Source organism: Ovis aries, chromosome 1 (genome assembly GCF_016772045.2).
Source record: "Ovis aries strain OAR_USU_Benz2616 breed Rambouillet chromosome 1, ARS-UI_Ramb_v3.0, whole genome shotgun sequence".
Lineage (NCBI taxonomy): Eukaryota > Metazoa > Chordata > Mammalia > Artiodactyla > Bovidae > Ovis > Ovis aries.
This window is the reverse complement of record NC_056054.1, coordinates 97,066,562-97,137,596: the sequence shown is the minus strand read 5'-3', so window position 1 is coordinate 97,137,596 and position 71,035 is coordinate 97,066,562. Positions and strand designations below refer to the sequence as shown.

Genomic DNA, 71,035 nt, shown 5'->3' with positions numbered 1-71,035 from the left:
GAGAGTAATTCAGACAAGGGTTCAAGGCAGACCAGGTGGGGGTACCCTAAGATGTGTAACAAGGAGCACCATGGCCTCCTGAGGTGGCTGAGCATAAACAAGGCTGCCACAAGAGCCCAAGAAAAGGAGGGATCAGTGCCACCCTTTCCCACACACAGAAGCAGGGCAGCTATGTACATGTTGGAGAGATGATGTTTTTCTTTGACTCGCCCATATTCTAAATGAGACCTTTTGCCTAGTTCTAGAAGCCACGGAGCCTCGATAAGCAGGGGCAGGGCTTCCGGAGGCAGGAGTCTCCGGGATCTATAAAGCCCAAACCAACACCGCTGGGCATCTCCCCCAAGGACTGTGAATTGTTGGCTTCCTGCTCATTCCTCCAAAAATGCAGCGGCTGTTGACTCCAGTGAGGCGGGTGTTGCAAGTGAAGAGAGTGATGCAAGAAGCTTCCCTCCTGCCTGCCCGCCTTCTCCCCGCAGCCCACCCCAGGTGAGTCTCACTGGTCCCCAGGACTGCACGGGTTACTCTTTGAGAAGTGGTGAGGAACCAGTAAAAGAGAGGCATGAGGGCTCATTAGAATCCCAGTCAAAAGTTGACAAGTCTTGGGCACAGCCTTAGATAAGCAAGTTAACCTCTCAAGGTCTCAGTTACCTCATCGCTAAACAGACAGCCCAGGTCTGTTTACAGAATTCCGGGATAGCAAACCTCTGCCCCTGCTGATGTCAGCAACGCATTTTACTCACCTAGAGGCACAAAGCAGTAGAAATCTCAGTGCCAGGGCCCACGGCATCCTCCTCCCTGGCTCTGTTTTCACCTTTCACCCAAGCCCTGCTGAGACCTTCAGGATGCTGTTTCAACTGCAGTGTTAGTAAAACCAGCTGCTGCAAGTCACTGCAGCCAGATTCAGAATGGACTGAGGAGAAGAAGGTGTTTCTCCACTCTCTGATTTCAACAAAGGGGAACATGAGTGTAAAAGATCAGAGTTTGCCTGTGTGTGTGCAATGTGCTTGTGCACAGAAGCACACACACACTCCTTTCCTTGGTAAACATTCTCCCAGTTTGGCCCAAGTACTCACAGTCTCCCAGTACTGATGTAACACAGCAACCACTGGCACCCTAGGGTCCCTATACTATCCACTGTACTTTAGGACTAGCCTTTTCTTACCTCCCATCTCTACATCGAGTTCTCTGGATAGATTTTTAATGTTTATTTATTCATTTATTTGGGCTTCCCTGGTGGCTCAGAGGTTAAAGCGTCTGCCTCCAATGCGGGAAACCCGGGTTCAAAACCCGGCTTTGATCCCTGGGTCGGGAAGATCCCCTGGAGAAGGAAATGGCAACCCACTCCAGTATTCTTGCCTGGAGAATCCCATGGACAGAGGAGCTTGGTAGGCTACAGTGCACGGGGTCACAAAGAGTCAGACATGACTGAGTGACTTCACTTTCATTCATTTATTTTTCGCTGCACTGGGTCTTTTTCTCGTGGACTGCACTGGGTCTTCATTGCTGGCCGTGGGCTTTCTCTAGTTGTGGTGAGCGGAGTCTACTCTCCAGTTTTGGTGAGTGGGCTTTTCATTGTGGTGGCTTCTCTCCTGGTGGAGCACGGGCTGTACGTGCACAGGCTTCAGTAGTTGCAGCACATAAGCTCACACGGGCACACGGGCTTATTTGCTACATGGCATGTGGAATCCTCCTGGACCACATGTGTCCCCTGAATTGGGAGGCAGATTCTTAACCACTGGACCGCAAGGGAAGTTCCCGCGTGTGCATGCTAAGTAGCTTCAGTCATGTCTGGCTGTTCATGACCCTATGAACTAAAGCACACCAGGCTCCTCTGTCCATGGGATTCTCCAGGCAAGAAAACTGCAGTAGGTTGCCAAGCCCTCCTCCAGGGGATCTTCCCAACTCAGGGATTGAACCCATGTCTCTTACATCTCTTGCATTGGCAGCTGGGCTCTATACCACTAGTTCCACATGGGAAGCCCTCCCTGAATGTTTAGAGAAACACCTTTGGTCCGGGTCTTCCCCCGCCGGGTACCAAGGGAACCTGGCGTGTGGATGTGTTGGGTAGGAGGTGATACTCCCTAGCCTTTTTATTTTTTTCCTGACTCCCCACCTTCCTCCATGCTCTCCTCCACCCCGTGCATACAGGCCAAATGTCCCAGAATTTAACCTGGTTTTGCATTTGTGAGGAAGGGATTGACGTATATTTGCTTGTTTCAATAAGCAATCATTGGCTGCCCTCCAGGAGACAGACCTCAGACCCCCCCGGCCTGCCCCACTTCTGACGTCCTGGGTTCAAACACTTGGAATCAGGGTTCACATTTCCTTTTCAGTGTATGCACAGTTCATCCCATTTTCCATGGCCTGATGGGTATTAAGAGTGCTCCTTATGACTCTCCTTTTCTCTGTGGGTCTGTTCCCTCTAACCCAACCTGCATCGGCTCTAAATCTACCAGAAGGACTGCTCCCACCCCGTGTGCTTCACCACCTTTTAAATTAAGGGAGAACTGTGCCCTCCGCTTCACGGCTCCCCACCTGCTTTTCTCATGTGTTATCCCCCCGCTCCCCTTCGCTCTCTGCTCCAGGTATCCTCACGTGTTCAATCACCACCTGCTATGGCGCTGCCTCTGTAGACCCCCTGCCAACTTTTCATCCGCAGAAACTCAATTCACGCGTCAAGGTTGACTTCAAATCTAGTCCGTTCCTTGAAACCGTTCCTGATACTCCCACACACAGATCTCTGCTACCTTTGAACTCCTGTGGGTTTTTTGGTGACCTTTAGCACATTCTGACTCTCAGTTGGGTTACATAGTATGTCTGTGCTTATCTCATTCCTCCCACTGGTTCAGGAGGCTCCCAAGAACCTTGATCTCCTTTCTTCGCCCATTCCCTCCACCCACCACAGCCCTCCATGGCACAGTGCCTAGCATGTAATAACTAATTTTGAAACACAAAAGAGGAGAGAGGGAATAAAGAAATATAAGTCTGATGCATGTTCTTGAACCAAGAAACACCAGAACAAAACCAGTTTTAAACTAAACAAAGCTATTATTTGCTTTTTAATCAATTTATTTTTTAAAAAGTTTTTATTGGAGTATAGTTGTTATGCTGTGTTAGTTTTTGCTGTACAACAAAGTGAATTGGCTATACCTATACATGTGTACTCTCTTTTTTGTATTTCCTTCCCATTTAGGTCACCACAGAGTACTGAGTAGAGTTTCCCATGGTTTACAGTAGGCTCTCGTTAGTTATCTATTTTACACATAGCTTCAATGGTGTCAGTTCCAGTCTCCCAACTCATCCCATGCCTCCTTTCCTCCTTGGTATCCATAAGGATACCTCCTTGGTATCCTTGGTTTGTTCTCTATGTTTCTGTCTTTATAGTATTCTTTTTTATTGGAGTATAATAGCTTTACAATGTCGAGCAAGTTTCTGCTGTATAATGAAGTGAATCAGCTGTATGTATACATATATACCTTCCCTCCCTCTTGAGCCTCTTTCTCACCCCGCTCCATCCCACCCCTCTAGGTCATCACAGAGTGCAGAGCTGAGCTCCCTGTGCTAAACAGCACATTCCCACTAGCTAGCTATTGTACACATGGTAGTGTATGTGTCAATCCTAATCTCCCAGTTCATCTCAGCCTTCCCTCCTGTGACCCTCCGCTGTGTCCACAAGCCCATTCTCTATAAATATTCAGTTCAGTTCAGTTCAATTTAGGTCAGTCGCTCAGTCGTGTCCAACTCTTTGCGACCCCATGAACTGCAGCAGACCAGGCCTCCCTGTCCATTACCAACTCCCAGAGTCTCCTCATGTTCATTGAGTTGGTGATGCCATCCAACCATCTCATTCTCTGTCATCCCCTTCTCCTCCTGCCCTCAATCTTTCCCAGCATCAGGGTCTCTACACAGCAACTAAAAGGAATGAAATAAGGTCATTCGTAGAGATGTGGATGGACCTATAGTCTGTTATACAAAGTGAATTAAATCAGGAAGAGAACACCAAATATTGTATATTAATGCATATATATATATATGTATTATCATTTAGAGAAAGTACACGATTAGATGGACACTCTTAACTCCTGTATGCTTATGTTTCTGGAAATATCTATATCTTTTCTTCAAGGCTCTGGAATCTATTTCCAAGTAATAATCTCCTACAAAGACAGTTACAAAAGTTACCAAGAGACTTATTCTTGGAACCTTTCCTTGATGCTTGAGATTTCTCACTGGGGAGAGAAATGGAGTGAGCTTAGAGAAGACAGAGAGAGGATGAGGATGAGGGAAAATCCAGTCAAGCACTGAACTGAGATCTGGCTAGCTATTAGTTCTGAGTACTGGGAGCTCCTCCACAAACATTTGAGAGTATAGACTCCGCTTATTTGAGTGGCACCGAATAAATAGGGCTTAGAACAAAGCTTGGATCCTCCCTTGTCTGATAACAATAAGCATTTATCACTTAGACTCACTATCTTATGATCACATGATCCACTTTTTGCCTCCCAGCAGTCCTTCAAAATGACCTCTGTTATAGAAAAACTGGTGTTAAGAGAAGCCCTGAAAAAAAAAAAGAGAGAGAGAGAGAGAGAGAAGCCCTGAGTCCTAAGGATGATGGATGGATACATTCCATTTGAACTACAATTTCTGTGGCATAGAGCTAAACTGATAAGCCTGCAGAGCCATCTTATCACTTCCACCATCAGGAATTCTGTAGCCAGATGCAAGTCAAAGGAATCTGGCAGCACTCAGGACTGAAAGGACAGAATATTTCTTAAAAAAAAAAAAAAAGATTTATGCATTTGTTGGCGGCACTGGGTCTTCACTGCTCTCAGGCTTTCTTTAGTTGTGGTGAACGGGGTCTGTTCTTCGCTGTGGTAAGCAAGGTTCTGATTGCAGTGGCTTCTCTTGTTGCGGAGCACAAGCTCTAGGGCACTGGAGCTTCAGTAGTCGCAGCCTGCGGGCTCAGTAATTTCCATTCCTGGGCTCTAGAGCACAGGCTCAGTAGCTGTAGTGCACTGGCTTAGTTGTTGGGCAGCAGGAAGGATACTCCCAGAGCAAGGACTGAACCCGTGTTCCCTGCATTGGCAGGTGGATTCTTATCCACTGAGCCACAAGGGAAGCCCCAAGGCAGAATATTTCTAATACATGAGAAACTAAGAAGTCACCAGTGTTTGCCTTCCTTTCAACATCTGGAAAATCAAGAGTATTTCTAAAGTAACCAGCTTTCAGGTACTTTTATATGGAACAAAGGGAAGGTGTGCTTGGTGAGTTCTTTACTGCTAGCTAGAAAGAGAAATTCCAGATCTCCAGGGGGATTAGGAATCTGAGGTGGTGGGTCCAGGAAAGAAAATTTATCTCTTCCCTCTTTACTGACCTTTTCTCCACGTTTTCTCTGCTTCCATTTAGAATTGCCCTTGGAACTTCCTTGGAGGTTCAGTGGTTAAGACTCTGCCTTCCAAGACAGAGGGCCTGAGTTGATTCCTGGTCAGGTGCTAAGGTCCCACATGCCACAGGGTACAGCCAAAAATTAAAAAGAAAAAATAGAATTTCCCTCTCAGCCTTCTATATTCCCACAGTCTTTGCTTGTTCCACATGTATTTAGCCATAAAAATACCAAAGGGACAATTACCAAGGATAAAAGGGTAAATTAAACAAAAAAATACAGCAATTCTAAATTTGTATTCATCTGATAAAAATGGAATAACAATGCAAAATAAAGCACATTATATGTTGTAACAGAAAAGAGACTGAAAAATTGAATTTCTCAGCTTCATATTGGTTTGGGTTATGAGAACTTCAAACTCCACTTTAATTCTCTGTAAGTGAATTTTAATTTTATGCACACTAATTAAAGATTTGCTATTTAATATTAGTTTGGAAATATCCAATTACAAAGTACATTTGAACTTCATGGGCTTTCAATTCTAAAAGGAAGTCCTTGGGGATCCCTTCTTACTAATTAATAATTTTATTGAGTTTGGAGTCAGATCAAATATGGCCATAATCCAGAATCCTCCGCAAACCTAGCAAAATCTTATGTATTCTTTTCAATTATAATTAAACTGACTTGTTTAATAAGCTAAAAGGAAAAATTGAAGTCGAGGCAGGTCATGAAAATTTAACATTAAAAAAATTTTTAATGGATTCAATATAAATGCTTGTATACAATAAAAAATACTAAATTCTGAAAAAAATAGAACAATCCTAAATTTGTATCTGATATCTTCAAAATATATTTTTTAAAATGAATGAAATGATTGCTGTATTGTCTTTTAAGGAAACTAGCTAGAGACCATTCATGGAATTTTGATTGTTTTCTCTGTTACAGTTTTTCTACAGTTCCGGCTGTCCCCTTGGCCAAAACAGATACTTGGCCAAAGGATGTGGGTATTCTTGCCATGGAGGTCTACTTTCCAGCCCAATATGTGGACCAAACAGAGCTGGAGAAGTTCAACAAGGTGGAGGCAGGGAGGTACACCGTGGGCTTGGGCCAGACCCAGATGGGCTTCTGCTCAGTCCAGGAGGATGTCAACTCCCTGTGCCTGACGGTGGTGCAACAGCTGATGGAGCGCACGCAGCTCCCCTGGGACTCTGTGGGCCGCCTGGAAGTGGGCACTGAGACCATCATCGATAAGTCCAAGGCTGTCAAAACAGTGCTCATGGAGCTCTTCCAGGATTCAGGCAACACTGACATTGAAGGCATAGATACCACCAATGCCTGCTACGGTGGCACTGCCTCCCTCTTCAATGCTGCTAACTGGATGGAATCCAGCTCCTGGGATGGTATGTGCTGCCAGAGGCCTTATGTAAGAAGGGAGCTGGGGTAGATGCTGAAGCCTCAGTTTCGCTTCTCCATTCCCCGGGTAGGTTCATCCACCAAAGAAAGAACACATTACACACACAGCTGTTGTGACCGTCCAACGACCACAGTGACAGCAACCCCTCAGACTTGGATGGTTTCATACAGTTATTCAGGGAGCATGTCCACACAGCTTCTTACTGAGTCCTCATCACACACTACGAAGTGGATGTCGTACCTGTTTTATGGATGAAAAAAAAAAGGAGAATCTAATAATTTGCATGTCATGTGTGGCGGGAGCAAGAAACCAAACCAAATTCAGTGTATTTCCCACTCAGTGCTCCTGTTTCTCTAAGATTTCTCTTAAGTCTCTAAGGGACAAAGAGATTGGTGATGTTAACAGATTTAAACAAGTATAGGTGTTAAGGAGAAAGCACCCTGGTAAAAATAAACCCAAAGAATCACAGGATAGACTAGGACACAGGGTATTTCTATCCTCTCTCCTCACATGGTTCCTAGGAGAATTAGAAACCTAGCTTTATCAATAACTAATGACAAGTCCCTTAACCTCTGTGAGACTCAGAGTTTTTATTTGCCTACCTGCTTTCTGGGGCTGATACGATTAAACATGGTATTAATGGAGATGTGAAAAAACACTTCCTGGACAGACAAGGCCCTCCATTTACTAAGTTGGAAAGTAGAACTTAAAACTTTAGAAAGCATAATAAGCATTAATTTAAAAATTAATTATGAAATCTTGATGTTGGTGAGGACCTTAGATATTATCTAACCCAGTATTCCTCATAGAGGCCAAGAAGAGTGTAAGGGTTTTTCTCTGTTCGTGCAGCAAGGCAGTACAATGCCATACACCCATTCAGTGTTTTTCTGATTGCCCTGCATGGCCTCACCATTAACAGTTCCATTGATTTGTGATGTTCCAGACTCTACATCCTCAAATCTGTCCTTATAGTGCTCTTGCTTGGTATTTGTATCATTATTTCTCCAGCAACCCGTACTACCACCACCACCAATCTGTCAAACCAGATTGGTTAGTACAAATTAAAGGGACACTCACTAGCCTTTAGTGAAGAATCAGAGTCTATATTTGGGGGCATTATCAGCTTTAAGCATGTCATTTCAAATGAATAGATTCTGCTGAATGGTTGGGTATTCCACAGGAGACGGCTGCAAATGCATCCTTCTTTAATCTGTTATCTTGTTGGGAAAAATATTAAACAAACATTATGAAGTGAATTGTTAGTCTGTACTTTCACAAAAAGCATATTTAAGTTTGAGCCTAATGGCAACCTCCAAGACCAGACAAGGCCAGTGTAGATGTGATTTCTGCTTCTGAACTGGCCAACCATCCACCTGGGACCTTTCGAAGGAAGGAGGTGGTTCTGGAGCTCACCAAGAAGTTTTGAACCACTCCAAAGAGACAGCAAGGTATGAGGGAAGGAAAGAGTGGTACTGGCTTGAACTGCCTGAGAGACCTCATTTTTCCTTACCTTTTATTGTGAAGGTAAATGAAATCTACAGTGTATATGTATATGTGTGTGTGTGTGTGTGTATATACAGATAGACAAAAGTGTTCAAAGTGAAGAAAAATTTTCCTTTGACACCCCATTACCAATTCCCAGAATTTAATCCTCATAGTTTCCATGGATTCTTTCAGAAATTTTCTATGTATGTACCTGTAAGTGTATACTTATCTATTCATTTTTTAACATTGCACACATTATTCCTCATCTTTACTATGTCTTAGAGGTTAGTCTATAGATATCTCTAGATACACATAAGGTCTACCTCATTCTTTTAAAAGACATTATAAATTCTATTGATGGGTATACCAAACCTTAGTCCCATATAGATGGATATTTAGATTGTTGTATATTTTTTGCAATTATTATAAAAAGTGTTAATATTTAAGGCAGTAGCTTTGCATGCTCATAGCTATATGTTGTAAGAATAAATTCCTAGAAGTGGAACTGCAGGATCATTTAATTAAAAAGTTTGATAGAATGCGCCAAATTGCTCTTCAAATTGTACTAACATATTGTTGGAATGTACTTTCTAACTTCAAACTTTCTAATCTTTGTTAGCTTAATAAGTAAATTGTAGTATCATTGATTTTCCCTTGTTATAAGAGAATTTTGATATTTTTATGATGTTTATTGGCCATTTTCCTATTATATACCTTTCCGATGAGACATTTAGCTATGAAGGAAAATAATTTTTTGTTGGCTGTAAGTATTATAAATACATCCTCAGTTTGTCTTTTGTATTTCTGATAGAAAGTTTTCATTTTTAGGTAATCAAATTTACTGATCTCTTCCTTAATGGCTTATATTAATAAATACTCTTTTATAGTTTCCAAATTTTATATAACATATAAATTTTGCTTATATAGATTATGTTTATTTGTTATATATTTATCTTATACTTTTATATATTATTTTTATATTCATATATATAAAATTGGGGAGAAAAAATGCTGTTTTGTTGGCGTGGTTAAACAGTCTTAACAGAAAATTGTTGGGTTTTGGTGAATTTGGGTTGGGATTCTGACTAAATCCTGTTAGCTGTGTGACTTTAGGCAAGTGACTTCAGTTCTCTGGGCCCCAATTCCTTTGTCTATAAAGAGGAGATAACTGTTTCTGACAGGTTAGGTAGAATACTAAAAGTACTGCCGTGTCTTTTCCACATACCCACGTTTAGGAGCAAGCTGTACTAGATGAGGAAGTAACAAATAATATTCAGGACAACGGTTATTTATTGAATAATCATCTGCCTATTACAGAAGTAATTTCATAGATCATCTACATTAAATGTGGTTACTGAACATTAATTCTTCTCACAAAGAAAGTGGTACTAGATTTTTCAAAGTGCCTTGTTTGGGATCCAGTCAGAACTGAGTTTGAATACAAAATTCCATTTTCACTAAATGGGTGACCTTAGACAAATTACCTGAACTCTCTGCAAGGCAATGTCCTCTACAAATGTGGACATTACCTGACTCAATGGATTGTTTAAAGGATTGTTTGAGGATAACTGGTGTCTAGGATTTCAAATATTAGTTTCCTTCCCATCCTTTGGCCTTCTGTGATTTGGAAAGAATTTCCACTATAGCACTACAAAGAGTACAAACCTAAATTATTTTCAAAAGTGCTGATTTATGAATTTTTTGTTGAATACATGAGGAATTTTTACAGCCTGAGTCAGAGAACACTGAGTTTTGACGTTGCATTTCCGATGCAATGTCATTTACACTTCACTAGAGTATAAGTTCCACAGGGGCAGGAATTTTTATTTTGGTTCAGTGATCTATTGCCAGGACCTAAAATTGTGCCTGGCATAGAGGAGGCTTTCACTCTACTGGAGATTTGGCAGTAATAATAATTATTTCTTTTCTCTTTACAGGTCGCTACGCACTGGTGGTCTGTGGGGACATCGCCGTCTACCCCAGTGGTAACGCTCGCCCCACAGGCGGGGCTGGAGCTGTGGCAATGCTGGTTGGGCCCGAGGCCCCTCTGGTCCTCGAGAGAGGTTTGTAGTACACTGTGCAGTAAACACGGTACCAGGGGACTGCATGGCATGGCCAAATGCTTAGCTCTTAGCTCTTAATTCCCAACTGGAACATTCAGGGCCGAAGTATGGACTTGAGGATGAAAGTGCTTGCCTTCAAAAGACTACACTGGGGAGCAGAGGGCAGGGAGAAAGGCAAGAAAAGGATCAGCAAGGTGGCTTCATCTATACCATCACACATCAGGATAATGGTGTTTGGATCAAATGGCATTTGTGCTGCTGACAAGGACCCTTTGGGAGCTAAAGTGACCACTGAAAATGAAAGAAAATAATTGGATATAAAGTAAGAGCTTTCCTTTGAGACTTTTGGAGTCTGTTCCAGATTTCTTTAAGCCCATATAGGTGTGGAAATAGAAATATACATCTCACTTATAAAAAGGTATTCATCTAATTAACTCCCTTTGAACACCTGAGGGATAGTCAGTGGGCCTTGGGCTTGGGCATGAACATAAAGACAAGGGTGCTGCTTGTACATGGATTTCCCACCCTCTCTGCTCAATATGGGCTGCACTGTGCAGTTTCTGAATCCCTCTGTGTGCCTCACCAGGGCTTAGAGGAACCCACATGGAGAACGTGTACGACTTCTACAAACCAGATGTGACTTCAGAGTACCCACTGGTGGATGGGAAGCTCTCCATCCAGTGCTACTTACGGGCCCTGGACAAATGTTACGCATTTTACCGTCAAAAGATCGAGAAACAGTGGAAGCAAGGTATGGGGCTCAGAGGGCCCAAGTCACAGACTACTTACATGAGGCTGAGAGTGTGTCCCAAACTCTTAACACAAGGACTCTTTTCTCCTCTGCAAATGATCTCAAGAGAATTATTTCACGTCTTCTTCTTACATGCTTTCCCGGGTCTAGGCTGAACTCCCTTTGGAAGTCATCCAAAGTCAAGTATGAAATTGCCTTTAACTTGAAAGAAAGTAAACAACCCTAAGCCACAGCTGAAGCCTGTAGGTGTCAGCCACCTGGGGAGGTAGTGTGTGAGTCAGAATGACCATGTCTTGTGGGTGCTAGGATTCATTTCTGTTGAAGTCAGCAGTGATTTGACTCAGTTTATAGTTTGCCACCTTTTAAAGTCTGATTGATGTTGAAAATTCTTACCTATATTTTCAATATACTTAAGTGTTATCAGTAATTTTCTTTCTCTGCATGGTAGCTTTGCAAGTTAATTTTATTTTCACCTTTAGTTTCTGAAGTTTTCTGCTAAAAAATATGTGCCGATTTCATAATCAGATAAGAAACAAATCTTATTTTAAAAATACAGAGAAACTTACTTACCTTAAAAAAATAAAAATAAAAAGTGTTCTTACCTGTTTGGCTGTGCCTAGCTGGATGTCTGAAAAATGCAGGTTTCAGCGTGGGAAAAGGCATGTGCTGAAGCGTCAGAGCACAGATGCTCTAGGGGTGGCCTAAAGCATCTTGGCTCTTTCCACTGTGCTGGTGGGAATGCAGTTTGCCCCCATGAGAAAGGAGTCAACTTAGACCTCTCAGCCTCTGCCCACCCATTGTAAAATTGCGACTGGCTAATTGGTAGCTCAGATGGTAAAGAGTCCATCTGCAATGCAGGAGACTTAACCCATGGGTAGGGAAGATTCCCTGGAAAAGGAAATGGCAACCCACTCCAGTATTCTGGCCTGGGAAATCCCATGGACAGAGGAGCCTGGCGGGCTACAGTCCATGGGGTCCCAAAGAGTTGGGCACGACTTAGCAATTAAACCACAACAATTGCTCTGGCACCCTCTGAACTCATGACATTTTAATTGTACCCCTCATTCTCATATCGAATTTGATCAACGCTGCTTTGAATCTCAGCACCAAACTGTAAACTTTCTAAGGGGAGAGGGTGCACTGGTCTTCTCTTTGGAGTGAAAGAGGGTCTGGAGTGTAGAGTCAGAGACTCTGGAACCTAAAGCCAAAATCAGCTGTTTTCAAGCTGAGTGACCTCGGACATGTAACTTAGCTTCGTATTTTGGAGACCCTGTTTTCTCCTCTGGAAAATAGAGAAAATAATACGATATGAGGTTGATTTGAGGAATTATCTGTCATGGAAGTTGGCACTGGCAGAAAGGAAGAAAACATTGATTTCTTTTCCTTTTTTACGAGTAGTGTGCATGCAAAGTCACTTCAGTCCTGTCCGAATCTTTGCAACCCTATGGACTGTAGCCTGCCAGGCTCCTCTGTCCCTGGGGATTCTCCAGGCAAGAATACTGGTGGGGGTTGCTGTGTCCTCCTCCAGGAGATCTTCCCGACCCAGGGATCGAACCCACATCTCTTACATCTCCATGTTAGCAGCAGGTTCTTTAGCACTAGCACCACCTGGGAAAGTGCTTGATAAAATGCTTGTAAAATGAACAAACTGTGTGTTCACTGTAGGTAGGAGCTCGTTCTCCAGGAGTCCTTAGAACACACTGCATCCTTGCTTTCATGCTTCTTCTTCCAGCTGGCATCGATCGGCCTTTCACTCTCGATGATGTGCAGTATATGATTTTTCACACGCCTTTCTGCAAGTTGGTCCAGAAATCCCTGGCCCGCCTGATGTTCAATGACTTCCTGTTGGCCAGTGGTGACACACAGACTGGCGTCTACAAGGGGTTGGAGGCCTTCAGGTGAGTCCTGTTCAGGAGGAGCCTAGAGGCTCATGAGGGGTGAGAATGCAGGGGCTTCCTCATGCCTTGAATCTGGACGACTAGCCACTCCTGTGAGGTAAAAACAACAGTCCTCTAACACAGTAGAAATAACATCAAGTCCTCGTGTGGGTTACTGGGTTACTGTCTATGTAAGGACCTCACCTTGTATCTCAGGGAGCAGAGGGACCCTGCTGGCACCTGTCAATCAGGTGACTTCAAGAAGATTCAGAGAATAAGAAAAAGGGAAAGGGAGTGTGCCAAAATCATTCAGGCAATAAACATGTTATGAATATCAACTGTGTGTCAGGCATCATATGAAACTCTAGGGACATAAAAGTGGGTGTGACTTCATGCTCCCCGCCTAAAGGATCTCACAGTCTGTACAGAAACACCTAGAAACAAATAATCACTCTGCAGGATAGCCACTTGGGGAAGGTCTGGTCTTTCTCACTTGCCATTGCCTTAAAGAATGTCTAACTTGTTGCCTCCTCCCCCTTATCTATGAAAAAGGGATAGTCCAGCATACTCCCCCTCCTTGGATTTCAATAAAGCAGGGAGAATGCTGTTTATTGATGCAATACTCCAAGGCATTTAGAAATAAAGAAACTTCAACACAAAGAGATCTCACTGGGAAGGGAATCTTTCCCTTTCTTCTTGGTATCTTCTCATTTCAAGTTTTAGAGTATTCTACCAACATCTGTCCCCATTTCTAGCTACTACTGCTAACCCTGCTATTAACCAACCAAAACAGCAAAGTTAGTACAAACACTACTTCTAAGACTTGCCCCATGGAAAAAATTTTAACCTATACCAAAAATAATAGGCTAATATTTTTAGCATATGAAAGTTTCATCAGTAATAAGATAAACCCATTAAATGGAAGATATGGACAAGAAATTTCCTCAGGGAAGAAATGCACATATGCATATTTTTAAATGTGCATGCCCATTAGTAATGCATATAAACAATGTTTTCTTTATGTGCGTTCTTAGTCACTCAGTGTGTCTGACTTTTTGCAACCCCATGGACTGTAGCCCACCAGGCACCTCTGTCTCTGGGGATTCTCCAGGCAAGAATACTGGGGTGGGTTGCCATTTCCTTCTCCAGGGGATCTTTCCAACCCAGGGATTGAACCTGGGTCTCCTGCATTTCAGGCAGATTCTTTACCAACTGAGCTAGGACGGAAGCCCTATGTTTTCTATACATAGCCTTTAAAAAATTTGAATACCCAGACTTAAGGCTATGAGAAAATGAGCAATAGTGGATGGATTTGGGGGAGTAATAGGGAAACACAAATCAAAAGCCTTAAAGATGTTTATAACTTTGGCTCAGTAATTTCACCTTTTTAAAAGAACATGTAGTTATTTCTCAAAAAAAAAAAAAAAAAAAAAAAACCACCTACCACATGACCCAGCAATTTCACTCCTGGGTATATATTGCAAAAAAATTTTTTTGAAAAGATACCTGCACTCTGATGTTCGGATCAGTATTATTGACAATTGCCAAGATGTGGAAGCAACCTGTGTCCATCAATAGATGAACGATTGAAGAAGATGTGGTTTAGATATACAGTGGATTACTACTCCATTAGCTAGATATCAGGCTTTCCTGGTGGTTCAGCAGTAAGAATCTGCCTGAAATGAAGGAGACACCAGAGATGCAGGTTCCATCCCTGGGTCAGGAAGATCCCCTGGAGGAAGGCATGGCAACCCAGTCCAGTGTTCTTGCCTGGAGAATCCCCATGGACAGAGGAGCCTGGTGGGCGACAGTCCATGGGATCACAAAGAGTCGGACACGACTGAGTGCCTGAGCACAGACAGACATCAGTGGTACACTCCAATAGATACACAGTGGTATAAAATAGGCTACAAGGAAGTATTGTACAACATGGGGAATATAGCCAACATTTTGTAATAACTGTAAATGGACAATAACTTTAAAAAATTGTATTAAAAAAGGTTTTAATGGGAAAAAAATGTTTGTTTCATGAAAAAAAAATAGCATGTAGCTATTCACGGCTTCAGCTAATGAGGATAGAAATGGGGAGTTTGGTTAAAGAGGGGTACATCCTATCATGGTCTATTTTGCAGTCTTTAAAAATAATGCTAAAGGAGATGATTTCATGTTATAGAGAAAATTAGTTAGGAAAGCATGCTAAACAGAATGTATAGCATGGTTTTATTTTTCAATAGACTATAAAAGTTGGAATGGATTCCATAAGAAAACTATGACTGATGCTCTCTCTCTGAGCGGCAAGACTGTTAGTGACACTTCCTCTGTATTTTCTGTATTTCCGAATATTCTATAATAAAAACATGTGTTCCAAAGTCTTCTCTCCAGTAGCTGTTATACTTTCTGCTTGCTGCCTTCCTCCTTCATGTGTCTTCTCGTATGACCTATTTCTTTGGCTGCCTCGCAGGGGACTAAAGCTGGAAGACACCTACACCAATAAGGAGGTAGATAAAGCATTTCTAAAAGCCTCCCTGAACATGTTCAATAAGAAAACCAAGAACTCCCTCTACCTCTCCACATACAATGGGAATATGTACACCTCATCCCTATATGGATGCCTGGCTTCACTTCTGGCCCAGTGAGTACTGCACCTGTCCCTACCTCCTCTTACTCTGGCCTCTGGTCTGAAGGGTCAACCAAGTTTCACTCCTTTACTCGTACAGAATTTTTTCAAAAAGGAAAGAAGGAAGGAAGGAAAATGAAAGAAATGTATTTCAAAGGTGTATGTGTAGGTAGACTGACCATCAGTATTAAACAGTGGTTCCCCGGTGGCTCAGATGGTAAAGAATCTGCCTGCAATGCAGGAGACCCAGGTGTGATCTTTGGGGAGGGAAGAAAGATTCCCCTGGAGAAGAGGATGTCTACTCACTCCAATATCTTTGCCTGGAGAACTCCATGGACAGAGCAGCCTGGGAGGCTAGAGTCCTTGGGTTTGCAAAGAGTCGGACATGACTAACACTTTTTTGAAACTGAAATGCATGTATCATGCCAGCAGATGTGCAAGATCTGTTTGGATACATCAAGAAAATAGGGGAATTTTTATGCATATTTTTATCTCATCCATTTAAAATGTCTGTAAAGCATTATAGTTTTCGAACCCACAATTTATGTTCAAATCTCTTTACCACTTACTAACTTTGACCTTGGAAAAATGACTATTATAGTCCTCATTTTTCCCAACTATAAAATTTGTATAATAACAATACCTACCACCTAAAATTTTGATGAATGTTAAATGTCAAAAGCAGTTAAAACAGTAAAAGCTCAGCAGGTGCCCCAGTGTTAGTTTTTAAATAGATATTCAGTTTTGTAGAGTTTATCAGAAAATACTTATAGGACATGTATATAACATAAGAAAAAATATATACATGTATGGTTGGACTTGTTCAGATTATTACTAACAAGGAGACAATTTAAAAATTTACAACTGCTGAAGCATTGCCAGTCAACATGGAAGCCCTGAGGTGAATCCAATGGTCTGACCCCGACTTGGAGGTAACCTCAGAGTTCACTGAATTCGTCTTGTCTTCATGGGTAGGGAGAAGTTCCTTTTAAATCCCAGAAATTCTGTTGTGCTCACTGTGATATCTTGGGTTTTAGGTGTTCTCCTCTTGGCAAGTTTTCTTCCTTTGGGGCCTACTCCCAGGATCTTCCAAAACTCCCTCTTTGTGTAGAGTGCCCAGAGCCCGTTTCTAGTTGCAAGAGGTTGACTAGATCGGCAGTTTATTTGCAGAGCAGAATATAACGCTGATCTGTTTTTCTGGGTTTGATTCCTCTCCTTGTAGTCACTCTGCCCAAGACTTGGCTGGCTCCAGGATCGGTGCCTTCTCTTATGGCTCTGGTTTGGCAGCAAGTTTCTTTTCTTTCCGGGTGTCCCAGGATGCTTCTCCGGGTGAGTCCAGTCTTTTGTTCAGGCACTCTGGCCAGTTCCATCTGGGAAAAGAAACCATTTTCTGCTTCACCACTACTAAAGCTCCCATCCTGACAGAATTATGCTGTGACTAAGAACAAAGGAAAGCCCTGAAGGGATTTAAGCAATGGAATAAGCTTGTCTATTTTACATATTCGAAGTACTTCCCTGGCTACTGATTAGAGACTAGATTGTTGAGGAACAAAGGTGAATATGGGGAAACCAATTAGTTTGTTTCAACAAATAGTCTAGGCAAGAGGTAGTCATGGTTGGATTACAACTGATTAAAGAGAAGTTGATGGGTTTGAGATATCCAGTAAAAATGTGCTGATTATTTTATGATGGATGTAATCAAGGGCGTACATCAAAGCACTAAATGGGATACACCTTGACGAAATGAAGGTCTGCCTTAGTTTTGCTAATGCTGTTTTTGATGATCTTGATCATTCCTTGACATTCTAAGCCATACACTGAGCACTTTTCCTTGGAGCAGCAGCTCCCACAGAGCTGACCCTATACTAGACTTGTGCTTGGTAGCAGTTATGACAACGATGAAAGTTTACGGGTCTTGCTTTTGCTTCCCAGGCTCCCCGCTGGAGAAGCTGGTATCCAGTACATCAGACCTGCAGAAACGTCTTGCCTCCCGGAAGCGTGTGTCTCCTGAGGAGTTCACAGAAATAATGAACCAAAGAGAACAATACTACCACAAGAGTAAGGAAAAAAAGGTGGAAAGAGAGGAGGAGAAGGCAATTTTTCTCAGCTTCTATGCCAGTAGCTGAGTGGCAGGAATTCATCAGAAGTCTAGAATATAGCAAGTGAGAGTACTGATTTCTGTGATATATGATTGGGAAAAAGGGTTGTTTGGTGCAAAGGGGGACAAACTGAGTTGGGAAGCAGAAGGCAGAGTTGGGAAGAGGTAGGAGGCAGCATGTGGCTTCCCAGTACAAAATATAGATAGCCACCCAAAACAGGATACATACTGGACAATGAAGTCCCATGGAAGCCAGATGTATGGTCTTTGAAAATATTGATGGTATCTAAGCAATGGTTGAAAATGCCCAGACTTTGGAGCCAGAAATCCAAGTCTAAACTGACCTGTGACACTTGCCCTCTATTTTTGAGAAAATTATTGAACTTTTCTGAGTTGCTTCCTTTCTAAAACCATACCAACTTCGCAGGATTGCCAGAGATTAATGAATTAATTAATGAATGATGTTATCGGCAAATACTATGATTTCCTTCCAATTGCCCCCTTTCCTTATCAAATATAAAACAAAAAACTGCCCCCAAAAAGCAACAAAGGAAAAGTAAACCAAAGCTAAATTTAAGACTGGAGAAACCAAACGGTGATTTTAAAACCAGGGTAACCATATTTTTTCAAGCAAAACGTGGGACCCATGATTTGCACTGAAAAGAAGACTGAAGTTATGCAACTGAGAATGTTCCCCAAAAAAACCCTAAACTTAGTAATTAGTCAGTTTTTATCTGGACCCGGGGACATGTTAGACCAAAAAAGAAAACAATTAAAAATAAGGCCTCTGAGATGAATGTTAATGGACAAACCTTTGAAATACTACAGAGAATCAGAATTGGAAAACTTGGGGCTAGGAAGGAAGTGTCTATTAGAATACAGGATGCTCTGAGGTACCCCTCAAGCTCGGTACCTTCGGTAGAAGGACACGATGAAGATTTCAGTGGAGGAAGGGCCTGTTTACTGTAGGAAAGCAGCATATCTTATAATAAAATTTCTAGTCAACAAGTCTTAGGTACTAGCCACAAGGCAGCTGCTTCTGGTTCTTCTGCTAGCCCAGAGCTCTGCTGGGTGTAGACAAGCGACCTCACTACCCCTTGCAGCACAGCCAGGAGAGCTCCACATGAAGCTCTGGATGCCCCTGTTACCATTTTCTCTTCCTCAGCCCCATAGAGCCCTTTGTGAATACTGCCTCCCTTCTTGTTCCATAGTGAATTTCTCACCACCTGGTGATAAGAACAGCCTTTTCCCAGGCACTTGGTACCTGGAGCGAGTGGATGAGCTATATCGCCGAAAGTACGCCCGGCGCCCCGTCTAAAGGTGGTGAGTGAAATTTTCGAGTGTTAGTGGCTTAAAGTTTTTCTTCTGGGCCACAGATGCAATTCTTTCTGTTTCACTTCTTTTATATTTTTATCGGGAGTGTAATTGCTTTACAACGTTGTGCTCGTCTCTGCTATACAACAAAGTGAATCAGCTCTAAGTATACATATATCCCCTCCCTCTTAGACCTCCCTCCCACCCACCACCCCAATTCCACCCATCTAGGTCATCACAGAGCACCCAGCTGAGCCCCCTGTGTTATATAACAGATGGAATTCTGACAGCGTAAAAGGCCAGAGAGTTTTTTTTTTAAATATTCACAATCTAAATGTTGAGAGTTACGTTTTATTTGGTGGGAATTTGTAAGACCTCAAGTCGGGGAGTCAGCATCTCAAGTAACTGAGAGAGCCGCTCAGAGGAAATGAGAGGGGGCGCCAGGTTATATAGTAATGAAAGGTAGGTAGTCTGAACTTCAAAAGATTATTGCTAATTGAAGGAAACCAGATATCCCAAGTTAAGGAACTTAGCACTTTTCCGACTTTTCTGGCTTTTCAGCATGTGGGAAGATGCAAAAGTATGGGCTCACTGAAATCATTCCTTTGATATACACCTCAGCTATCTAGGGCTAGATATCACAAGATTCCACAAGTTTCCTCAGGGCTCACATCAGAGGGCTGCAGTCTCGGACACTGACATCCTTTGTTTACCCATATGACAGGCAACATTCCACTTAGTAGCTTTCAAAATGACCAGAGGTGGGGAGTTTGCACCATGATGACCAACTACAACTCTTGGGGCTCTTTGCCTACAAAAGGCAAATGCTGGGGGAGGGGCACGCCCTTAAATCTTGAATCTGAAAAAAGAGTCAACTTGTTTGTCATCTGATCTCCTCCTGATAAGGAGGTTGATAGAATTAGAAGTTTGATAGAAACAAAATTAGCATCTGTAAAGGGAAGCGGGATGTGAACCTGAAACTGCGGAACTCAGTACTCCAAAGAGGCAAGTCAGTAACAAAGGTGAATAGCATCAGAGAAGGCACACACTGTTGGAGACAGGCTCTTAAGGTAACAGGTGTTGGGGATTCTGGGAGAGCCAGCTGGAGAGAGCCTTAGGCTAAGAGGCTGTGAGCAATCCCTGCTTCGTGCGATTTGGGGAGAAAGTGGGGAGCAGTGTGAGGAGAGAAGAGTTTGATGGAGGAGGATTGAGTCAGGAAGAGAACTAAGAGAATTCTTTATTTTGAAGGAAAATCAAAGAGTGGGAATTAGAATCCTGTAGTTCACCTACCCAGGAATCTGCCTTCAGTTTATCTTCCAAATTGGTAAGATAAGCAGAATGGAAGAGCAAGAAGCAATTTCTTTTGTGCCAAATGTTTTTCTGTTTTTTAAATTTTTCCCCCTACTTAAGGATATGAAGGGGGAAGACTAAAAAGGCTTGCCAAGGTCAGGGTAGGGAGCAGGGAAAGAGAAGGAAGTCCCAAGTAAATGAGATACCCAGATGAAAAAGGGAAACTGCAGGTAAGGCGTGTCCTCTGTTCACTACCAACCACTGCCAGCATTCCAGCCCCTATGGGGCAGTTGAAGTATGGCCTGAGATGTTACAGGTAAGGCAGGGTGGGCAAGGGGGCCGACAGGCCAGGCAGCAGGCTCCACAAGCAGACTCTTCAGACTTTGGCCCTAGCTGGGAGTCAACTGTTTGCTTCTCTGTTGTATGTTTGTAATATGATTCTTGAGGGCAAGTCAGTGGCAAAGAGTGAGTCTTTAACTGTATCAAGCTAGCTCAGTCAACAAAAACAGAGAGGGGAGGAAGAGAGAGAGTTTTCAAGGGAGTTTTCAAAGGAGAGTTTCCACATCAGGTTCCCTCTGTCTCCTGGTCCACAAACTTGTGAAAGTCGCTCAGTCGTGTCTGACTCTTTTGCGACCTCATGGACTATACAGTCCATGGAATTGTCCAGGCCAAAATACTGGAGTGGGTAGCCTTTCCCTTTTCCAGGGGATCTTCCCAACCCAGATCTCCTGCATTGCAGGAAGATTCTTTACCAGCTGAGCCACAAGGGAAGCCCAAGAATACTGGAGTGGGTAGCTTATCCCTTCTCCAGTGGGTCTTCCCAACCCAGGGATCGAACCGGGGTCTCCTGCATTGCAGGCGAATTCTTCACCAACTGAGCTATCAGGGAAGCCCAGCCCACAAGGTTAGGCAGCATTGTAGCTGGGGCTCATCCTCGTCTCACAGGAGCAATGAGCCTACACCATGAGATGTTAGCTGAAACAAAGATTTTATGTCAGCATGATGCTCTGTGGAGCTCTGGCTCTGCACCGCCCAGTCTGCTCTCCCTTCACAGACAGGACATGTCGCGGGGACCCTGCCTATCTCACAACCTTGGCTCCTGGGGCATTGGGCTCAGGGCACTCAGGTATCTAGGTTTGTTGCTAGAGGGTGTTGACTTAAAAAATAGCTACAACCTAAAAGTTGAGAGTTAACGTTTTATCCAGCGGGAATTTGGGGGACTTCAAGTCAAGGAGACAGCATCTCAAGTAAACCTGAGGGAACTGCTCTGACGAGGTGAGAGATGTAGCCAGATTATGTAGATGTGTTTTAAAACAAAGGGCAATAGCTGGAACATCAAGAGACTATTGTTGAAAGAAACCAAATACCCCAAGTTAAGGAATTTAGCACTTTTATGTGCATTGTTGTTGTTGCTGTTCAGTGGCTCAGGAGTGTCCTACTCTTTTGCGACCCCATGGACTGCAGCACGCCAGGCATCCCTGTCCTTTACCATCTCCCGGAGCTTGCTCAAATTCATGTCCATTGTGTCAGTGATGCCATCCAACCAGCTCATCCTCTGTCGTCCCCTTCTCCTCCTGCTTTCAGTCTTTCCCAGAATCAGGGTCTTTTCTAATGAGTCAGCTCTTTGCATCGGGTGGCCAAAGTATTGGAGCTTCAGCATCAGTCCTTCCAATGAATATTCAGGACTGATTTCCTTTAGGATTGACTGGTTTGATCTCCTTGCAGTCCAAGGGACTCTCAAGAGTCTTTTCCAACACCATAGTTCAAAAGCATCAATCCTTTGGTGCTCAGCCTTCTTTATGGTCCAACTCTCACATCCATACATGACTACTGGGAAAACCATAGTTTTGATGATGCTGACCTTTGTTAGCAAAGTAACGTCTCTACTTTTTAATATGCTGTCTAGGTCGGTCATAGCTTTTCTTCCAAGGAGCAAGTGTCTTTTAATTTCATGGCTGCAGTCACCATCTACAGTGATTTTGGAGCCCCTAAAAATAAAGTCTCTTGTTGTTTCCATTGTTTCCCCATCTATTTCCCATGAAGTGATGGGACCAGATGCCATAATCTTTGTGTTTTGAATGTCGAGTTTAAGCCAACTTTTTCACTCTCCTCTTTCACTTCCATCACGAGGCTCATTAGTTCCTCTTCACTTTCTGCCATAAAGGTGGTGTCATCTGCATATCTGAGGTTACTGATATTGTTGGAGATTACGAGTGAAATGACACAGAACAAGACACACACAAAAGACAGACGACACGCACACTGCGGCCGGAGGAACAGAACTGGGCAAAAACCTAATTGCCGTTTATTATAAAAGCCCCCTAGGCAGAATTCCAGACTGCATGAATAAGCCTTTTCAGCACAGCACAGGTGCATACATGTTATCGTATAGCAAAGGGGAGTAAAATTCTAGTCTACTGCAGAGTCTGTACAAAGCCCTCTATTCCTTCTTTATCACAAGAAGGGAATGCTCCCTCATTTGCAAGGGACCATTAAACTCAAGGCTGTGTTCAGACTCTTTGGCAGAACGCCTCGTTTGCAAGGACGTCCAGCCCTAGCAGAGAGGCCCATTTGCAGGCACATCTCTGCTACCCTATAAACCCTTCAGATATTTCTCCTGGCAATCTTGATTCCAGCTTGTGCTTCATCCAGCCTGGTATTTTGCATGATGTACCCAACATATAAGTTAAATAAGCAGAGTGACAATATACAACCTTGACATACTCCTTTCCCTATTTGGAACCAGTCTGTTGTTCCATGTTCAGTTCTAACTGTGGCTTCTTGACCTGGATACAGGTTTCTCAGGAGTCAGGTAAAGTGGTCTGGTATTCCCATCTCTTTAAGAATTTCCCACAGTTTGTTGTGATCCACACAGTAAAAGGCTTTAGTGTAGTCAATGAAGCAGACGTAGATGTTTTCCTGGAATTCTCATGCTTTTCTATGATCCAATGGATGTTGGCTATTTGATCTCTGGTTCCTCTGCCTTTTCTAAATTCAGCTTCAACATCTAGAAGTTCTTGGTTCACATACTGTTGAAGCCTTGCTTGGAGAATTTTGAGCATTACTTTGCTAGTGTGTGAGATGAGGGCAATTGTGTGGTAGTTTGAACATTCTTTGGCATTGCCTTTCTTTGGGATCAGGTTGAAACTGACCTTTTCCAGTCCTGTGGCCACTGCTGAGTTTTCCAAATTTGCTGGCATATTGAGTGCTGCACTTTCACAGCATCATCTTTTAGGATTTGAAATAGCTCAACTGGAATTCCATCACCTCCACTAGCTTTGTTTGTAGTGATGCTTCCTAAGGCCCATTTGACTTCGGACTCCAGGATGTCTGGCTCTAGGTGAGTGATCACACCATTGTGATTATCTGGGTCATTAAGATCTTTTTTGTATAGTTCCTCTGTGTATTCTTGCCACCTTTTTTTAATATCTTCTGCTTCTGTTAGGTCCATACCATTTCTGTCCTTTATCGAGCCCATCTTTGCATGAAATGTTCCCTTGGTATCTCTAATTATTTTGAAGAGATCTCTAGTCTTTCCCATTCTATTGTTTCTGTGTATGGGAAGATGCAAGAGTCAGGGCTTACTGAAATCACTGCTTTCATATGCATCTCAGTTATCTGGGGCCCGTATCCTGTGTTTTCAAATCCTGAGTTCCTCAGTGCTCCCTGTAGGCAGCGTCTTCCCCTGATGTCTGCCAGGTATTCTTCTTCTTGAGTGCCCTGGAAGGCTGGAATCGCTGATGACTGTGACATCCTGGCTTATTGATGCGGCAGGAAATACTCCATTCCTCAAGGGGCGGTGGAACACCCAAACTAGGGATGCAGTTCAGGAGAGCCCGCCTTGGGCAAGGAGCAGACGTGGGAATGGGATTGCCCAGGGTGAGACTCGCGATTGATGTCCTTCCTTTGTTTCTTTAAACTTTACAGATTTGTGGAGAGTTTCCTGGGAAAAGTGCTACAGAACGGCTGCCCTCTTTCAACTGTATAAAGCCCCCACTCTTAGCTGGTAAATAGATTGCACTGGACGCAGCAGCCTTGTAAGCACTGGCCCCATAGAATGAGGGGCCCTCCCGAATGGGTCCATCTGCCTTTCCCTGCTGCAGTCACTGTCATGGGCTTGCAGAGCCCTCTCTGAAGAGGTGGCGGGACGGAGGAGAGACTCAGCCTTGAATCACAGACGGAAAGTGTGGCGGGTCCCTTGTCTCCTTCCAGATCCAGATGACTCGCCTCTCGTTTGTTGTAGCTTTGTCATTGTTGTCATTATCACATTTCCATGCTGTTATGTCTTTGTTTCTTAGGGTTTTCTGTGAATTTCTAAATTCCATGTTTGGTACTAAGCTAAAATAACCATTAAAAAGCAAAGAAGCAGAGAATGCCTCCTGTGTTTCTTGGAAACTAGGGCACAAGCAGTGCAGCAGCTGTCAGGACTCTGAAGCTCCACTTTCCACACGCACCCCCATGGCAGCAAGCTTGCTAAGCACTCACTTCTCACCCTGCCTCTCGCCCTTTCAATTCCATTCGCTGAGAGGTGCAGGCTGAAACACAACCTCCACTCCCAGCTTCCTTACATAATCTAAAGATACCTTCCCGGGGACTTCCTGGTACTCCAGTGGCCAAAACACTCCATGCTCTCAATATAGGGGGCCCGGGTTCAATCCCTGGTCAGGGAACTAGATCCCACCTGCTGCAACTGAGAGTTCCCAGGCCATGCTGCCACAGAGACCGAAAATCCCTCTGCCCCTACCGAGACCCAGCACAGCCAAATGAATAAAGACACTTTACAGAGCCAGCAGACAAGAAGACAAGGGCCAGAGTTGACTTCAGGAGCTGAGGATCAAAGTCCCTTGGTCTCATGCCTTGATAGTGTTTTCTGCACAAATAAACACAGGTCAGAGGTTAATAGGTTACATTTTTGGCTCCTCCAGCCAAAAAAAAAGTTTCAGTACCTAGTAGGAAATTTTTCCATTAGAGGATCTTTTGTCTCCCTTGAGTTGGGACACTGCTTCATCTAGAATCTTTTTGTAAAATAGCAATGGCTTAGGACGAGGGGATGGAGCTGAGAAGGGGAATGGGAAGCATCCAGTTATTTCCTTATAAAGAGTCTCCTCCACCACCCCAGTGAGAAAGGGGCACTGTGGAGGAGAGAAGACGGTTTCTGGGGGTGGGAGGTGGGGGTGGGGAAGGCTGGGGATGGGAGGGAAGCTGTAGGGTTCACGGGACACTGAGCACAGGGGAAAGAGTTGCTTGTCTGACGCCCCTCTGTCCCTTGGACTTCTCTGCCTGTTGTTCGTTTCACAGTAGACACCAGAAAATCCAAGATAAACCCCAACGTGAGCACTATGCCTTCATCAGCTGACTCCCTTCCCAGTCCCTCTCCAGATGCTCCCTGAACTCCTGCCCTATTACACAAGCTGCAGTTGCCACCCACAAACCCCCGTTGGCTACCAACCCCCCACCCCTGCCCCAACCTTTGCCTGCTCCTCAACAAGCTGTTTGGGGGCCCTCCATCTAGTCGGCACCCCAGGCAGGACAGTGTACACCTTTCCTAAGATCCCTGCAGTAGTGTCTGTAGCCATGGGAGAAAAGCCCATATTCCCCTGAGTTCTCAACGTGTATATATATATATACACGTTGGAGCATAGGTGATTAACAGTGTTGTGTTAGTTTCAGGGGTACAGCAAAGTGATTCAGTTATACATTTACATGTATCTTTTCTTTTCCAAATTCTTTTCCCATTTAGGTTATTACAGAATATTAAGCAGAGTTGCCTGTGCTATACAGTGGTTAGTCCCCTGTTGGTTATCTATTTTAAACACAGTAGTGTGTACATATCAATCCCAAGCTCCCACTCTGTCTCTCTGCCCCCAGTCCTTCCCTCTTGGTAACCATAAATTCATTCTTTAAGTCTCTGAGTTTGTTTCTTTCTGTTTTGTAAAAAAAATTCATTTGCATCTTTTTTTTTTTTTTTTTTTCCAGATTTTGCATATAAGCAATACGATACTGGAGTGGATTGCCATGCCCTCCTCCAGGGGATCTTCCTGACCCAGGGATCGAACCTGAGTCTCTTTATCTCCTGCATAGGCAGGTGGGTTCTTTGCTCCTACAGCCACCTGGGAAGCCCCCAACCAATATGATATCGTATGATATTTGTCTTTATTCCACTCAGTGTGACAGTCATCTGAATTCTTGAAGAAGGGAACTCCGGACCTTGCCGTCCCTCCGTAGACTTCACTGAGGGGTCTTGGTGCTAAATCTCTCCATTGGCCTTAGCAATCAGGAGCTTCTGTGTCACCCAGTGCCGGAACCAGGCCTGCCTCCACTTGGGAGTCATTTGGACACTGTGGGGGTGATATTAAAAATATTAGTATTTAACAGTGAAGATATCAGGGTGCTAGCTGAGCGTCAGCCCTGGCTCGGCTGCAGGGCACCCAGAAGGGCACTGGTCATTGTCTCTACCACACAGACAGAGGATCCCAGCCTCTTCAACTCCTCCATGCCACTAACTTTGATACTAAGCCCTAGACCTTCTTCTGATCCAGATCCACTTCATGAAAACGGACTCCGAAGAAAGCCCCCTCCTCCTGTATCAAGTCAGCAGATAAGGGAATGATTTTTCAGTTGCCCAGTCACTATTTTCACCTTAAGGTCAGCTATTATCACGCAAATAAAGAACTTCCCTATGTGGGCAAAGAAGTCACCCAGGACAACCTAGAGCAGGAAAGAGGATGGAGTGATGACTAGGGAAGGGTATTGTGGCCTGTTTTATGCATCTCAATCAAGAATACCTACATATCATATTAAAACAGATGTGGAGGACTTCCTTGGTGGCCGGCCCACTGGTTAAGAGTCTCCCTGCCAATGCAGGGGACACAGGTTCAATCCTTGGTCCGGGAGAACCCTACATGCCATGGGGCAGCTAAGCCCGTGCACCACAACTCCTGAAGGCCACGTGCCCAAAAGGCTGTGCTCCACAACAAGAAAAGTCACAAGGAGAAACCCAGGCATGGACCCCACTTGCTGCAACTAGAGAAAGCCTGCACACGGCAACAAAGACCCAGCACAGTCAAAAAATAAAATGAATGAATTAAAAAAAAAAAACAAAAACCGTGGACAGTGAGCCAGTCTACTGACCATGAGGCAACTTCCTATCCTCAGACGACATATTAGACACACACGCACACATTTCTAAACCTCAGAATTCTAGGAGTCAGCATTCCGAAGCCAGTTCTCTTTGTTTTGTCTCCACCACGGGAGGCAAACCCTTGCTTACCAGCCAAGGTACACAAGAAGGAATTCCACTCTAAGGTTAGGTGGTATGGAGACACCACGAACCACAGACTAACGTGAAGGAGTAACCAGCACCAGATGGATCTTTAACACACTTGCTTTTTTAAATTTAGGAGCATTTATGTGGACAAAGTGATGCAGTGAATGTGTCCCATGCCTTCACTGGCTACTCATGTCTAGGAAGATACAGGGAGCTGTTCAAGTAATTTTGGGTTCCTAAATTACATGAGTAATTCTAAATTACTTTGGGTTGCTCTGACCTTAGAGCACAAAATATGGTCTGTCTAGAGGAGTTTGGGAAGCTGAAAGTTGTGTTCGACGTGCTTTTTTTTTGGCTGTGCTAGGTCTTTATTTCTGCACACGAGCTTGAGCTTTCTCCAGCTGTGGCGAGCAGGGGCTGCTCTCTATTGGAGAGAGCAGTATGCGGTATGCGGACTTCCCATTGCAGCTGCTTCTCTTGTTGCAGAGCACAGGCTCCAGGGCATGCGTGCTTCAGCAGCTGCAGCACATGGGCTCAGGAGTTGCGGTACCCAGGCTCTGGGGCACAGGCTCAATACTCGCGGTGCACGGGCTTAGTTGCTCTGTGGCCCTGAATCAGGGATCGAACCTGTGTTTCCTGCATTGGCAGTCAGACTCTTTACCACCGAGCCACCAAGAGAAGCTTCTGAGTTCAACTTTACATTTAACTAAGTTTAACTTCATCAATTGCAGCCCGTCTTTCTAGCTAGTAGTGGGCTCCAGTGGCACCCCAACCCCCCAACAACCAGATGCCACATTATACAAGACCTCTTTCCATTCGGAGGGAATGGGTTCTGATGTCAGGACAACCATGTCTAGATCTGGCAAAACATTACTACTAGGGTGAAGGGAGGGCCCTTTGGTGCACAGGATTCTATGTAAGAGCCTTGAGTGAGACCTGCTCATCTGCTCTGAAAGAAAGGCCTATGGATGAAGGAACCAATGTTGACCAAGTGCCTTAGGCACTTTCCACAAATCAGTTGTTATCCATTCAATCCTGAGAGTTCTCACTGTCCCTCTTATTGATGAGGGAACAAAGGCTTAAGGTCAGAGCAGCTCCAAGCCACTTTGCTGTTCCTGTCCGAGTCCATCCCCTTCCAGGTGTGCAAGGCCCTGACATGTTATGAGCTCCTGGCAGACGTCAGCACAGGGAGTGGCTACAGGCGGAGTTTCTATCAACCTTCGGTCACAGCACTGAGGCCACAGAAATGGGTTTGCTGCTGCCAGTGGCAAACAGTTACCCTGTTATCGGGCCTTCTCAGCCTGGGGTAGTCTCCAAAACAGGTGCTACTGGGTTTGAGGTGGGAATAGACAATCCCTTACTGACAGAGGGAAAACAACCCTCAAAGGGTGAAACCCTCCAGGCACAGGAGTACTGTTCTGACATGTTTCATGAAAATCTTAAAACCAAGTGATATACTGTCTATCCCATACTAAACTGCGGCTTCCCAGGTTGTGCTAGTGCTAAAGAACTCGCCTGCTAAAGCAGGAAACGCAAGAGACATGGGTTCGATCCTTGGGTCAGGAAGATCCCCTGGAGGAGGGCAAGGCAATCCATTCCAGTATTCTTGCCTGGAGAATCCCATGGACAGAGGAGCCTGGCAGGTTATGGTCCATAGGGTTGTGGAGAGATGGACATGACTGAAGCAATTGAGCATGCGTGCACACACACACCGTACAAAACTGGCTTTGTGAATCTGCCAAATATCCTCAGGCCCCATGCCTTTACTCACACTTTCTTCCTCTTATGAAACCTTTCCAAACATCTCCTGGGAGCCACCATCCTCAACTCAAATGACTTTCTCCCCTGGTCTCAACAGAATTCACACACACTCGTTGTGGCTCTTTCCTCCCTGTTTCCAGTGACCTGTGTGCTCTGTCCCGCAGCAGAGAGAGATGTCTACAGAAGCAGCTGAGCTCTAATAAACCTCCCCCAAGGCAGAACTCCTAACCCAATGCCTGGCACACAGTGCTGTACACGTTTGGTGAGTTACATTTATCAGTGCGCCTCTATGTTCCCAGCCAGAAGGGGGAATCTAAAATAGCACAGACTTTGCGACCCCATGGACTGCAGCCCACCAGGCTCCTCCGTCCATGGAATTCTCCAAGCAAGAATACTGGAGTGCGTTGCCATTTCCTACTCCAAAATAGCACAGGCACTTGCTCAAACCCTTGAGGTTTGTTCCTATAAAAATGTCTCTTAAAAACTTGAGACACAGGGAAAGGGTCCTCTTCAGAGCACCCCCACACAGACATGTAGTCCACCCATCTAGATCTCTCTTTATGGGTCTCCCTTTATGTATCCGACTCGCCTGCAGCCAAAGCCCAGCCCCACGGCTGCCCGTGGATGCCCTCTAGTGGCTCTTCCGGGTAATGACAACACAAAACTGCCCAGAGAGTAGAGGGTAGGCTCTTTATTGGGAGGTGATTTCTGTACCATAGGAGGATAGGATTCAGAGGAGACACAAGCAGTGTCAGCCCCAGAAATGTGGACCTCCTCTCCCAGTGGATATGTTTCTTCAGAAAATCCCACGAGGCTGGGACAGGAGAGCCCAAGGTTAGAAGCGGAACTGGAAAGCCTCGGTCACGTGTGGCTTCCAGGGCTCCAGGCTGGGGAGCAGGGAGGAGATACTCATGACGTGCCAGGTCTCCGCATCTGACACCGCAGAGCTCTGATAGGACAGCAGCTGCACCCCTGCCTCTGCCAGGAGGCCTGGAAGTAGAAGAAACCCCTGGTTAGCACCAGGCACAGGGGAAGGAGAAGCAGGAGGCTGGGAGCAGGCTCACAAGTCTTGATTTCTGACATCAGTGTTGCAACAGGGGTGGTGGTCTCAGAATTGAAGAGCTGAGACAGAGGGAACAAAGGGATCCCTGTCAGGAACACCCTCCCCAAGGCAGGGGAGGGAAGATTAGCCACAAAGAGCCAAAGCCACCAGGTGGACTTGCTGGCTGGCAGTTTTATCCGGACCATCAGCAAGGGAGAAAAGCAGGGGAAAGTTCCTCTTGGCATCTGGCAAGGACATTGATATCGGGCCCTCTGACGCCTGTGGGCACTCATTCTCTGCCATACTTGGAAGTGCCCCAGGACCCCGAGCAGGTTTGGTGCCAGGGGCCTGAGGCAGGTCCAAGATGCCCGCGACTGCTGGAGGGATGCTCAGACAGGCTTTGTTGGATCAGGCTGACCACCACTCAGCCCTGCCGTCAGGAAACCTGCAACTCAATAGCTCTGAACTCCAGGATACACTTCTACAAGCAGTCTCAAACTGAGTCCTTAACGTGGTGAGCACCTGGCTAGTAACAGGTGCCTGCCTGTTACTGTGTCACCCCTGCCACATGGCTCTGCAACCTCAGATAAGGCAATTAATCTCTCAATTCCACATGTTCTGGAACCTGCTGCAGATCCAATGATGCCTGCAGGCATGAGAGGGGCTGAAGGAGGCAGAAATCCACAGAGCGCAATCCCAGGACAGAGCTGTATACACACACACACACACACACACACACACACACACACACACACACACACACACACACACACACACACACACACACACACACACACACACACACACACACACAGAGCCAGGACAGAGCTGTATACACACACACACACACACACACACACACACACACACACACACACACACAGCCGTCCCTGCCCCCAGGGCACTGGCCAGCCCCACAGGCCCTCCTCACCAATCATGGTCGGCAGCATCGCGGGGTTGGAGGCCTGAGCCCGGAACATGAGCAGGGGCTGGCCCGGGCGGAGAGGCACTTCTGGTTTGAAGACAGCTCCGTTGAGCGCCTGCAGCACAGGCATGGCGCCCTGGACCAAGCCCACGGCCTGGTAAGGGGCACCTGCCAGGGCCACGGTCAGGAGGCATTCCCCAAAGTCCTGCTCCCCTGGTATGGCAGGGTTGTGGGAGGTGGTCACCTGCAGAGAGGAGGCAAAGAGGCACAGTGACGCCTACTCCCTCCCTTGGCCTAAATGCCAATTTGTAGGGCATCAGCCTGGCCGCCACACTTAGCAATTCAGGGTCAGGGGAGAGGGCAGATGGGCAAGCCTGGCGGCCCTGAGCATGAGCTTCCTCCCTGAAGGAGGGCGAAGAGATCTACCGGATACAGGTAAAGGCTTGGAGGGGAGGGTGGGAGGAGGAGAAAGCAGAGGGAGGGAGGTAGACTTCTCTCTGTCCCCAGGATCATCCCTGAAGAAGGGCTGGACAGGCAGCCCAGCCACCAGAGGTGGTCCAGCCTGGTCCCTCCGGTGCTGACTTCCTGCTCCCTGCATAGAAGCAGTGGCCAACCCAGGATGTCAGAGAGCAGGCGGAGGAGAGGACACAGACTTTGATCTTACAAGGGAACCGGAAAGGAAGACACTGAAGGGAAGCCAGGAGGGGCCGCAGAGGATAAGAGGTGTGGCGAGCTCCTGGAGTTTGCAGACTCGCCCAGACCCTGGGTGGGGTGGTAAAGGAGTGCTGGATGGAGTGTTAGAAGCTGATGCGGGGCCACCTCCCGGCTCCCGGCCGGGCTCTGAGATCTCCTTCTTGGCTGTGACGTGGGGGTCCCGCTGGCCCTCTTGCTCACAGAGCAGTTATGCACACAGCACGTTCACGGGCGTCAGTTCTCATGCTGATGCTCGGGGGCCGGCGGGGGGCGGGGGGAGGTCATGGCTGTCTCCCACAGGGAGGCACTGTCACCAGCAGGACTCACACCCTGGGGGGGTCCCCATCAGTGAGCAGAGCTGAGAGGAGCTCTGAACACAGGGGAAAAAGGCAGTGCTGAGGGGTGGAGGGGAAGGGATGGAGGGGAGGGGAGGGTGCGCACATCGAGGCCGGCCTCTTTCACCAGCAGCGTGGCGTTCACCAGGTTCACATTCGCCTGCTGGGACGCGTCCTGCAGGAGGCCGATGATGACGGCGGGGGCCAGGCAGCTCCCGGAGTTCTTTAGGGATGATCCTGGGGACGGAGAGAAGTTGCCGTCAGGGCGCTGTGTGTTGAAAAACACGGGAGCGGGCAGTGCACTCTGGCCCTGAGCCCTGGGTCACACGGCTCCTCACTGCCCTGGGGGGGGGGGGGCCCAAGCCCAGGCTGCTGGGCATTTCTGCTTCCCTCTGGGGGATGGAGAGGCAGCCAGGGGAAGGGGACATACTGGGGCTCCACACCAGGGAGGCGCTCACTCTAAGACACTCCTCTCCAGAACCCAGCCCAGCTCCACTGTCCCTGGCCCGGCCACCTGGGTCTGCCTGTACCCTCACCCCTACTTGGCACTTACACCCTTGCTGGTCTCAGGATGTGGAGGCAGAAAGGGGCAACCGAAGCACCTGAGCCAACCTCCCTGCCTCTGTCCCTTCCAAGTACTGGCAATGCTAGTGGTCTACCCTGCCACCACCCTGCCACTCCAGCCTTTCCGCAAGTGAGCAGATGTCCAACAGTCAATGGGGAGGACAGGCCTCTGCAGAGTACAGGGGACCCACTCCCCAGTTGAGCCCCTGAGGACATCAGCCTGCCGGAGAGCCCACCTTAGAATGTTCCAGAGCACAAAATACCCCCAGCACCTGCCTTGTCTGACACACCTGCCTCAGCTTTCACTTCACGGGTGAAGAACCCATGGCTCAGAGAAGGGGAAGTCCCAGGGCAGGTAAGCAACTGGGTCAAAACTGGAATAAAGGTTCTGTCGCTTCCCCTGGACTCCCTCCACCCATCCTACCGCCTCCCACAGGAAGCTCTGAACCTTGCAGAGGTCCTTCTCGCATCCCAAACGTGCACATTTTAAAAATACTGCCTAACAGGACTTACGAAAATTAAGCAGACTTCCCAATGACTTTGTGTGCCCCTCCCTTTCTGTCCTCACTTGGTAGCAAGCAAGCCATACTCAGATGGGATGTGAGACGTGGGGTCACAAGAACAGGGGCATCTCGGAGCCCCTCGCTGGTCTGTGGCCTGCAGCAGACACACCCGCTGGGGTGCAGAGTCCACAGCCCTCTTCGCCCTCCCTCTGCAGAGTCCCCAACTCACCCTGTGTCACCACCTGGATGGTCCCTTTGGGAGACCCAGCCCAGGCCTGCATCAGCGCCCCAAGAGCTTCAGCCAGACTGACCCAAGGCTTGGTGTATGGACAGAAGATGCTGGTAAGGGCCTGGGCATTTACCTGCAGAGAAAGGGGAGCAGGACTGAGGTCAGGAAGGGGAGGGACAGGGCACCCCTGCCCGACTCAGCTCCCAGACAAGGTCTTAAGGCCAAGCCTTAGCTCCACATGGAGAGCAGGCAGCAGGGGGCCAGCCTGGTTTTTGGGTGCCTTGGGGTGATAACCTTCATCAGCCACCCACAAGATGACAGCTTGTTCCTGTCGCTGAGGAGCGCTGTAGAGCCAGAAAACGGCACAGCTCCCTGGCGCCCCCTATCAGCTTCCCTAAGCACAAAAGGCTCCCCCACTTCAAACTGCCAAAAGGGGATCAGGGAAGAGAGGGAAGGGACATCTCCCTCTTCTCTGAATGTGCCGCCACCCCTCCCCAACTCCACCAGAGATCTGATTTTCCTGTGCAAACAAGGAAGATGGGTCTTTGACATAAACTATGTGGAGAGTCACAGATCACTTAGACCTAGAGTGGTGGGTCTCTCTGGAATGGCTTTCCTATCTGCCTTCATTTTTATTTTCTGTCTTAATTTTAAGTGTGTTTTTACACTGTCACAAAACACTCTGTCTAAATATCACAATTTGTAAGGCTGGATTTATACACTTGGGTTTTTTTTGCCATATTACACAGCTTGTGGGATCTCAGTTCCCCAACCAGGGACTGAACCTGGGCCACAGTAGTGAAAGCGCTGAGTCCTAAGTACTGGACCACCAGGGAATTCCCTGTATTCATACACTTTTGATGATCCTATCACTCTTCAAATGTGGACTCCTATGAAGTCCACCACAGGCCTGCTGGGCAGTGGCAAAGAGGCAGAAGCCACATAATCCTCCAATGCTGTGAAGCCTAGGGTCTGGCCAGCTGGACCCCCCGCTGACAACAAAGGAGCATGTTCTGGGTCAAAATGTCTATTTCATCGTGTGGCTCAAGATGTCTCTGAGTTAAGTATCTGGCCACTTGCACTGAGGCAACCTGTAAAGAGAATCATCTAAGAAGGATTTAATTAGAATCTTGGGGTTGGATGCAAATCAATCAGGCAGATGTAATGAGAGGAAAACGTGGAAGTTTCTATTCCTGTTTTCACAGGGAAAACTGGCAGAGAATTAAAGAAGGACGACTCATAATGATGGAAACAGCCGAGGAGGCAGGACTCCCCAGCAGACCCTGCGGTGCAAGGAGGTCCCGGGTGTGACGGTGCCCCACGGCCGGCTCCCCTTTGATCCTCCGTGAAGTGCACAGAAGAAAGGGCAGTGAATCCCAGAACTTCGAGGGAAGAACTGAAGGGCCAGGCGGCAGCTGGAGGGTGAGAACTGCAGCGGGCAGTGGGAAAGCGCTCACCGGAGAAGCCCCACGGGCATGCACCACACCCGGTTCCTTCCCCTCGCAGGCCAGGGCGCTGCTCGCCACAGGTCTGCCGAGTTAAAAGGGGCATCTATCTTCTCTAGAAGATGAACAGGAGGCTCCAGGAAGAGCCAAGGCATTCGGGCGCCAACCTGATCCTCAGGCTAGTCTGTGCCTCAGGTCACAGCAGAAAGGAACTGGAGAGGACCCAGAAAAGAAGGAGGGACAGTGGGGCTTCCTGGGTGACAAGGAGGTCTTTCTTACCAATGCCTGTTGTGCCCGAGCCACTGCAGGGTAAAACAGGCATTTGTTCCTAATTCGAGACTGAGTTTAACGATCTGGCTGAGATCTGACCACGTAAGTAAGAAGGGGACATTTCATGGGTCCCTTACTTTCTCAGGGTGTAGCGGTCACAGTGGCCTGGAGAGTTGGGCTCTCAAACAAGGGCTGAACAAAGCACCCTGTGTCTCTCCCGCCATAACTCTGTCCTCAGAAGCGAAAGCCCTATGCTGAAGGTCAGCCAGGAAGTCAGGGACCACCCTCTAGCCCTGCCCACCCCCATTCATTACTGGTTAAGTATTTGGGGTAGAGCCACATGAGCTACAGTAAAGCTTACATCCTGCTTTGATTTTTTTTTTAATCCTCTGAAAACTTAAAAGAGTATAATTAAGGACTAAAATATAAACTCATGAAATCTTAATAACAAGAATGTGGCTCATGGCAAAAGGATTGGGATGAAGTGAGACAAGCCAAGCAAATATTCGTGAAGGGGCAGGTGGCAAGCCCCCTGAAGCACCTGGCACCCCTGCTGTGCCAAGGCGCTTCAGTCATGTCCGACTCTTTTGCGACCCTATGGATTGTAGCCCACCAGGCTCCTCTGTCCCTGAGATTCTCCAGGAAAGAATACTGGACTGGGTTGCTGTGCCCTCCTCCAAGGGATCTTGCCAACCCAGGGATTGAACCCACGTCTCCTACGTCTCCTGCACTGGCAGGCAGGTTCTTTACTACTAGTGCCACTTGCGCCCCTTATTCACCCCTGTGTCCCCAAAGGGCTATGACAGCATCTGGCACCCACTGGAGCTTAGGGACCATCTGAAGACTGAATGAATGAGACAGGACTTGAAGTGTAAGTCAGGTTCAGCTTGGAGAAGAAACAAAGGACCAGGAAGGGCCCATTGAGAGCACAGTCAAGAAGTCACGATTTGGGGAAATTAAGGGGCCACCGGGAGTGGAGAGTTCCTTAGCAGGGGTGATGAAGGCTGTGGGGGCAGGGTGGGCCTCTGCGCAGGATTCTAAGTGGAGGTTATGAAAGATGTGCTCAGTGTTACAAAGTGAGACGAGGTGAGAACCCCCTATCAAGGCTTTCTCTTCGGTCCGTCCCCCCCACTCACCCAACCTTGGGCACCCCGCCATCACGCCAGCCTCACTCCTTCACTCCCAAGGCCTGCAGAGAACAAAGGAGCCTTTCTCCAGAGGCATGGTGCAGGGGAAAAAAAACCCAGTGTCTCAGCAGCAAGCCTACAATAGAGCAAGCTAAGCTGGCTCCAGGGTGCCGGGCCTCAGCTCTCAAGGCTAAACTGCAGGGCAGCTCCTGCCGCCCCACCCAGAGCACTTTGCCTGTCAAGTGCAGTGCCTTATCTTGGGCTCCCAGGGCTGAATCTGGTCACTGCTCAGCCCCGGGTCCCCATTCCCAGCTAAAACATGCCCTCCTCTGACTTCTCCTTCTGGGCCCAGCCCCACAAGGCATACTTACAACCCCCGCCAGGGACTTCCCCTTCATCAGGTCCACAAACTGGAGGGCGATCTCCTCTCCGCAGCGACTCTGGGCCTCCTTGGTGCTGGCGCCCAGGTGGGGGCAGCTGATGACATTCTCATGGTCCACCAAGGCCCGGTCCCGGGGTGGTTCCTGACCAGAAAGAGACATCTCTGGGTGGGGTGCTATGGACTGCCTCAGGAACTGGAGGAGGAGAGGACAGGAGCAATGCCAACTCCTACTTCTGCTTCACCCGGTGGTCAGTGGACTCAGTAATAATCGGCTTCCTCATGAATGTTCCATCACAGCAGAACAGAGTCGGAGACTGGATTCCAATCTCAGCTCCATCACTTACTACTCATGTGCTCTGGGCACATCCCCATCTCTCTGAGCCTCAGTTTTCCTATCTGTAAGATGGGTTAATACTACCTACCTCCTGACACAGAGGTGTTATTTTTGGCAACATAATTTCTCCCACTAGAGACAGTAAGCCAAGGCCTTTGCTCAGCTGGGCTTCCAGCCCAAGGCCCTTTGTTCCCACCTCCCCCCGGCCCCCTACGCTGAGCAGGCACTTACCTCCGTGAACACGTCCAGTGCAGCGCCAGCACACTGACCCGACTGCAGGGCCCGGAGCAGGGCACCTTCGTCCACGATCCCTCCTCGAGCACAGTTCACCACGCACACGCCCTTCTTGCACTGGGCAAAGGTGCTGTCGTTCAGCAGGCCTGGGAGGGAAGGAGACGCTGTCTTGCAGCGATGGTGTCGGGAACCACCTGCTCTGGCTCCGGAGGCCCCACCTTCCCCACCACGGGCTCTTCCCCACATGCCTCCTTCCTGGGGGACTACAAGCTCTCTGGTCTCACTGCTCCCTTCTCAGATGCTCTGGGCCAGGAGTCCTAGTGACGAATTTGGACCAGACTCAGTTGAGTTGAGAAACATCTCAAATGTCCCTGAGATGTTAGTGCTTCAGGCAGTGGTCCAAGGAAGTATCCACAGGGTCATTGATCCTACATGTTGACCTAGTTCACCCAGACCCTGTGCATTTCCAGCCAGCTCACCCCTCCTTGATCTGTTACCAGGCCGTGTAACAAAGCATCACCGTGCTCCATGCTTACAGGATCTGGAGGCCACCTTCCCACCACAGCTGGTCCCCAGTGTGGGCAGAAGGCCCAGACTGAGGGCCCACCCTTACGTGGTTGGTGGCTTCTGCGGTCACAACCCACACACCTACCTGTGGTGGAGGGCAGGAGAGGTGTGTGCACAGTGACGAAGTCACAGAGAGGCCAGATCTGCTCCAGGGGCAGCTGCTGCACACCGAACGAGGCTGAGACCTCTGGCGAGATGATGGGGTCGTAGCCTATCGTCTGGGGACGTGTGAGAGGGAGAGGGTAAGTGTCCCTGTTAGTCGTCAGTACTGCTATTATTAATCATGGCTACCGTTTATGGAGCACTGACCAAACTGAGCGCTACTGCTAAGCCTTCCCTCCCTGGTGGCTCAGATGGTAAAGAATCTGCCTGCAATGCCAGAGACTGGAGTTCAGTCCCTGGGGTGGGAAGATCCCCTGGAGAAGGGACTGGCAACCCACTCCAGTATTCTTGCCTGGAGAAGTCCATGGACAAAGGAGCCTGGCGGGCTACAGTCCATGGGACTGCAAAGAGTCAGACACAACTGAGCGACTACCACAATACCCATTTATCTCTCACGGTAATTCAAGGGGGTTGGTACTATTATTCTTCCTACTTGAGATCTGAAGGAAGTGGGGCATCCATGCTGGAGCAGGCGGGGTCAGAATTCAAAGGGAGGTTCGCCCACCTCCAAGCTCTGGACCATGAAAGGATGCAGGAGCAGCTGGTATGTGACTGAACCAGTGGAGCTCAGACACCCTTGGAAAGTGGGGAGCCCCGTGAGAAAGGACGATCCTGTGGGGAGCAGTGACGCTGTTAGAGGGCACGAGGGAAAGGAGGGGAGAAGCTGGCTGCAGCTGGAGGCCCCACGGGCCAGAAGATGGGCAGGCACGCCGCCCACTTCAACGGAGCGAGGAAGAGGTGAGGGAGAAGGGTGGTGGCGGTGCCCAGCAGGGCTATCAACAAGACAGACTCACCTCCGGGGAAGGGGGTCAAACACCAGCGCTGACACCAGGTGGGTAGAGTATAGTCCTGTCTCTCAAAGGTTCCTTTCACAAGGCTTAAAGTGTACCTCGTCTTGGAAGGCGTAACTGGGTGCCTAATCAGGCAGAGGTATAAACGACTAAAGGCAGGTCCTTTCAACAAGGCAGGTTTGACGGGAGGGGAAGGACTTCAAGAGGAGGAAAGTGAGACTTAGAGGCACCATGGGTTGGGAGGATCCAGAAAGAACCACGGTCTGAGCTGGTGGGGAGAGGACAGCCCCCAAAGCAGAGGTACCTCCCTGAGGCTACAGAGAAGGAGGGAAGGTTGGCTCCTGGGAGATGAGGGCAGACAGGAAACTCAGGGTGGAAACTTCATCGACCCCATATCAGCCAAAGGTCATCACATACTGATGGGAAGAGGGAATGCTAGAGAAGACAAAGCTCACGAGAAGGAAGAAAAAGCCCAGACTCATGGCTGATGATGGCAAACACCCTTCACACTGACTATGTGCCTCATGGGGCTTCCCTGGTGGCTCACTGGCAAAGAATCCACCTGCCAGTGTGGGAGACAAGGGTTCCATCCCTGAATAGGGAAGATCCCCTGGAGAAGAAAAATGGCGATCCACTCCAGTATGCTTGCCTGGGAAATCCCATGGACAGAGGAACCTGGCGAACACAACTTAGAAACTAAACAACAAACAACAATATGCATCTCATACTTGATGAGTTAGATACTATTACCTCCCTGTTTCACATATGAAGAAACTAAGGCAGAGGTTAAATGATTCGCATGCTCAATTGCTAAGTCGTGTCCGACTCTTTGTGGTCCTGTAGACTGCAGCCCACTAGGCTCCTCTGCCCATGGGATTCTCCAGGCAAGAATACTGGAGTGGGTTGCCATTTTCTTCTCCAGGGGATCGTCCCAACCCAGGGATTGAACTCGCATCTCCTGCACTGGCAGGTAGATTTCACTTGGGAAGCCCATTAAATGATTTAACCAAGGTCATAAAGGTAGCAAGTGGTAGAATTGGGACACAAGTATTCTGGATCCAGCGTCCACGCTTCTAATTCCTACCTGCTAATCAGGGGTGGAGTGGGGAGGCCCACAGCCCCCACCTGAGAAAACAGGGATAGAATGAGATAGAAACATCTCTTCTTACATCAGAAAGAATCCTGACTACCAACCACATACCTCTCAGCAGGGGCGATGCTTTGAAGGTTGCCAAGGCAGCACAAGCAGCTGGGAAGAATGTGCAACTAGGTAAGAAGATTTTTCTCTTGCAACATCAAAGACCTAACCACTTCCTGCCTGGTCTACCCAAGAGACCTGCCCCAGGCTCTCTCCTTAGGCCTGGCCCATGTCAAGAGGTGTAGCAGTTGTAAGAATCTCAAAGGTACTGAAATGCTCAAGAAGGCAGGACAGTTGGCTGAGCTGTGCAGGTCTGCAGGACCCAAGATAAGGACTCTGGACCAGGAGGTGGGCCTGAGTCTGGCCTCAAGTGTGGTCAACTGTGTGTCCAGGTGCAAGTCAGTGCCTCCAGACCTGGATCCTCAACTTTAAGAAAAGGAGCAGGTGGACAATTTCAAAGTGACCCCTCCTCTGGTTTTCAACAATTCAATGTTCCATGAAAAGAAAGCTCCCTGAGAAAACATTCAGAGTCGGCCCAGGATTAAACCAAACACAAACAGAAAGAACACAAAGCCTACTACTTCAACAGTGGTTACCTCTAGGTGGTAGAATTAATTTTTCTTCTCCTTTATGCTTTCCTATACTCTTTCAAGTTTCCCCCACTGATCATGACTTTCTTTTGAAGCTAGGGAAATAGAAAAGTTATTTTAGAAAATCATGGCACAGAAGATTACTAGATCAAGTCAGCCTTCCTAGAGAAAAAACAGAAAACAGTTATGAGTGAGGTGTGGCTTTTGGAACCACGTTTTTCACTCATCGTCAGCTCTGCGGCACTAAAGAAGCCAAGTGGGTCCCACTCCTACCCTCGAGGTATAGGGGAAAGAGGCTGCCCACCCCCACACCCTTACAGGATGGTAAGCTCATGGCCATTCCACAGAGGTAAACTCTTCCTTTCTCGTGGGGAGAATGAAACATCCAGGGGAGGGGAGAGGACCCTGCCCTGGTTCTCACAAGTCTTCTTTGTCCACTGGCTCTGAGGCTGGCTGGAACAATGTCCCATTCATCTCTAATCCAGATATACTTTTTTTTTTTTCATGCAGAACATGGGGAGGATAGGGACACCAACAGAAGTCACACAGCCAAACCTAAGGGAGCAAGTTCACACAACCCTATTGTCTCTGGGCTCTCAGAAGCCAAGAATCAGCACAGGGAGGCTCCTGCAGGCTGAGTCTAGCCCAGCGTCCCTACTGCAGGTGCCTGGGGCTAAAGGGTGGAGGAGGGGGGCGGTGCAGGTGAGATAAGCATCTGCCAGGCTGTCAGCAGGCCCTGACTCAGCTTTCTTTCAGAGACAGCACCTCCTTCATCTGCAGACAACAGCAGGGGAAGAATTCTACCGTTCTCATTTTTCACTCAAGATACCCAGGGCAGAGACAGAGACCGAACTCAACTAAGGGCTAGGGCTCTTATACCAGAAGACATGTTCTGGGAGGTAACAAGGGTGACATGAGGCCCAGGAGACTGACCCCGAGTCGGGTTCCGATGTGTCCAAGAAAGGTCAGATGTCAAATGTATAGATGTCAGGCACTTCCGGGTTCTTATCGTCTATTCCTAGAGAGGAGCCTTGGGGAGATGCATAAAGGGATGCCTAAATTCCTCACCCCAACTCCAGCCCCAGGACAGAGTCCTGATGTTGGGGTAACAGAGGAACCCTAGCTTTTCAAGTGGTGCTCCCAGGCGATCTGTTAGCTGCTGTCATAGAAGGCAGCCTTGGGAGACCAGTCATACTGCTCCTGGTCCCTCTGGCTGCCTGTGGATGGAGGAGATCAGGGAGGCTTTCAAGGTATAAAAGGGCTCCGACAGAGGAGCCTAATGGTCACGTGCCCTTTCTCTATCCCAGAGCCAATCTTTGAGTTTAGCATTGGCACTCTGCCCCCCACCACACAATGAAATCTTAAATATAAACTCAATATAAAACCGTATCAGGGCCTCCCTGGTGGTCCAGAGGTTAAGAATCCGCCTGCCAATGCTGGGGACACAGATTCAATCCCTGGTCTGGGAAGATCCCCCATGCCATGGGGCAACTAAGCCCATGAGCTACAACTACTGAGCCCACGGGCTGCAACTACTGAAGGCTGAGAGCCTAGAGCTCTGTATGAGAAGCCACTAGCATGAGAAGTCTGTGCATGGCAACTAGAGAAAACCCCTGCACAGCAACAAAACCCAGCACAGTCAATAATAATAATAACATAAAACCAGATCAATTCAAAACCACAGAGGTGAAGGCCCAGAAGCCCCACCACCTGCTCTCTCCCTGGGCCCACACTCCACGTCCTTGAGTGTATGTGCACATGCTAAGTCGCTCAGTTGTGTCCGACTCTTTGTGACCCCATGGACTGTAGCCCCCAGGCTCCTCTGTCCATGGGATTCTCCAGGCAAGAATGCTGGAGTGCGTTGCCATGCCCTTCTCCAGGGGATCTTCCCAACTCAGGGATCAAACCCATGTCTCCTGTGTCTCCTGCATTACAGGTGGATTCTTTACCACTGAGCTCCTCCACATCCTTACTATGTGTCTACACTTGAGGCTCTGCGAAGAATCTGAAAACCACTGCTCTGGGGCAGAAAGAATTGCAGGTACCAGACTGAGATGGGAGCTGCCTGCTGCGTGAATGACTGAGCGCAAGAACATGGTGCAGAGACTGATTTACCAATAGGAACCAGCAGGAAGGACGGCGTTGGCGGCGGTGCTGGGCAAAGAGCACCAGACTGCGACCCAAGAGGCCCAGAGTCTGAGCTGGACTCCACCCCTCACTCGTCCTATTATCTTGAGCATTTCACATAACCTTCCTGGGCCTCAGTTTACTTATCTGTAAACTGGGATAATAATATTGACTCCAGAGGGTCACTGTAGGCATGATATCTAACACAGCAGATCGGTAAATATTCAGTTCAGTTCAGTCGCTCAGTCGTGTCCAACTCTTTGTGACCGCATGGACTGCAGCACGCCAGGCTTCCCTGTCCATCACCAACTCCCAGAGCTTGCTCAAACTCATGTCCAAGGAGTCAGTGATACCATCCAACCATTTCATCCTCTGTCGTCCCCTTCTCCTGCCTTCAATCCACAGCCTTGTCTAACTAACTCAGTAAATATTGGCAAGACCCAAAGGAATTGATGACAACTGGAGCCTCAAGTTAAACATCCCTCCCTTTGGGCTAATGTCAGACTCTTCACAATACTGGCCACAAAGAAACTGTTAAGAGATGCTAGTCTGCTCCTCACCAAAAACCTGGTAAGAAAGTATAAGGCTCAGCTCCTGATTGGCTGGGGCCTATTAAGCCATCCCAGGGGACAGGCCAGATTGAATGAGTTGAGCCTCCAGAGTTATAATCTGTTATCCAGCAATATTACTGAGGACAAGAAAATTAGTGTGTTAAGACTCAAGTGATTCAGAACACCAGCCGCTGCGGGCTACCAGATTTATCCAGAAACCCACACCTGTACCTACGGCTCAAGCATGTCAGCAGCTGCTCTAAGGACCTTCAAGGCTCCTTCTAGGCCTGTGCTGGCATAGATGGGCTCTTCCCTCACCCATCCCCACTCATACACCACATGCTCTTGGGAAGCCACCTGGCTAAGCTCCCCCTTCCCTAAGTGATACGACAGTCACAAAGGGAAGGAGGAAAAGGGATGGCCCACCCCCAGCATCTGAGCACAAGAAGGTCTCTCCTTACAGCTCCTGCGGCATGATGGGGTCAGGTCTTAAATCCTGATACCCTAGAGAGAGTCAGATAACAGTCATCCCATTAACAGCCTAACTGGGTTTCCCAGGTGGCACTAGTGGTAAGAACCTGCCTGCCAATGCAGGAGACATAGAGACTTGGGTTTGATCCCTGGGTCGGGAAGATTAGCTTGAGGAGGGCATGGCAACCCACTCCAGCATTCTTGCCTGGAGAATCCCATGGATAGAGGAGCCTGGTGGGCTACGGTCCTTGGGGTCACAGAGAGTCGAATGTGACTGACTGAGCACACACACACCAGCCTGATTAGTGACAGACCAGGAACAGGGTAAGACCTCAGTGCTGGGAGAGAAGAGGATGATAAAAATAACACCTACAGGCTTTACTGTTCTGCTCGAGCTAGCCCAACCAGAACAACTCAGGGTCCCCCATGCCTCCTGGTCCACTCTATGTCCTTTTTTAAAAAACACCTTTTTGATGTGGAACATTTTTAAAGCCTTTATTCAATTTATTACAATACTGCTTCTGTTTTCAGTTCTGGTTCTTTGGCCAAAAGGCATGTGGGATCTTAGTTTCCCAACCAGGGATGGAACCTGCAACCCCTGGATTGAAGGTGAAATCTTAACCAGTGGACCTCAAGGGCAGTCCCATCTTTATGTCTTTAGCTTGTTCTCCCAAGTTACCGTAACAAACCCAGTCCTTAAAAATTTGGCACCATGACCTATGATCACACAGTGAACTCACGGCCAGGGCCCTTTCACAATTTAAAGAAACTGGTAGCCCACTGGGGTGATGTGTACTCAGAGATGTGAGGGCTCAAAGGGCCTCTGTGTCTGTGCTTACATCCCCTCTTCACTTGCCGGCCAGGTAGTTATCTGGTCTTGCAAGTGTATCCGCAGTGATGGGGACTCACTTTCTCCTGAGATCACTTATTCCACTGAGGCCAGCTCTGTCTGTAACCCCGCCTCTGCAGCCTGCACTCTAGTGCTCCTTCCAGGATCTACTTCTCAGAAATCGTGACTCATCTATACGACTTCCCTTTGGCTATTTCAAGCCCTCCCCTGTGACTCCCACCTCTTGATGAGCTCAGAGATCCCAGTGCCTCTACCCTTTCTTAGGAAGCACAAGTGTGTGGGCTCCCCTGCTATCACCCTATCTCCCAAGTTTCACAGTCTTGCAGAACATGGGGTCTTCGACTGCTCAAATACTCACAACAGGAGTTGATCGGTATGGAGCATGAAGAAAGTCACCCCCTTGTTCTGAAAGTCATCTTCTTTCAATGCTGCCAAGAGTCACAGAACCTTTTCTATCAACCATGTCACAATTAATCACACTGCACTGCTGTCAACTAAAGGCCTCCTCTCCTGGAAAAGCCTTTATAAACACCTCTACACCCAACTCTACTTGCTCTGGGGCCTCATATGCATGTATTCCAATTAAATTTCCTATTAGGATGCCCAACTATTCTAGACTTCCTATGCCTCTTAGGACCTAAGTCTGAACTTTTAAGTATTAATTACTTCCCTCTGCTTCCTGCCATACAAATGACACGTCATCCAGGCTGTGGATGGGCACAGGGAGCAAGGCAGAGCCCTGCACTATCCTGAACCAATCCCCCTGCAGACTGAGATGAATACATCCTTCAGCCAGTTAATAAACCTCTGCACCAAGCTCATGATCTCCATCTTAATCTCAAAGGTATCATGAAAGACCTCACCAACGCTTGCTAAAGTCCACATTCTACAAAAGATCTAAAATGTTCATCATTGAGGTAATTGCCAAATAAAAGCAATTTATCCCTTCAAAGGAATTCCATGCAACAGTTTAAAAATACAGTAAATCTACTTATTCCAAAATATACATTTTTATCTTAAAAACATGCACAACAGTCTACTGTCTCTAGGCTAAAACTCCTCTATAGGTACAGAACTGTACCTATATCCCAGAAACCTGTATTCCATGTAAACACATAGAAAAAGTCTGAGATGACATATATCAAACTGATGCTACCTGAGGAAACTCGGATTGGAATGGTCATCTAGGAGACCTTTATCTAAATTTCAGTTTTTGTGAGAATGCATTCACTTATTACATGATTATAATTTTAAATAGTCAAGACATATACATCTAGGGTATCCCATGATATTACCAGTTTACTACTGATTTCCAAAGAGAGACCAAGACTAGTTAGAAACAACTTGTGTTTAGTAAACACTTATCTGCCTGGATGCTGATAAATCATCTCTTTAACAATTTGTTCAAGAATCTTCCTTCCTTGGCCTTTAGAAAATCTTGCGCTCCGCAACTGCTCAAACATCAACCAAGGTTCAGAAGATGCAGGTCAGTAATTTCTCTGCACTGAAATATGACTCAAAATGTGTCAGACCCAGAAACCTGTTAGGGAGCTAGATCAAAGTGAGCAGCTGAGTACAAAAAGAGGCCACTTTGGGCCAGTGGGAAAGAACCAGAGCCAAGCTGCTCTTGAGGGGCTAGGGTGTATGCGGGGTGGGGGGTACATTCCAAGGTGTGTTTCAGGTTTACAAAGAACATGTACCAGAAGCAAAACAGTCTAGTGACCCTCCAGAGACATCTGGACAGAAGAATCCCCCAGAGAAGCAGATATATTTTGCAACACAAAAAAGGTGCCCACACCCTCAAAACCATGCTGGGGACAGAGCATGTGGGCATGTGGTATGTGCTATGCCCAGAGACACAGGTGAGCACTCATATGCAGGGTCCAGACATCTCTGAGCAGAGCCATGTCAGTCATGTCTGCTGCTGATGCTCAAGGTCCTGTATCCCTCTGTGCCTCTAGGAAGCAGCCGGGGCTGCGGTTAAGTAGCTGAGTGCTGCCAAAGGAACAGACAAAGCTTACCAATCACTTCAATTATTCAGGAAACAAGATGGCTTCACAGGTGGTTCAGTGGTAAAGAATCCATCTGCCAAGGTGGGGTTCTATCCCTGGGTAGGGAAGATCGTATAGAGGAGGAAATGGCAACCCTCTCCAGTATTCTTGCCTGAGAAATCCCATGGACAGAGGAGTCTGGTGAGCTACAGTCCATGGGGTCAGAAACAGTCCAATGCAACTGAGCGACTGAGCACGTGTGCACGCCAAAAGGATGGACAAGCTTACCAATCACTTCAATTACTCAGGAAACAGGGTAGGGCTTCTGGTCTGGCTTAAGTCACCCAAACGTCTCCCGTCCTTGACAATGAGTGTTGCCAAGCTAGAAGAGCCCAGTGTACTGCAGTGCCGTACGGGAGGGCAGCGCACGTGACAGGATGACCGCTGGGTCTGGCAACCGTCCCAGAGTCACCACATCATCAGTGAAGCACTCACGTGTTTGGCTACATGTGCCCTGGGTTTTACTGAACCCCTGACCCCTGCTTTTAGTTGATCAGAATTTTCCAGGAGCTGAACCTTTACCCTGAGCCCTCACAAACAAGCAAAAAGGAGAGAGTGCTCCCTGTGGCTTGCACAAAGGACATGGCTTTGGTCTGCATCCATGATCAATGCATCCTACTGGGCCATGTCCCCTCTCATAGGGAGCCAGAAAAAGGTACCTCTCCTTCCTGGTGCTAAAGCTTAGCAGAGATATCTGGCTGACTTCAGTCGATATGGTAAGTAGAAAATATGATAAGCAGAGAAGATGCAGACTGTGGTACAAAGGGATGCCCAACGGGTCCTTGTTCACCATCCATTTGCTATGAGCCCTTAGCAAAAACTTACAAAATTCAGAGGTTGATATAAAATTAAGGGTTAATCTATAAGGTCTCTTCTAATGCAAAGTGAGAAGGACATACAGAAAGGAAGGAGCAAGGGAAAAAAGGAGAAAATTCCATACAGCTTTATGTAAATGTTTCTAGACCTGAAATAATCTGATTTTCAAAACCATCTTCCTTAATGTTTCCTGGCTGTAGTTTGAACCCACAATCCCTCTCTCCACAGCCACAGTAAACATGGAGATGCCCACCTGCCCACCCAGCTGCCACACCTCTCTTGCCCACTTGGGCACCGGGTGGGTGTCCTCTCCCTTGGCACGATCTTCTGGGTGGGTCCCCGGGGTGGGGGCTGGGGTCCCCGGGGTGGGGGCTGGGGAGCGGCACTGCTTCTGATGACAACTCTCCCTCAACCAGAAGAACTACTGAGCTGCAAGCACAGGATAAGACAGAGCCTTAGTGGGCGGTGGGGTCAGGGAAGATTCCTGAGAAATGTGCGGGTTTTCCCAGCCACTGTGGGCTCTATGATCTTTTCACAGTGTATGAAAGCAGAAGTGTGAGTTGCTCAGTCATGTCCAGCTCTTTGTGACCCCCCCGGACTGTAGCCTTCCAGGCTCCTCTGTCCGTGGGATTTTCCAGGCAAGAATACTGGAGTGGGTTGCCATTCCCTTCTCCAGGGGATTTTCCTGCCCCAGGGATTGAACCCAGGTCTCTGGCATTGCAGGCAGATTCTTTACTGTCTGAGCCACCAGGGAAGTCCCTCACAGTGTATAGGCAAGCACCTTTCAACCTCTTCTGGACTATGGCGGGGAGCTAGAAGACGGACAGCAGTGGCTCTGCTGCAAGGTTACAAATTTGCTCCTGTTTTCTGATTTATCACAGGAGACAGAAGCAGCAAAACAAGAAGGCCCTCACAGAAGGGGAGGAAAGGACAGGCGGGATAAGACTCCACTCTGCTTCACGGGGACTCAGGGCAATTACTCATCCCAGAGCTGAAGGATCTCCACCAAGTATTCCCAGAGGCTGAGTTCAAGGGTCTAGGTCAGTGGGCCCATGTCCCCTCCCTCCCTGGCTTTACCACCCATTTACTCAGGGGCTCAAAAGAGGGCATCAGATTTTCCTAGGACAAAGCTTCAGCTTCTCTCAAACAAAGCTGCCTCTTCCAAAATTGCCACAGGAAGCCCCACATCAAAGAGGTCTGGGGACCTCTTACCTTCATCCCAAAGGACTGCATCCGGGTGGCCACTTCTCTCCCAATTCTGCCCAGGCCAAGAATTCCTAGGACCTTTCCATTCAGCTCGGTTCCCATGAACTGCAAACAGGGAAAGAAGCCGAAGTCAGCGCCTGCAGTAGACTGTGGACACCGAGCCAGGCAGGGTGAGGCAAGGCCAGACGCTTACCTTCTTCCGCTCCCACTTGCCATTCTTCATAGATGCCGCTGCCTGAGGAATCTGCCTGCAAGGACAGACACATTCAGCAGGCCCACCCAGACCCCACTAGCCCAGGAAGGAGGCGCAGTGTGAAGGCTGCGCGGCCACTACATCTGCCGGGCATCCCCTGATGAAGACAAGTACAAGCTAGGTCTGGGGGCTCAGGTTCAGAAATACCGAGGATGGACAAAGGGCTATAGCAGGAGGATCCCTTGACAAGACCTGGCTTGGAGCCCTGGGATTGTCTCCAGCCAAATGTCGGGGAGGAGGTTCTGAATCCATCTCAGTTGTTGAATATTGGCCTCAGTGACTCCAGGCATGTAAAAAGCAAACGCTAATCCTCCAGCATTTGTAGAGATAATGAAATGGTGTACTGGGGGATTTTAACACCACCAAATGTTCCAGAAGCACAACGATTTCCATTTTCTTATTTCATTCAGAGCTACAACCTACAACATCTTCCACTATATCAGGGGATAGCTGAATACTTATTCTCCCTTGAGAGTTAGACTACACTAGGGTAGCAGGTGCTATAGTCTGGACACTTCCAACAACCATAGGACCTCCTGTCTCACACCACACACACACACACACACACCCCACACACTCCACAGCCTATCCTCTCCTGTCAGCCAACATGGAGGTCTGATTCTCCATGTGTTTTCCAGAGGGCACAAAGGAAATTAGGGCGATGTGAGAAATCAGAGGCAAGATATGTTATGTGGATCATGGTCCTCCAGGCTCTTCCGGAAGCGAGAAAGGAGGAGATAAGAAGCAATGTTTAAATATCAGCTCATTCGATGCTCACAATAACTGCATGGCGGGGGTTGGGGGCAGAGTTGGGGGGAGATTGCAGGCACTGGGAGATTGCTTGCCCAGCATCACTCAGCCAGAAGTAGCAGAATGAAGTCAAAGCCAAGGAAGGCATCCCCACCAGTCAGCCTCCTAAGTGTTTCAATGCAGGCTTTCCTGCTGGCCATAAAATTCAGCGGTGTGTGTGTGTCTGCATACGCGCGAGAGAAAACAGAGATTCCAAGATAACCGCTCCCATATTTCCACTTCCCTGAGTTCCGATTCAAAGCTTTCTTTCCTGTCTACACGTTACCAGGCACAGACTTCCATCCGAGGATGAGGCTGACGGAGAACCTGCCCTGCTATCACAGCCCCAGGAACTCATGGGCAAACTCAACAGAGCTCACAGAAGCAGCCCCATCTCACTGCTCTGGCCCATCAGGCCTCACTGCAAGAAGGACAAAGTCCTCACTTCACTGAGGACAATGACTCGCCTCGAGGAAGCAAAGCCAGACTGATCAAACCTGCCCGAGTGAGACAGAGCCCCCATCGGCCTCCTCTGTCCTCTTGCCTCCCGACCTCTACCCACCTGGCTGCAAGGTGCCATCTGAGGTATGCGTGCGGCACCATCGGGTGCAGGAAATGCCCACACCCGCCCTCTGGGTGCTGCACCCAGCTGGCCACAGTGTCTTCCCAGGTTTTAACACTGTGGGGTCCTCAGCAGGCCAGTGTGAGCAGGGCCACAAGTGGGCAGAAGACCTCCTGAGAATTCAATGGAGGCCGACCTGACTTAGGAAGGAAAACAGGCGAACAGTGAAGTCTACCTTTGTCGCATCCTCCTGTCTTTCCGTGTCCGTGCTCTTCTCCAGCTCCTCAGGACCAGGCATCTAGTCAAAGTCCCCCAGCGCGAGGCCCATCCCGGCCTGCTCTCCACCCACACTGCCCAGTGCTCTCAGCTTCACTGTCCACCGCCACCCACCCCCCCACCCCTTCTGCTGCTGCTTGGCTGGGAAAGCATACTGATTAAACCAGTGCACAGTGAGTTATGAGACGGGTGATGACTGAGGTCATGATGAGTGGCTGAACCTAAATCATACCGCTCTGCCAACTCCTTTAAGTAAAGTTGGTCGTGGAATAGGAGGAAAACTATTCCTGACTCCCAAGGGAACATCACTCCCCAAAAAAAATTGTGAGAGAAATAGAAAGCTGCACTGGAATCCTTCCTTCATCCCTCAAAAACACACACAAACACACACCACTGAATTTAATAGCACATGTGACACCAGGGCATCAGGCCTCAATACGTCTCTAGATATTCTGGGAGATCCAAACAGCCAGCGCAGGGTCCCTTCTGGACCGGGTCCCTTCTGCTGGGCAATTCTCCCTATTCCTTCCTTTTTCCAACCTCTTCTCATCTTCACTGACAGGTGAGTATCAGTGAAGACCTACGATCTCAGATACAAATCTTGGGGAAGAGTTAGAGCAAAGGTGAATGCCCCCAGACCCTCTCCCAGGTCTTGAGAAGGGGAAAGGATCATTTCTCAGGCCCAGAAGGTTTCAGGCCCCCTGAGTAGAGAAGTAAGGGGTCCTGGCTGCCTGGGTTCCCTGTTTAAGGATCCATGGACCTGCGAAGGGACCCAGAGCATCTTTCTGCCCACCCACTGGCTCCCTGTCCTTCCCACTGACCCACTACCTGTTCAACAGCGGGCGCTCAGTCACTTTACCACCCAACACAGTAAGACTCATGTACACTGTGTGATATTCATTGGTCCTAGGCTGTCCCCTCTCTTTGAGAGATTTGACCCTTTGAGATCTCTTGTGTTATGAACCCACAGGTCATGGTCCCAGGGATCCCAGGGAAGCTTTCTATTTCATTCCCTTCATATAGATCTGCAAGGACAGTGACAGAGGTAAGCCCCAGGAGAATTGGCCTGGCTGGGGAATCTTAGAGAGAGCTTTTTGGATGAATTAACACTCAAGCTTAACCTTGAAGAACAGTTTTAAGAGTTAAAGAAATGGCAGGGACGGATACCCAGGCAGCAGAAACAGCATTTGTGAGGCTTCAAGATCAGAGAAGGCTTCGTGTGTGTGTGGACACCAACCACTGTGACTGGCGCAGGGGATATGTGTGGAGAGTGGAAGTGAGTAAGGAGAAAGAGATCACCCACGTATTTATTTTCTCAACGGGCCTGCTCCCAGGTAATGAACGTGAGAACCAGGATGATGAGTGAGCAGTTGAGGACTAACAGCATTGAAGGTTATTAGAGCCCGCACATCGCCAGGCTGAAGTGTTCCTAAGCTTCTCTGGGTCAGTTTGCTTAGGGAGTTAACAACTGACAGACCACAGAGAATAACTCTCCTCAGAAGTTAGGGACTCACTTACCTGGCGAGACACATGATCATTCCACAGGTGAGCTCCGCAGCACTGAGGCTGTTCCCATTCGGGGTACTATGCATGGAAAAAGAGGGGGGTCATCTGTCAGCCAGACCAGGATTCCCATACCTGTCCCTGTGGAAAGCCTCCAGTGCACCCCGAGCTTGCTCTCCTGCTCCATGAGAGCTCTCCTTGCTCTTTATTGCTCTTGTTTAGCTTTATGGGTTATTTCTTTACATTTAAAAAAATTGAAGTATAGCTGATACACAATATAAGTTAAACATGTACAATATGGTGATTTACGATTTTTAAAGGTTACACTCCATTTATACCTATTATAAAACACTGTCGCTACGCTCCATGTTGTACAATATATCCTTGTAGCTTATTTTATACCTAATAGTTTGTACATCTTAACCCCATACCCCTACGATGCCCCTCCCTCCCACTGGTAACCACTAGATTATTCTCTGTATCAATGAGTCTTTTCTGTTATATTCACTAGTTTGGTATCCGTTTTAGATTCCTTACATGTGACATCACACAGCATTTGTCTTTCTCTTTCCGATTTATTTCCTAATGCCCTCCAAAACCATCCAGGCTGCCACAAATGGCGAAATTTCATTCTTTGTATGGCTAATATTCTATTATATGGGCTTCCCAGAATGGCTCAGTGGTAGAGAACCCACCTGCCAATGCAGAAGACATGGGTTCCATCCCTGGGTTGGGAAGATCCCCTGGGGTAAGAAGTGGCAACCCATTCCAGTATGCTTGCCTAAAGAATCCCATGGACACAGGAGACTGGTGGGCTATATAGTCCATGGGGTCACAAAGAGTCAGAAACGACTTAAGAGACTAAACAACAGCATTACATTGTGTGTGTTTGTGTGTGTGTGGGCATATATATACATATATATCTCACATCTTTATCCATTCAACTGTCCACGGACACTTAGGTCGCTTCTGCATCTTGACAATTGAAATAATGCTGCTATCAGCACTGGGGTACATGTGTCTTTTCAAATTAGCGTGTTTTTTTTTTTTTTTTCCAAATATACCTAGGAGTGAGATTGCTGGGTGATGTGGTAGGTCTATTTTTAGATTTTGGGGAAGATCCTTATTGTTCTCCACTGTGGCTACACCAGTTTACATCCCCACCAACAGTGTATAAGTGTTCCCTTCTTTCTCCATTCTCCCCAACATTTTGAGTGTACTTGTTCTTAATGCAAACCCCCAACCCCATGCCACCAGCCTGGAGTTCTGTGAGGTACTCCTGCCCTAAACCCAAAGTTGGAAAAAAAACCCTCCAGCTTTATGTTTTCCTGCAGAGGGACCCCCATTCAAGAAACACACCTGGCCTCTCTCTACGCAGACTTACTTCTCCTGAGGCAGAGAAGCATCTCCTTAGATGGGGAGAAACGTGTGTGGCTCAGCCCTTATCTGACTCCTCTTATTTCAGGATCTACCTGCCTACAAAAAGCACAAATCTCTGCTGCTCCATGCCATCAAGCTTTTATTTTATTGGAGCACAGTTGATTTACACTGTGGTGTTAGCATCACACATCTGTAACAGAGGCAGAGGGTGGCTATTTGACCACAGACCTTTATCAAGTTGCCCAACCTGGCTTTTATTAGGAACAAAGCTAATATTTTTATCTCATCCTGTTGGGCTTCTCCTATTTCTCCACAAGTTTTGCACTGAGAAAGCTTCTTCACATGCTAAATCAAAGGGCAATGTTGATTCTACCCATCTTGCAGAAAGGAAGACAGAGATAAAATCCATGAAACTATTTTTCTTTTCTTGAAGGATTTTCCTTACTGTTTTTAGAATATTAACACACGTTTACCCTTTATGCCCTCTACTGGGTCTTTTCTTCTCTGGAAATGAAGGTTATAAAAAGAAAAAAGGTCAAGAGACTCTATTTTTAAAAAATGAAAAAGTCAAGATAAAAGGATTCTTAGAATCTGTCTTTCTAAGAACACCTGGCTTCCTGTCACCCGCAGCTAATGACCAGACTAAACAGGATATGGAGGAGGTGCTGGGGCCAGGGGGCTGGTGCTTCTGGATCCAGGGCAAGACTGAAGGACGGGTTGCACGTGTGTTCTCGGTCACTCAGTCATGTCCAGCTCTTTGTGATCCCACAGACTGTAGCCCTCCAGGTTCCTCTGTCCATTGGATTTTCCAGGCAAGAATACTGGAGTGCGTTGCCATTTCCTCCCACCCCAGGGATGGAAGCCACGTCTCCTGCATTGGCAGGTGGCTTCTTTGCCAGTGAGTCACTTGGGAAGCACAGAGCATGCTACCGGTTAACATCGCTTCTGTTAGATACTGACCTCAGGCTGATAACCAGGTCAGTTAACCTCTACCCTACAGAGGGAAGTGGAGAGGAGGGAGGGGAAGGTCTTGACGATGATGAGGCTCCCGAGGGAAGAGAAAAAATGGAGGATGGAGAAGTGGACAGGGATAACCTTGCCACTCCATCTTATGTCAGAGTGGTGCTGGAAATAAGGGTTGCCATGACCTTGGCCATGAGTTTCTGCAAAAACAGCTCTGCGGAGGACCCCTTCTTTCTTGGCCCTGGAGTCTGAAAGAGAAACTGGGGTCCCTTTCCAGAAAAGCACAGGGAAGAGAGGAAGAGAAAGAGAGGGCAAGTCTGTCTACTAGCAAAGGCTGTGCTGCAGCACAAGAACCACCATCCAGTGGAGCCTGCAGAACCGGGCTCCATACGGAACCACAGAGGGGGAGGGGCAGGCTGCAGCAGAGACTGAGGGAAATCCACGAAGGCTCTTCTGATCCCTCAGCCAGGCTGCAGGCATGCAAGCATCTGTGGGGTGAGTTTGTGAAGCATTTTGAGATTAACAAGACAGCTTCCATGTCAGAAACCTGGGGAACCACTAAGCCGTGAGCTCCGACCTGTCCCCACCCCATCTGTTCTCAGCCTGGAGCAGGCAGCCTCTTGGACTCCCTTCTGACTACAGGCATCTCCTCCCTCCATGCAGTCAGTCTCCACACTCACTCCCACCACCTCCATGACTTACTTCATGACCAGGATGCCCTTTCTGGTTGCGGCCCCCAGATCCACGTTGTCCACGCCCGTGCCAGCCCTGCCCACCACCTGCAGCTTCTCTGCCGCGTTGATGATGTCAGAGGTCACCTTGGTGGCCGAGCGGACAATAAGGCCTTCACAGTCCTGAGGCAGAAAAAGAAACACCTGGATCCACAGAGTTGGTCTCTGTACAGCCTCTCGTCCAAGGTGGGTGTCCCTGCAGGCTGATGCTGGATAGCCAGGAAAGGTATGTGTATGCGCACACACCTCTGAAAGCCTTCACCAACAGTCAGGCTTGGGTTCAAATCCAAGCTCCAGCCCTGACAAGCTAAGACTCTGAGCTTCAGCCTCCTCAGGTGTGTGAGGAGGAAATGACAGGTACAACCCCTGGCACAATATCTGGCCCTGCTCAAGGGACATCACTTCCTTCATCAGACACGGAGCTACTAAAGGGGTGAGGTGGGATCAGATTCCACTTTGTGAGCCCCTATGCCTGGTACACAGAAGGCACTCAATAAATGTTGGTCAGCTGAATGACTAAGTGAAGTTAATAAAAGGCAAATTATTAAAAGAAAAACATTTCCTAAAATAGAAACCACAGTAGAGGGAAGGGGAGAAAACAATTAAGCCGGTTCACAGTTGCTCAGAAAACCAGGCACTATTAGACTAAAACTAAGCCTATGCGAGAAATCAGACTTTTTGGATTCACAGCCATTTTACCTGGGCTAAGCCAGACCTGGGGATAATCGTCCTTAGGCTTGTCCAGCATCTGACGGTATCTTCTGCAGAATAAGGATGCTGTGCCAAATACTCAACGAGAAGGCCCAGGAAATGGAGCTGGAGAGCGAATGCACACTCTGCCCAACTCTGGCTGTCCCAGGTTTCGTTGATGAGCAAGCTGCAAGGGCGTCTGCATAAGCAGCAAGCTGGGAACCAGGAGCCTGGGGCTCTAGGCCCTGTGCTGCCAATGACACACTGGATCACTGTGCCAAGTTATGTCACCATCACCCCTGGTCTCCTCCAGTAACACAAGAGCATTGGAATAGACAGCTGATCTGAAGCCTGTAACTCGCCCTGCATTTCCCCAGTGGGGCACCCAGCTGGATCCCATGAGAACCTTCTCTCTTCCCTTCCCACCACATGGATTCCAAAGACAAAGAGGGGCTATTGGCATCTGGCTTCCAGGGTTAGGGCCCACTCTGTGTTTACTGTGCACAAGTCCAGAGCCTAGGAACAAGTTTGGACAAGTTAAATGCAGGGAGAACAGAGGGTTCTTTTCCCTCCACAGAGGGGAGAGGAGAAAAGAAGCTTACTCTGCAGCCTACTTAGATCTGGAGGGCTTCTCAACACTGGGATGATTCTTTAGAAAAACTGAAAAACTACTTCTCTGGAGGTGTGAATGTTTCATGCATGCTCACTGGCTGGAGCTCTGCCAGACCAGAGAGAACTGCATCGAGGACCCTTCACCAGCACTTCACACCCTTTCATGTCTGTGGTTCTGAAATAGAATGCTCCTTGAATACTCTCTCCAAAGCTGCCAGCCCTTCCCCAAATCCTGGGAATCTTCTCACAGGGCAGTCTAGCTGCAGAAGGGCATATAGACTCCCCAGGAGTGCACCCCATCGCTGCAGACTCCAAGGACAAACACGGAAACGCCAGTTTTTAACAAGCAGAGCCTCTCTCTGTGGAAGGATCTCCCTTATGGAGTTTCCCTCAAGGGTGCGTCCCAGCTTTCTCTGAAGCCACGAAGTCTAAAGAGCCTCCAGTCAGACCAGCTGAGATGTACAGGCAGAGCTTGCCCATCCCAAGTGAGAATCTGCCTTTGCAGACTTCCACTCAGCAGACACTGGTCCCACATGATCTGGACATCCCTGTGGCCAGAGTTCACAAACTTGCAAGTCCTCTTATACCCTCAGCTACCTCTGTTCCTGTTCATTCAAACAGCATCAGTTAATTCATTCAAGGGAATTCCCTGGGGGTCCAGCGGTTAGGACTCTGCACTTCCACTGCCAAGAGCCCAGGTTCAATACCTGGTCAAGGAACTAAGATCCCACAAGCCACACGTGGTGAGCGCCGCCCCCCCCCAAAAAAAAGTTAGGATTCAGTCAATCTGCATACATTTACTGAGAGTCTGCACTCCCAGGCACCGTCCCCCTCTCAGGACCCTGCCATCCCTCTGACATGTGGCTCCCTGCTCTCCCCACCTCTCCTCTACTTCTGAAAACGGCAGCCCACATCCTCTCAGAAGTTTGCTGTGGTTATAATTTTCTTCTGCAGCATCCCAAGGTCCTCTCTGGCACTCCTGCGACGGGAATCTCAATACCACACCTACTCTGCCGCCTGCTGTTCTCCGCTGTGTGTGCTGTATCCGCGTATGACAGCTGGCTGGAATAGGCATTTGCTGCACTCGGTTTGCCTTCCTACTCCCAGCCCCTCAGTGGCCTCAGAGCTGGAAAACAGCAGGACCCTGTTCTGGTGGATTTATGGCTGTTTTAGACAAACTATGCCAACTCAGCAGTGGAAACACATTCATGCTCCTCAAGTTCACACATGCTTCCGTTCCCAAGGAGGGCAGGCTTCGCCTTGGAGGTGATTTCAGCATTGCTCCTGCCTCACAACTGAATGACCCAACACACAAGCATGCGCTGACTTATGTAACAGGGGACGCCAAAGAAAGTCTCCAGGTTATGTTCCCCTGGCTACAGAGAATGCAGGTAGGTACTGTTTGGCACAATATATGTGATCCTCATTAAGTAGATGGCTATGTAACCTTTGCAAACCAAATCCTAGTGTAAAGGCTGGAAACGTGCTATTTTAAAAGAGACTTTCAAAACATGGACTCTTGCCTGGAAATTTATTCCCTTCTTTTGCTTTCTTAAAACTCGGAGATAAAGATACTAAGGTGTCTCAGAAAGCTAAATGCATTACCAGCCTGCATTTAGTGGATTCTGACCAGCATTGTTATTTAATGAAACAGAAGAAAATATCAAAACACAGCATATACAGTATGGGTGTTCTTTCATGAAACTTGAGTGTATGCGTGTACACATATGTGTGCGTATACTGAGTTACGGTGTAAAGTGAATTTCCTATTGTGGGTCATGGTCAAAGTCTAAAACCACTGATAGGTGGTAAGACTTAATGTGTATTACTAGACTTGTATAAGATGATAGAAGAGGGGTACACAGTCTAAATAAGAGTTTTGTTGAGTTCCAACAAGAAGTTTTATTATTTCAAGCCAGTGTTTTCCAAACTTTTGACTAAGACCCACAGTAACAAATACATTTAGCCTTACTATCTGAATTGCTGTCTGATATTTACTTTTTTTTTTCTTTTTAATGCTAATCACGACCCATTAAACAGACTTCAATGCCCACTAATGAGCTGTGACTTGCTTCAAGTCTGAAAAGCATGGTTCTGGGGAATGATTGTACTTCCTGACCACGGAGTGAGAGAGAACAAACCGTGCCTGCCCAGAATACCAAGGAGTGTGAAGGGAGGCCAGGCATGGTTCTGTCAACCTGCTCCAGTTTCTTTCCGTATACAAAAGGTTTAAACAGGGGAGGCCAGGGGCCGCTAACCCAGATACCTCTCCACTCAGAATAACAAGAGGTAGCTTGGATAGGACCCACTCCAGTGTTCTTGCCTGGAGAACCCCAGGGACGAGGGAGGCTGGTGGGCTGCTGTCTATGGGGTCGCACAGAGTCGGACACGACTGAGGCGACTTAGCAGCAGCAGCAGCAGCTTGGATAGGAGTCCTTTCATTGGCCCAAGGAGAGGGATTCCAAACTTAGTGTTTTTCTACAAAGACAGATATGAAAACTGGGCATGCCCAAATCCCTCAACAATGTAGCCAACAAACACCTCTCTTCCTGCCAGGAGTTTGCAGTGCCTTTAAAACATCCTTTGTGTCCCAGCCCCCAATTCCCAGCCAACCTCCCAACATCCTGGAACCCTGCAGCTAGTGACCAAGGGCTCCCATTCTTGTCAGTTCCACTCACTCAACACTTCCTCATCCCACCCTACCCCAGAGGTACAGGATTTTCATTTCCACAAGAAGTCCCATGCACACTTCCCAGCCAGGTGGTCTGGTGGAGGTGACGATCTAGAGACCACTACCCTGCCTTCTGGCCACTGCCCAGAGCCAAAGCCACTGCTGCCATCTGCACATAGGAGGAGGTGACAAGTGAAGTGCCTGTCTCCTATTCACTCCGAGGGTGCTCCAAGGACCAGCTCCTGAGTCCTTGGCCCCCACCAAGTCGAGGCTGATCACCCTCTCCTCCCCACTTGAGCAGCAGTGGGGCAGGCAGAGGTTTAAGCTTCTGATGGTCTCATTTAGCACTCAAGTACTGTGTTATCTGGTCATTAGCTTCACAGTCTATTAACCAGGCTCCCTAACCAGCTGACAAGCTTCTGGAAGATAGGAACCAGTCAAACTTCTCTGAGTACAGGACAGGCGCTGGATACAGTACCATGGGGCCAGAGCCAACAAGGGTTCCAAGGAGAAACCCAGGAGGAGACACAAAGGCAGTTAGGAAGACCGTGTGATTGCCTCACCGCTAGAGCAACAGCTGCCACCTCTGTGGTTTGATTTAAGGGACTCTCGGAGGAGTGAAGGATGGAGGGGTGGATCTGGGCTGAGTCTGGCTGAAGTTGGTAGGAGGCTACAATGCCAGGTGTGGGAGTTGGGGGGCAAGGGAGAATACTTCCGGACGGGTGGGGTGGAGACACCTGGGCGCTTGGTGCCGTCGAGAAGTAAGAAGTGCGGTAACGGCAGTGAAGAGTTCCCAAAATAAATGTTATAAGCCTAGACGAGGCTACCAAATCTCGCAGGGATTTTACAAACCAGGTAAAGAAAAATCCGAAGTAGACGGCACTAATTATATAACACGACAAGCGGTGATACGCTCCTGAGAAAGATTTGCTAAGAAATACACGTTTCCTGGGAACATTTGGGATCGGATTCTCCATGGTTCTGGCCATACCTTGCCGCGCCGAGGCCCAAAGGTGAGGTCATCCGCCGAAACCGCTGGCGGACACTAAGCCTGGATCGCCCGAGCCGCGGTCACGGCCGCGCGGCCGGCGCGGGGATCTCTGGCGTCCCCCATCACCCGCCCCTCCTGCCTCCGAGCGCTCCCAGGCGGCCGAGGGGCGGTGAAAACTCTCCGTAGTCTTGCATCAGACTAAAGGCGGGTATGGCGTTTGCTGCCCTAGTCGCGCCGCTTTCCCTGCGGCTTCTGGGGGAGCTTGCTGGAGCAACCACGCGACAGGCTGGACTCCGCCAGCGTCTCCCAGGGAAGGCAGGACTTGGCTGGGCTGGGCCGGCCAGGGAAGGCTCGCCGCTCCCTGAGTTCCAAGAAGGGAAGCTACTTTGGCGCCCCTCCCCCCGGCACCCCCGCGCGAGGCGGGAGAGATGGCCCTGGGGAGCCGCGCTGGCATCCCGCGGGCAGCCGGCACTTTGCAGTGTTGGCGGGAAACGTTCCAACGTGGAACACGCCGTTGCAAACTGAACGGAAAGTTTGCGTCCTGCAGCTTGCAAAAGTTGGTTCCTCCCTCCTTCTCCCTCCACCTTCCCCAGCTCCCAAACTCGGGAGACCCCCAAGACTGACACCAGGTAGGAGGTGAGGGTGGGGCGCGCTAGGCCGAGTGTGTCAACCACTGTCCACGGAGGATGCCACACAGCCCTCTCACGCTCGCCTAACCTGCAGCTCGGCTATCAGCTCCTCTTTGCTCAGGTTCTGCTTCTCCACCACCTGCAGCCCTCCATCTTGCAGGATCTTCCGGCAGCAAGGGTCCAGGCTATCACTGATAAGCACTTTCCGTAGATCTGCAAAGGCCATTGCTGGAGTCGGCCTTGGAATCTGCAGCTTTTCCTGGGCAGAAATACCTAAAGAGAAACGCGGCTGCTTCGGCTGGCGGGCTTCAGTAACTGGGCAGGATTCGCGATTGGACAGAAACTCTCCAATTCTCTGTGACTCCGCCCCCTCGTGGTGGTTCTGGGTCTTCAGATCTCCTCCCACTTTATTATCCTCTGGAGACAGTCTCTCAATCTCAGCCAAAGCATTTCTCTATACCTGGTGAGCAGACAGAAGCATTTTTTGCTGAGTAGCTGATTCATATCTGAAATAAGTTGAAAAATATTCGCTCTCATCATGAGAGAAATATTTCCTCTTCACTTTCCTCTTAAGGACCTAACTCTTAAACAATCAATCATTTATTAACGCACCTACTATGTGCAAGGCAAGAGGCTGGATGCTGAAGGGGCTCGAATTTCAAAAAGACATAGCCTCTTTCCTCTGGTTGGCTAACATCCCAGAACACCAAAGACACAGGTGTGGAAAGTTAAATAATAAAAAGCAATAGGGAACTGTTTCTGAAACCTCACAAAACCGTGATTAATTCCAAATGAATGATACAATGAAAATTATAAATTTGAAAAAGAACAAGGGACTGGTCCATTTGGACCAGCCAAAATATTTGCTCAAGTTCAATATCCTCCTCTTCCACTACTTCCTCTCTGATTACTTAAAAAAGAAAAAGAAGAAAATGAGATGTCAGTCTGGCCTAATTTATATATTGACCAATTAGGCACTTCCCAGCCCTTATCTCCTTTATGTTTAAACCTTACGACAAACATGCTTTTCCATGCCCTATCTTATAGAATACTGGAAAGTCTTGTTTTGGATTTGTTAAGACCACCTAGGATCAGAAACAGAGTCAGGGACCCTCACAGATGAATTGGAATTCATTATATCCAGCCCACTTTACCTTTATGTTCTGTTGTCCTCCACTATTCACAATGCTCGGGTGCAAGATCCTTATCCTATAGGACTATGCAGTGTCAACAGTCTCGTGTAATGAAGATTTGGACAGATAATTCCTAGGCACAAATCAGAAGTTAGACCAAATGCTTCCAATAGGAAAGAAGATAATTTGGCTCTCCTGTTTGCTGATTTGGATGATTTCTTGCGCCCGTGTCCCAGCACTCTTGAGTATTTCATTTCTCTCCCTCTCAGGAGGTGCCCAGCAACCCTGGAGGCCCTGGGAGCTGACAGTGGACCTGGCCCCGGAGGCTAACAAAGCAACTTGGCAAGCACCCATTTTGGCTACCTCTTTAACTCAACTGGTTCCTGGACTCACCCTCTGCTTCCATTCAGTGTAGAATCTAAAGCCCACTGTATCTCAAGGGTAACCCCAACCCTTGACCCCAAGTCAAACTTCTCAGATGCTGTTGAACTCAGAACCAGAGGCCCTTCCACACCTGTCACCTGGGCATTATTTTCTTGCTTTAGTATTTATGACCCACCTACTTACACACTGGACACACAAAACTGAACAGATGTGTTCAGTTACAGTTAGAAAGGAAGGTGTATAATAATTTTTATCGTAAACAAGTCAGAAACTTGCTCCTCTTTTAAATTTTCTGTAGCATTGTCTTCAAGTTATCTCATAGTACCTTGGACAACATATATGTGAACATTTCATATCTCATTCTCCCCCCAGGATCAGAGACACAACTTTATGTCCCTCTAAACTAAGATCATGGCATCCGGTCCTATCACTTCATGGGAAATAGATGGGGAAACAGTGGAAACCGACTTTATTTTTGGGGGCTGCAGATGGTGATTGCAGCCATGAAATTAAAAGACACTTATTCCTTGGAAGGGAAGTTATGACCAACCTAGATAGCATATTTAAAAGCAGAGACATTACTTTGCCAACAAGGGTCCATCTAGTCACGGCTATGATTTTTCCAGTGGTCATGTATGGATGTGAGAGTTGGACTGTGAAGAAAACTGAGTGCCAAAGAATTGATGCTTTTGAACTGTGGTGTTGGAGAAGACTCTTGAGAGTCCCTTGGACTGCAAGGCGATCCAAACAGTCCATCCTAAAGGAGATCAGTCCTGGGTGTTCTTTGGAAGGAATGATGCTAAAGCTGAAACTCCAGTACTTTGGCCACCTGATGCGAAGAGCTGACTCATTGGAAAAGACTCTGATGCTAGGAGGGATTGGGAGCAGGAGGAGAAGGGGACGACAGAGGATGAGATAGCTGGATGGCATCACCGACTCGATGGACGTGCATCTGAGTGAACTCTGGGAGTTGGTGATGGACAGGGAGGCCTGGCATGCTGCAATTCATGACTGAGCGACTGAACTGAACTGAATAGTGCCTAGCATGGAGATTTTCATGTTGGAGATTCAGAAGACATTGCATTCAAATTTAACTTATCAAGCACCTACTATGTGCCAGGTACCATGGCTTAACACTGGGATGCAGTGATATACCAGTCACACCCCTTTCACCTGAAAAAAAAAAAAAAAGAAAGAAAACAACACAGACATAGAGAATGGATTTACACATAGCAGAGGAAAGAGAGGGTGGGATGAATTAAGAGAGTAGCATCGACCTATATACAGTACCTTGTGTAAAACAGATAGCTGGTGGGAAGCCCTGTGATGACCTAGAGGAGTGGGACACGGGGCATGGGAGGGAGGCTTAAAAGGGAGGTGACACGAGTATACTCATAGCTAATTCATGTTGTACAGCAGACACCAACACAACATTGTAAAGCAATTATCCTCCAATTAAAAATAGATTTTAAAAAAGAAGAAAAACAACATTTAAAGTATAGCATTCAAAGAATAAATAGAAATATGCTGAAGTGCTTTAACAGCAAGAAGGAGACCTCCCAGCACAAACTAGGGGCAGCAGGAAAGATTCTAGAAAGGTTGCCCCTGAGCTGATGCTTCAACGCTCATTGAAGGCAGGCACTCGAAGAGGTCCAAGGATACAGAGATGAGTACAACTTATTCTGCCTTCAAACTGCTCATGGTCAGTCACCTAATCTTGAAAGCATATAGGATATATAGAACAGGAAGCTTCCATGTGGAGGAAAAAAAAATACCATTTACAAAAACCCAGAGAAGTGAAAAATTATAAGATGTTCACAATGGCTGCTCCAGGGGTATCGGCTGTGGAGGTGCCAGAGGAGCAGATTAGGCTACAGAGGAGCCAGCGGTGAACAGTCTTGTCCAGAGAAGAGGTTTCAATTTGACTCAATAGGTAGTACAGAGGTGCTGAGCCCATTTTTAGAAGTGATATGGTTATATTGGGCTTCCCAGGTGGTGCTAGTGGTAAAGAATTCACTTGCCAATGTAGGAGACATAAGAAACGGGGGTTTGATCTCTGAGTCAGGAAGATCCCCTCAGAAGGAAACGACAACCCACTCCAGTAATTATTGCCTAAAGAATCCCGTGGACAGAGGAGTCTGAAGGGCCACAGTTCATGGGGTTACAAAAGAGTCAGACACAACTGAAACAACTTAACACACATATGCACACCTATGCACACACACTGTTAACATTAGCTGGCTGAGCTGAGCCTTGATATGCTCATATTCATGCTTGATATTCAATCATGTCTGACTCTTTCCAACCTCATGGACCATAGCCTGCCAGGCTCCTCTGTCCATGGGATTCTCCAGACAGGAATACTGGAATGGGTTGCCACTTCCTTCTCCAGAGCCTTGATACTGTTAGTTCAGTTCAGTTCAGTCGCTCAGTCGTGTCCGACTTTTTGCAACTCCATGGACTGCAGCACACCAGGCCTCCCTATCCATCACCAACTCCCGGAGTCTACCCAAATTCATGTCCATTGAGTCGGTGATGCCATCCAACCATCTCATCCTCTGTTGTCACCTTCTCCTCCTGCCTTCAGTCTTTCCCAGCATCAGGGTCTTTTCCAATGAGTCACTTCTTCACATAAGGTGGCTAAAGTATTAGAGTTTCAGCTTCAACGTCAGTCCTTCCAGTGAACACTCAGGACTGATCTCCTTTAGGATGGACTGGTTGGATCTCCTTGAAGTCCAAGGGACTCTCAAGAGTCTTCTCCAACACCACAGTTCAAAAGCATCAATTCTTCGGCACTCAGCTTTCTTTATAGTCCAACTCTCACATCCATACACGACCACTGGAAAAACCATAGCTTTGAGTAGGTGGACCTTTGTTGGCAAAGTAATGTCTCTGCTTTTTAATATGCTGTCTAGGTTGGTCATAACTTTTCTTCCAAGGAGTAAGTATCTTTTAATTTCATGGCTGCAGTCACCATCTGCAGTGATTTTGGAGCCTCAAGAAATAAAGTCTGCCACTTTTTCCACTGTTTCCCCATCTGTTTGCCATGAAGTGATGGGACCAGATGCCATGACCTTAGTTTTCTGAATGTTGAACTTTAAGCCAACTTTTTCACTCTCTTCTTTCACTTTCCTCAAGAGACTCTTTAGTTCTTTACTTTCTGCCATAAGGGTGGTGTCATCTGCATATCTGAGGTTATTGATATTTCTCCCAGCAACCTTGATTTCACTTGTGCTTCATCCAGCCCAGTATTTCTCATGATGTACTCTGCATATAAGCTAAATAAGCAGGGTGACAACATACAGCCTTAACATACTCCTTTTCCTATTAGGAGCCAGTCTGTTGTTCCATGTCCAGTTCTAACTGTTGCTTCCTGACCTGCATACAGATTTCTCAAGAGGCAGGTCAGGTGGTCTTGTATTCCCATCTCTTGAAGAATTTTCCATAGTTTATTGTGATCCACACAGTCAAAGGCTTTGGCATAGTCAATAAAGCAGAAGTAAATATTTCTCTGGAACTCTCTCGCTTTTTCAATGATCCAGTAGATGTTGACAGTTTGATCTCTGGTTCCTCTGCCTTTTCTAAAACCAGCTTGAACATCTGAAAGTTTATGGTTCACATATTATTGAAGCCTGGCTTGGAGAATTTTGAGCATTTCTTTACTAGTATGTGAGATGAGTGCAATTGTGCAGTAGTCTGAGCATTCTTTGGCATTGCCTTTCTTAGGGATTGGAATGAAAACTGACCTTTTCCAGTCCTGTGGCCACTGCTGAGTTTTCCAAATGTGCTGGTATATTAATTGAGTGCAGCACTTTGACAGCATCATCTTCCAGGGTTTGAAATAGCTCAATTGGTATTCCATCACCTCCACTAGCTTTGTTCACAGTGATGCTTCCTAAGGCCCACTTGACTTCACATTTCAGGATGTCTGGCTCTAGGTGAGTGATCACACCATCATGATTATCTGGGTCGTGAAGATCTTTTTTCTACAGTTCTTCTGTGTATTCTTGCTAGATGATATTCCTACCCACCCCACCCTCCTCCACCCCTCATCCCTCATCCCATCTCCAATTTCCATTGTAAGTTGGAGGTTTTTCTTTTATAACAGAGGGCTGTGCAGGTTAAGTCTCTTCAGAGGGCTGGAGAAGGGCAATTGTTCTCCCTCTCTCTGTGTTAAACAGAAACTTTGATTCTCTTGGAAGTATTAGGAAAATAGTTCAGCCTTTCTCTCCAGACACCTCATACCCTCCCCACCCCTGACACTTGCCCCTTGGGAAGAAAACCTGATCAGATTCATGAATTTGGGGGAAAGGTCCTAGTGTGAGTCAGGCCAGCCACTTCTTGGCTGTCTCTTTTAGAGTAGAAAACCCACAGATAACATGCACTCTGCTGCTTCCTGGTACGTGATGAACCCCCCAGGGCAGGCCCCACCCCATGTACCTGAGGGTGCAGAGCTGCAGCTGCCCAGCAGCTCTTCCTGAGGAGGGTAAGGTCCGTGGGCAAGGGGGGAGGTGGGAGAAGTAAGAATCCCATTTGATCTCCAAACTCACATTATGAATAATAAAACAGACATCTTAAGTGGTAGAGGATGAATTCATCTGCAAAACACGCGCAACTCGATTTGAATTCCAGCTTCTCAAATCACTGATAATGCGACCTTGGGCAAATTGCATTTGCCTCTGTAAGACTTAGTTTTCTCCTCTATAATGAGACTAACAGTGGGATAGTGTTTACTTCATAAGGTTGTTGTGAAGATTAACAGGATTAACAAGGTTGTTGCGCAGAGCCCACAGATGACTGCCAACTGTAGTGCGTGGCTTTCATTCATTCAGTCAGTCAGTTAATATATGTTTATTGGGAGCATGTGAGCCTGGCACTGCTGAAGGTGCTGGGAATGAAGCTTTGAATGGGACAAACACAACCTCTGCTGTCATGGAGCTTATGTTCTAGTTGGAGAATGAAAATGAGTAAGTAAATAAATGAAAGATTTAAAAAGATAATCTTAGGGTTAAGTTTAATGAAGAATAAAAACAGAGTGATGTGATAGAGGGTTGTGATAAGGGGACGTCTATTTTAGTGTCTATGATCAGGGAAGGCTTTCAAAGAAGATGATATTTGAGGTAAGACTAAAATAAGTCAATTAAGGGACTTCCCTAGTAGTCCTTCCCTAGTGGCTCAGATGGTAAAGTGTCTGTGTGCAATGCAGGAGACCCGGGTTCGATCCCTGGGTTGGGAAGATCCCCTGGAGAAGAAAATGGCAGCCCACTCCAGTATTCTTGCCTGGAGAATCCCATGGATCATGGAGCCTGGTAGGCTACCATCCATGGGGTCGTAAAGAGTTGGACACGACTGAGTGACTTCACTTTCATTAGTAGTCCGGTGGCTAAGTCTCCACACTCCCAGTGCAGGGGGGCCTGAGTTCCATCCCTGGTCAGGGAACCAGATCCCCCATACTGCAACTAAAAATCCTGCATACAGCTACTAAGACTGGGTGCAGCCAAATAAATAAATATTTATAATAATAGAATAAAATGCACTTTTAGAAAGATGTCAATTATGCAAAGCAATAAGGAAGGGGAGTTCTAGGCAGCAGGGAAAGCACAACAAGTCAAGGAACTGGCCCACCAATATTTCAGTAACACTTACAGAGTGCCAGGCATTGTGATAACCATGCTAAACAAGTCATGTGAGGCCACTGCCCTCAGGGAACTCACAGGCCAGTGAGTGAGCACAAGTCCTGTGCGTTTCATCTGTACTGGACAGTGAGGAAAGCCTCTGTGGAGACAGTGCTGAACTTGAGATCTGAAAGTGGAGAAAGAGCCCTGGAGAACTCTGGAGGAAAGGGAACAGTAAGAACAAAGTCGCTTGGGTAGAAACAAGTGTGGCTTTTTCTTGAAACTGACAGAAGTTCCAAAAACCTGTCACGCAGAGAGAACAAGGGGGAATGCAGCCCGAGAGATGGGGGGCGGAGGTCATCAGGGAACAGACCATTCAAGCCATGGGAATAGACTGGATTTTCAGCATTCTTGGGATTCCCTTGTGCCTCAGCTGGTAAAGAAGAATCCGCAGGCAGTGAGGGAGACCTGGGTTCGATTCCTGGGTTGGGAAGAGCCCCTGGAGAGGGGAAAGGTTACCCACTCCAGTATTCTGGCCTGGAGAATTCCGTGGACTGTATAGTCTATGAGGTCACAAAGAGTTGGACATCACTGAGCGACTTGCACTTTCACTTTGACCATTCACATTTATGGTTGTGAAGAACAGCATTTAATCCATCCAGAAGGAAAAGATATCACTCAAGTGTCTGAAAAGATCAAGTCTGGACAGAAATGAGCTCAAATGGCAATCTGTATCTCTCTCCTATCTCTGTTTTCCTCTGAGTTTGCTTCATTTCTAGAAAGGCAAGATGTGGCATGTGCTTGCCTGCTAAGTTGCTTCAGTCGTGTCTGACTCTTTGCAACCCTATGGACTATAGCCCACCAGGTTCCTCTGTCCATGGGATTCTCCAGGCAGGAATACTGGAGTGTGTTGCCATGCCTTCCTCCAGGGGATCTTCCCTACCCAGGGATTGAACCTGTGTGTCTTTCAACTTCTGCATAGGCAGGCGAGTTCTTTACCACTAGTGCCACCTAGGAAACCCAAGATGTGACATCAGTTCAGTTCAGTTCAGTCGCTCAGTCGTGTCCAACTCTTTGTGACCCCATGGACTGCAGCACACCAGGCCTCCCTGTCCATCACCAGCTCCCAGAGTTTACTCAAACTCATTCCCATTGAGTCGGAGATGCCATCCAACCATCTCATTTTCTGTCATCCCCTTCTCTTCCTGCCTTCAATCTTTCCCAGCATCAGGGCCCTTTCCAATGAGTCAGCTCTTCACATCAGGTGGCCAAAGTATTGGAGTTTCAGCTTCAACGTCAGTCCTTCCAATGAATATTCAGGACTGATTTCCTTTAGGATGGACTGGTTGGATCTCCTTGCAGTTCAAAGGACTCTTATGAGTCTTCTCCAACACCACAGTTCAAAAGCATCAAAATCATCAATTCTTTGGTGCTCAGCTTTCTTTATAGTCCAACTCTCACATCCATACATGACTACTGGAAAAACCATAGCCTTGGCTAGATGGACCTTTGTTGGCAAAATAATGTCTCTGCTTTTTAATATGCTGTCTAGGTTGGTCATAACTTTTCTTCCAAGGAGTAAATGTCTTTTTATTTCGTGGTGGCAGTCACCATCTGCAGTGATTTTGGAGCCTGAAAAAATAAAGTCTGCAACCGTTTCCACTGTTTCTCAGTCTATTTGCCATGAAGTGATGGGACGCGATGCCATGATCTTAGTTTTCTGAATGCTGAGTTTTAAGCCAACTTTTTCACTCTCCTCTTTCACTTTCATCAAGAGGCTCTTTAGTTCTTCTTCACTTTCTGCCATAACATGAAAGTGAAAGTTGCTCAGTGAAAGTGTCCGATTCTTTGCGACCCCATAAACTGTAGCCTACCAGGCTCCTCTGTCCATGGGATTTTCCAGGCAATAGTACTGGTGTGGAATGCCATTTCTGTCTCCAGGAGATCTTCCCAACCCAGGGCTCAAACCCGTGTTTCCCACATTGGAGACAGACGCTTTACCGTCTGAGCCACCAGGGAAGTCCATCAGGGTGGTGTCATCTGCATATCTGAGGTTATTGATATTTCTCCCAGCAATCTTGATTCTAGTTTGTGCTTCATCAAGCCTAGCATTTCTTGTGGTGTACTCTGCATATAAGTTAAATAAGCAGAGTGACAATATACAGCCTTGACGTACTCCTTTTCCTATTTGGAACCAGTCTGTTGTTCTATGTCCAGTTCTAACTGTTGCCTCCTGATTTGCATATAGATTTTCCAAGAAGCAGGTCAGGTGGTCTGTATTCCTGGCTTGAGAACCCCATGAACAGTATGAAAAGGCAAAAAGATATGACACTGAAAGATGAACTCCCCAGGTGGGTAGGTGCCCAATATGCTACTGGAGATCAGTGGAGAAATAACTCCAGAAAGAATGAAGAGATGCTGCCAGAGCAAGCACAACACCCAGTTGTGGATGTGACTGGTGGTGGAAGCAAGGTCCAATGCTGTAAAGAGCAATATTACATAGGAACCTGGAATGTTAGGTCCATGAATCAAGGCAAATTGGTAGTGGTCAAACAGGAGATGGCAAGAGTGAACATCGACATTTTAGGAATTAGTGAACTAAAATGGACTGGAATGGATGAATTTAACTCAGCTGACCATTATATCTACTACTGTGGGCAAGAATCCATTAGAAGAAATGAAGTAGTCATCATAGTCAACAAAAGAGTTCAAAATGCAGTACTTGGGTGCAATCTCAAAGATGACAGAATGATCTCTGTTCATTTCCAAGGCAAACCATTTGATATCAGAGTAATCCAAGTCTATACCCCGGCCAGTAATGCTGAAGATGCTGAATATGCTGAAGTTGAATGGTTCTATGAAGACCTACAAGAACTTCTAGAACTAACACCCCAAAAATATGTCCTTTTCATTATAGGGGACTGGAATGCAAAAGTAGGAAGTCAAGAAACACCTGGAGTAACAGGCAAATTTGGCCTTGCAGTATGGAATGAAGCAGGGAAAAGGTTAATAGAGTTTTGCCAAGAGAACACACTGGTCATAGCAAACACCCTCTTCCAACAACACAAGAGAAGACTCTACACATGGACATCACCAGATGGTCAACACCGAAATCAGATTGATTATATTC

The 71,035-nt window shown here is 47.4% G+C and overlaps 2 protein-coding genes across 2 annotated transcripts; one reads left to right on the top strand and one right to left on the bottom strand.

Moving 5' to 3' along the window:
- Window positions 1-332: 332 nt before the first annotated feature.
- On the top strand, window positions 333-24,662 carry HMGCS2 (3-hydroxy-3-methylglutaryl-CoA synthase 2). The gene is made up of 10 exons (XM_004002390.5): window positions 333-486; window positions 6,329-6,783; window positions 10,220-10,345; window positions 10,932-11,096; window positions 12,829-12,994; window positions 15,435-15,605; window positions 16,813-16,919; window positions 17,523-17,648; window positions 18,900-19,011; window positions 24,220-24,662. Exons 1-9 carry the CDS (start codon window positions 383-385, stop codon window positions 19,004-19,006), a joined length of 1,527 nt encoding a protein of 508 aa, XP_004002439.2. The 5' UTR covers window positions 333-382; the 3' UTR covers window positions 19,007-19,011; window positions 24,220-24,662.
- Window positions 24,663-29,996: 5,334 nt separating this feature from the next.
- PHGDH (phosphoglycerate dehydrogenase) lies at window positions 29,997-61,090 on the bottom strand. Its single transcript, XM_027973691.2, has 12 exons — window positions 60,862-61,090; window positions 55,152-55,303; window positions 52,122-52,187; window positions 48,917-48,971; window positions 48,730-48,828; window positions 38,056-38,188; window positions 37,401-37,549; window positions 36,825-36,977; window positions 33,612-33,744; window positions 32,422-32,552; window positions 31,294-31,531; window positions 29,997-30,310 (listed from the first exon to the last, which is right to left on the bottom strand). Exons 1-12 carry the CDS (start codon window positions 60,997-60,999, stop codon window positions 30,156-30,158), a joined length of 1,602 nt encoding a protein of 533 aa, XP_027829492.2. The 5' UTR covers window positions 61,000-61,090; the 3' UTR covers window positions 29,997-30,155.
- Between the last annotated feature and the right edge of the window lie 9,945 nt (window positions 61,091-71,035).

Bases quoted from the DNA above. Each gene is read 5' to 3' on its own strand.
- PHGDH (XM_027973691.2), bottom strand. From the start codon at position 60,999: ATGGCCTTTGCAGATCTACGGAAAGTGCTTATCAGTGATAGCCTGGAC. The intron at 38,189-48,729 runs GTAAGAGGTCCC...ACACGTCCCCAG, and splicing joins TGCAGTCCTTTGGGATGAAG to ACGATAGGCTACGACCCCAT. The intron at 33,745-36,824 runs GTAAGTATGCCT...CTTTCTCTGCAG, and splicing joins GGAAGTCCCTGGCGGGGGTT to GTAAATGCCCAGGCCCTTAC.
- HMGCS2 (XM_004002390.5), top strand. From the start codon at position 383: ATGCAGCGGCTGTTGACTCCAGTGAGGCGGGTGTTGCAAGTGAAGAGA. The intron at 10,346-10,931 runs GTTTGTAGTACA...GTGCCTCACCAG, and splicing joins CCCTCTGGTCCTCGAGAGAG to GGCTTAGAGGAACCCACATG. The intron at 12,995-15,434 runs GTGAGTCCTGTT...GCTGCCTCGCAG, and splicing joins AAGGGGTTGGAGGCCTTCAG to GGGACTAAAGCTGGAAGACA.